The 72,089-nt window shown below is 37.9% G+C and overlaps 1 protein-coding gene across 1 annotated transcript; it reads left to right on the top strand.

Annotated features, from left to right (window-relative positions):
• The first annotated feature begins 40,813 nt into the window (after positions 1-40,813).
• Positions 40,814-49,316, top strand: LOC117339970. Its single transcript, XM_033901697.1, has 6 exons — positions 40,814-40,913; positions 42,058-42,172; positions 43,409-43,748; positions 44,578-44,772; positions 45,667-46,517; positions 48,111-49,316. The coding sequence occupies exons 2-6, from the start codon at positions 42,078-42,080 to the stop codon at positions 48,712-48,714; spliced, it is 2,085 nt and encodes a 694-aa protein (XP_033757588.1). The 5' UTR covers positions 40,814-40,913; positions 42,058-42,077; the 3' UTR covers positions 48,715-49,316.
• Positions 49,317-72,089: the final 22,773 nt, after the last annotated feature.

The raw sequence follows: 72,089 nt of genomic DNA, 5'->3' as shown, positions 1-72,089 counted from the left end.
GCTGTTGAATGTTTCCTTGACACCCGTCCTCATAAGACCCTGGCTGATGGAAGAACGTTTAACTCATAACAAACAAAACAAACCTCATGATTTTCCTGAGTTACAACATATCTTTCTAACAAAGAAATGTTGTTCTACACGAATAATAGGATGTATATACGTACATTTACGTACCTGCCGATGCCGTCAGCTCGTGTTAACATAATACTTTGACTGATAACAAGTAATGATTGCTTCAGTACAGTTTTATTGTGGTAGAAATACTTGATATATATAACCTACCCGGCATACTCGGGATGCGCTTCGACTGATTTACACTCTTAAAGATACTTAGTTATTTGACAGTCTAGATACACAATTACATAAAAAAAACATTAAAGTTCTATATTAATTAACCGTTAGGTCTATTGCATTTTGTAAGTGAAAGCGAAACAAAAACAAAAACACTACAATCCAAAATGTCCGGATATCGCACACCTTCCTATGGTATGATATTTAAGGAGAATGCACTCTTCTGTCATAGGTCGTGTCACGAGGACGAGAGTAAACCCAAACAATTGAAAAGTGAAGAAATCGACATTTTTAGTGCATACATGGTCATAAACGATATCATATTGGTCTTCCGGCTCAGGCGACACCCCCCTCCCCCACAGTCCATAACACATAGTTGATATAACTCGTAGAACATGTTACTGCCCCCCCCCCCCCCCCCCCCCCCCCACACGACATCCCCCTCCCCCACAGTCCATAACACATAGTTGATATAACTCGTAGAACATGTTACTGTCCCTCCCCCCCACGACATCCCCCTCCCCCACAGTCCATAACACATAGTTGATATAACTCGTAGAACATGTTACTGTCCCTCCCCCCACGCCATCCTACGTTTTCTCACTCTGTATGTCACACTGTTTAACTCCTTGTATGTATCCCTCTCACTGGCCCCACCGTCATAACGAGATGGTCCCGCCTTATCTGACAGACAGAAAGGGGCCATACCCCGGGGTCATCGGCCACTTTAGGACACAGTGACACGGACCCCACGAGTTCGTGCAGCTCCATTCTCCCTATTAAACAATTGGTATGTAGGTATTTCTTTTGTGCGAGTTAAGTGGCGTGTTGTTTATGGCCTAATCCGCCAGGAATGTGGCCTATCTTCTGTGCCCCTCATACTGACACTAAGCGTTACCCCTGGTATCAAGAGTTCCGAGATGTGCAACAATTAATGCGCTCATTTCTGATAACCTTGCACTGATGGGATTGCATACGTGTAACCGAAAAGGCTAGACAAAGTAGTCACAAAAAACTTGTTTATTGGCACACGGAAACATTTTCTTTCCTACAATGCATTTCTGAAATATTCCATTCATCTATACAAATAAAATGTACAGTCATTCTTTTGGTTTCATGTATAGTTGCATCCGAAATGAATATCCATCGAACCAATGTTGGAATAGAATGTAAATCAATTTCAAATGTTGTAAGGTTTTTTCCTGTGGTCAACATTTTACAATAAATTGCGAACGTTTAAAAACGTTAAAACTTTTAAGTTTTGGTGCTTAGAAAATACAAAATGTGATTTAAGAACTGGTACTCAATATGCTACAACATCATTTCCATTAAGATAATCACCTTACAAGCGAGTTGATCACTTGATTACCGTGTTTTTTATAGAAATTTAAAAAATCATGTTTATCCGAAGAGTAGTTAATAAAAAAATGTGTATCCTCCTTTCTGTCAATCCGAGTCTCATACCATCACTTTGGGCCAAGTGTTTATACGAAGAAGAATATGAAAATGAGGATAAACACACAATTTATTTATATTTAATATACCTCAAATTAAACTTTAATATATATAAAATTAAACTTTAATATATCCTAAAATTAAACTTTAATATAATCAAACTTTAATACACCTTAAAATAAAATGTAATATATTCTAAAATTAAACGTAAATAAACCTAGAATTAAACTTTTATGTATCCTAAAATTAAACTTTCATATATCTAAAATTAAACTTTAATTTAATCAATGAGCAGAAAAAGCCAAATTAAAGAAGAATATAAAGTGTGATTATTGGAGTGAGATTTTAAACTATCGAACCCGGAAGTAAACGTATACATATACATGTACATGTATCTGAAACGCAGACCGATATATGACATAAACACAACGACATTATACAATTATTGCCCTTGTTCCGGGTTGACATGAATATTTGACCACCCGAGAGGTGTCATGTCACCCGAGGGCGTAATTGTTTGGGTTGACTTATGTTATGGTTGACATAACGGATGTTTTCAATCACGTGACATGGTTTTCACTAATCAGAAGCTGTGATACAAGTCTGAGGTATAATAAAAACACATACTTGCAGGTCATATGACGTCACAAAGACAACAATATGACATACAAATGGAGAGTCAAGATAATGTCAAGAATGGCCCGGATAACATTTTCATATGGGGAAAAGTAATCGTATTGACAAAAACGTTTCAATTTCACACGAGATTATGTTAGCCGACCAGAGGCTCGCTCAGTCCAAATCTTCTATATATGTATCAGTTTCTAACAAACGATTGAGATTCATGTGATAGGCAACATGTGCCAACCGATTTTTATTTCCTATTTCTGTTAACTCGTGGATTACCTTGTCTGGACAATCGTGATTCATGTTGCTAGCTAATGATAAGTAAGCGGTATTTTCTGAGGTGAAATTCATGACGAATAATTTGTAAATATTTCAAGAATCTGAGCGGTGGTATTCTAGACCTGAACATTCAACGTGAGTTGTATATATCTGGCACCAGTAAGTAGCTTTACAACAAACAACACGTACAGTTCGCGTCTCTTTGTAAACAAGCATATACTGAGAAAACCTCACCTAATTTTGGTAATTGTGGACTCCGATATCATTCGTGTCTGGGAAGAAACTTAATATTTTGTGTCCGAGTTATTGGTTATTTGGGGCTGCATGTACATTTATATTTTAACAACTTGTGTGGTATTAATGTAAACGGATTGTGTATTGTCTGTAATTCGACATTTTTTGTCTGGTCTGATTTCTCATTTTGTCTGTTGATTTGAAATTAACATTTTGTATCAAATTTGCGATTCAAAAAAATTGTGTGTTTTAGTGAAATCGGACTTTCCAGTGTATGCCATTTGTCTAATTTATCGTTTTGTAACATGTCCACATCCGCTTTGTACGTTGATGCCTTTTTGTTTCAAAATTGGTTTTGACGCATTCATTGCTAAATCACATGTTTACAAGCGTTTAGATGATTTCAACGTTGAGAACGAATATACTGATTCTATGAAAGTGTCAAAAAAAGCTTGGTTTGTTGAAGATGGATCTTTAATGAAATGAAAGATTACATTTCTCCATTTCAAGATAATTTACTGATATTGTTAATTGTATCTTATATACTATACTTGTTGCTGAAATCTGTCAAGATACATAACATGTATGAAAATGCATAAAATAACAAGAGAAAATCTCTTGAAACAATAAAATTTTACATTTATAGCATCCTTGTTAGAATATGGTGATATTGTATGAGACAAGATAACTTAAGCTCAAAGTCAGGTGTAAGATATACAGATTGATGCACCCGTTAGGGTTCCCATGCTACATTTGCCTACCGTACATCTTGCTGCCATATCGACTATAACAACATTAAAACCACTGCTCAATACTTATATTTACATTGACTTACCATTTTCGTCAACTTTGGAAAAAAACTGAACATACAAAAAACATCCCGCATTTGTTAATGTCACATGACCCACTGGGTGTTATAGTCCGAGGCACTGGGTGTTATAGGCGTATGGTGGCAACTGCCTCTTAACATTGTGTCAATGGGATAATGCGGAGCAGATGTAAATATTCTCTTGTACATACCTGTATACTTACATCACATGGTCCCGTGTTCACCAATGTTCCTTCACTTAAGGAAATTCTTTAACTTGAAATTTCCCATGGGAAATCTTAACTGATGGATTTCCGTCAATTCTGTCATACTTTCCTATTGGAAAAATAAAGTCAAGGAGTTCCCTTAAGTTAAAGAACATTGATGAACATTGGCCAGAAAAACTAACAATTTTTGTCAAATAAACTGTAGAAATAATCTAGAGTCCTTCCTATCCTTCTCTATTGACTTATGAAAAACACATCCCGATGACAGAAAATATAATCCGGCATTTAGAAACCTTCACAAACTTCCTGAATGCCAATATTCCATTTGTTACTTCACACTATTACTACAGCAAAAGCAGATCCATAATGCACGACAAGGATGAACTGTAGCTCATGAAATAGTCACTTGTACATACGACATCGTATTGACAGTCCTCTGCGGTCTTGTAATCAGTCTGCTGAACCTAACAATCGTCTCCTCCTGTAGTGTCCTAACTGACAACAACTAAGAACTCAATGTTTTAAGAGCTTTTCCCATAATTATAATGTCAACAGCTTGCTGAATGGTAGTCCAAATATGCCAGTTCATTACACTGAAGCTATTTTTGATTGTGATAAAAACATTATCAGTCACTCTTAACTTTTCTTAAGAGCAATAAGTAAGATAATATATTTATCTGAAACTCTCTCGTCCTCATCCGTACCCGACGTACAGATTAGGCAAGACAGTTTTAGTGTATAACTCACCTTCATATTTAGCTTGCTTCTGTTACCTTTGAATTGTATTTACTCAGAAATACAGATAAATTATCAAACTCCTCATCATCGTCTTAGTCTATCTATGTCTTTTTTAAACCTAGCAGTTGTAATTTATGGAATATGGAAAAAGAAACTTAAAAACAGTTTAAAAGATCAATCAAACCTTCTAAATCACCCTCATATGAAAAAGTTTTTAAAGAGTACGTTAAAAGGAGAGTGAACATTTTACATTGTCGTATTTGTAATACTGTATGTAATCTGAATTCCTTTATTACTTGAACCTTATTGGCAGTCCGTCCTTTCGATCTGGACATAGTATAGAGGTCGGAAACATTTCATTTTTCATTGCTCATTAATGTACAAAGTAATACAATGCTCAGACATATATCATGGTATAGAGATATTACATACGAAAGCCTTATGTGTAGTAATAATTCTTTAGATATAAAATCAAACGAGGCTATTTGTAAACATGTTCAAATCTTAAGTATTGATAGCGAAATATTTATATAAGTACGTTCAATTAACATGTTTAACATTAATAACGTCATGTACATGTCCGTTAACATTTACAATGTATTCTTATTTCACCTACAAGTATCTTTTTCTCTCTCTCTTCCCCTATCCTTCCCTTCTCCTTTTCTGCTCTGTTTAAGAAACATGTACTATTATATAATTATTAAATGATGTTTATCATTAGGCCATTGCTAAGTTTTGCATATGTATAATTTTATTACGGAAAGGACATTGATAAGTTGTGATAACTTGCGTCTAATCATTTTGTGTATTGTTTACAGTAACATTGATTTAAATTCAATTGATGTATTGTTTTGTTTGTATAATGTACTTGCCACATTATGTGATTATAACTGTCTTAACCCCCATCCCACCCTAAACCTTTGTATTCTTTCTCTTTTTTCTTCCCCTAGATATGTAACAGTTAAACGTAGTATTGTCGGTACTGTTACAGGCTATTCTATGATTATAAGTACTAAGTACTTGTTTCTGAATCCTTTCGTTTCAATATTTAATGTATGAACCACTGCAATTGATGATAATAATAATAAGTTTAATCTTAACTCATATATCCCAAAGATGAATTAATTCAAAACACTTTGCAACATCCAAAATTCAGTTCAAAGACGGTTGTAATGTAATTGGGTTACTTTGGTGATCAGAACATCGCAGAAAAGAATCTAAGAAATGTGATCTTGCCTTCAATATCTAGTTAGCCTTCCATAAGAGCCTGATAACTGATAACTATTTTTGAATACGTACAGTATATTACTCGGGTTTTGCGTGACCCTCTGTGATATAAAGCATGTTAGAGTACACCGCCATGTATGTAAATAGCATACCGCTGTGTCTTCGAGTGTCTTCCAATGCCAAATGTACTCAATTCGCTCTTGGCTTATCGTAATGCTATCACATCAAATATGCTATTTGGCCAATACCTGAAATAGTTGGAGGAGGAACACTTTCGTTATCAGCTATGTTATGTTGCTACAATGGAGAAATGTAAAAGCGAGGCGATAAGACTCTATAAATATAAAACAATTAATAAAACTACAGTTTAACGCCGTAATGTATTGCGAAATACCAGGGATCGAACATAAAAAACAAACAAAAAAACAAAAACGAATTCCAGGCCACGTGTTTGAAGAATAAAATGTGTAAAATAATTTACGAGTAACTGTATTTATCTACGGCAAAACATGCTAAATGATTACGAAATTGGCGAAGAAAAAAGCGCTTAATATATTTCGATACTGTACGTTTACCTTGCGTTATAACAACCTACTGTGAGCAAAGTTAGGACGGGGAGAGGTATCGTGAATCTCGGTAAGTAAAGATAATTATAACTATTGTTTATCTTGACGATTCCATGTCGACTTAATTGCTGCATGTCAAATAATTTTAATTGAGCGAACTCCATAACTTATTTATGAAAAGAAATATGTAAGCTTGTGTCCGTATTGACTTCCTAAAACTGTACCTAACATAGCGGCACATCGATATATGATGGGACATCTGTTTCTATGAAGATGAATGCGATATTGCCGTTGCGGGGCAGCGATGTGCGCACAAATGATTTCCACGACGTCCATACGAGGCATGCATGTATATGTACGAGGAGTGGACGATGAAAATATGAACGAAATTCGCTATCGAAGAACGAACATCATGATTACCCTAAAACATCTGTCACACCCGGAAGCACGGGGAGTTTAATGGTGATTCCTTTGCGTTCTTGGCCGTCGATGAGAGTCGTAAAGGCAGAAAAAATTACCAGCCAATTGATAAGGTGGGAGCAAGGAAGACCCAAGGTGCCGTGATGCACGTAAAAGTAACGTAAGAAATTGGAAGCAAAACTCCTGAGATTATGCACGTGCATGCTTCGTTTAAGTATTAAGGGGGGCGTGTGGTAGTCTCTTAGGATGCGTTATCATTACGTCCTTCTAATTTCCAACATTCGTGTGGACAAAATAGCCGTACTGTCACCCTACGAGTGTTGTACAGGTTTGGTTGTGGATGCACATACATACATACATGTATAAAGGTCGAATGACCAACATCCCCACCACCCCTGTGCAGTACCTTTACGGAGGTGCGTCAACTTCACCATGTATTACGGACGGACAAAGGTTATTATCTTATTTGTGTTTTAGGAAGATGATGTGGAATTGAAATAAAACAAAGCTTCAATTTGTGAATACATTTGTCAGTACTATATATTCAAAGGCGCCGTACTTGCTCCGTGCGGTCGATTTAGCTCTTATGTGTCGTACTCCACACGTACGGGAAACTTGCGAGAGACTTGAGATCAACCTGCGTCTTGGAAAACCGTTTTTTCCCACGGCCATAAAAGGAACACGTGCCTCCTGATCTACATGTTCCTTTCGTCGGGGGCACGACATCTTTGCTCCCTTTGCGTTTCTTGGGAAATCGTAGAGTTTGTTGGGCATGCTCAAATTCCAGCGGTGTGCGTGTCCGAAGTTCCGCCAGAAGACCGTGTGAGGCTCATGAGTTTCTTGGCATTTTTTCTACGCACTGTATATGACCAAGGCTTTTTCTGACTTACATCCAAACATCAGGTTTGTCTTGGCCTAACAATTGTCGGACATCGTAATTTATCTTACAAACACAAACGTAATATAACCGCGGCTGGTCTACGCCATACCAGGTATCGTGTTATCCTCGCGTACATACAGCATCAGGTGAGCTTTAAATGTCACATTTGATTAAAATTTACATGCGGATTAAAACAATACAAGACCTTTCCATTGTAACAATACACTAAAACAAGTTTATAATGTGAGATAAGTACAAGTAATCACACTGAAATGCTAGCTTGACTGTTATATTGACTATTTTTCAGAGACCATTGCCAACTTACCGTTATACACCATTGTGTTAAAGGAGTGCATGCTTGTTATCAAAATATATACATGTATGTTTTTATATAATTAGATATCAGCATTAAAGATTCGACTGTTCTCTAACGCACCGAGAGAGACAAACGAGGAATTAGGGAAATATCCCAACCAGTTAGATAGATTGGGAGGAACGAGTTATCAATTATCATTATACACTGTATGTATACATGTATATATCATTGATGATGATAAATGATTTGATTGATAATTATCACATAATTGTGCGGGGTGGGGGAGGGGGTAAGGGGAGGGGGTTAGGCTGGCTGTCTTCTTCTTGACACGTGTCGATTCAGAAATTCTCCTGGTAATCTAAACGTTGATAACTTGCCTACAAACTTCTGCGTCATAGATTTAGATCTTGCCCACTTCAGCGGTGGTCACTGGTCTTCCGTTATAGAAATGTAGGGCTGTAAACCCATATTAGTAATATACGATTGTAGTGTCTGTACGCTTAGCCTAAGTGATCAATGTCGCCCAATCGTCACTCTATTCGAGGAGGCAAACTGTCTTGTCATACTGGATGTCAGAAAACCACTTTAATTGGGTGGTGCGGGTAACTTATCACTATGATTCCAAACTTAGATTGTTTGGATTTTAAAATGACATTCCATAAGTTATTTCTATTTTTGATTCCAAATATAAAACTCCTTCGATATACTAAGAGTACGACATTAAAAGAACTATATGAACGTCCGCAAATACCGTCATAGGGTTTAGCACGAACTCCCTACTGACTTTCAATACGTATTATAATATATATGAACGTAGTATAATGCATTTGCTACTGTTTGTGGAGATAGTGCTAGCGTTTCTAATGATGTAGTGACTGACTGGAAAGATAAGTTATTATCATTATCATTATCATTATATATTATCATTTTCTTATTATTAAGAAAGATATTATTAATTAAATTGTAAGAAACAAACAATTGTCTTTGTTTTTATTTAAAGTTAAGACTATGGCATGTATTTAGCCAAACCTATACAACTTGCACCTGAGTTCAGTCAATTAGAGTTACGGTTCCTGATGGTCTAGCTCAATTTAGTCCACCTCGGTATTGAGACCACCTCGCTATTAAGACCACTTTGACCCGGACCCCCAGGTGGTCTTAATAGTGGGGTTTTACTGTATATATGATTGGGAGTTTGTATCAAGTCCATGTGTGGTACGGTTCTCAAACAGACATAAACAGTGTAAACAATTTGTATCAAGTCCCTGTGTGGACTGTACCGTTTACAAACAGACATAAATTGTGTATACAATTTGTATCAAGTCCCTGTGTGGTACCGTTCATGTCATATGATGAAAAACAAAACAGTGAAAATACACGTAAATAGTGAAAATGTCCAGATCTGAACAGTAATGTAGTTTCATTCGTGAAAATCTCGGTTAATTCTTACACAGAATTCGTGAAAGTAATACAACCACGAATACATCAATATACAGTACAGTATATAGTATTAGAGTTGAAATTGAATAGTACTGCAGTATTTATATGTGATTCTACATGTATCACGAAGTTATTGGCGGAAACGCCGAATACACGACCCAGAATATCACTGTACATGACGTAATAGTAACTAAGTACTTGTGACAGTGTGTGAATGGTTTGTATGACTCGGACTAAAGTGGTTCAAGACGTGGAAATATGTCGCTTATGAAAGTTGTGTGAATCAAGATTTAAATGGAATGACATAACTATATGGCTACAATTAATGGAGTAAAAGAATCTTACATGAGCCTGCTTCCTTGACTTTAAACCATGAAGCTTGTCTGGATGTAGGGATCTATAGATCGATCGCAATAACTCCCTCGTAGCATTTTTTTTTTCCTTTCAAATCTTTTTTTATTGTTTACCAGCATAGAATTTATAAACATATTTAGGGAGTTATTGCGATCGATCTATAGCTCCCTACCTCCAGACAAGCTTCTGGGTTTAAAGTTGCACAAGAGGTCCCAGCATAGTACACAGTCAATACGTTTAAAGTTGGACAAGAGGTCCCAGCATAGTACACAGTCAATACGTTTAAAGTTGGACAAGAGGTCCCAGCATAGTACACAGTCAATACGTTTAAAGTTGGACAAGAGGTCCCAGCATAGTACACAGTCAATACGTTTAAAGTTGGACAAGAGGTCCCAGCATAGTACACAGTCAATACATTTAAAGTTGGACAAGAGGTCCCAGCATAGTACACGTACAGTCAATACGTTTAAAGTTGGACAAGAGGTCCCAGCATAGTACACAGTCAATACGTTTAAAGTTGGACAAGAGGTCCCAGCATAGTACACAGTCAATACATTTAAAGCGGAATTGCTACAACTGTAACAGTCAAATTTCGGTTTAATTAATAAAGTTTAATTACGAATGTGAGAGTGTAATGTTAAACATTACGTGTTGATAGACCTGGTAAGTAAGCTATACTTTTCATCACAAAAGGTATTCGGAACAGTACAGAGAAATGAACGAACGGACAGACGGGTCAGGTCATAAATACACGAAGCTAAATGTTGTGGAGGGAGATATAATACCGGGTATGGTGTTGTTTCAAGTGTAAAAAGGCTGCAGTAAATTCAACGTCCACTACTACCTCACATATTCTCACAAAGTTCAGTCTGACGATAATCTAGTGGACAAGAGTGTGTTAATAAACCCCGAGCCGTTTTAGAGGACACAAAACTCAAATATCGATATACATATAATACATGTACATATCTCTACAGCAGTGTTGCTGATTTGGTTCAAGAGGCGTGAGAAAGTCAAGGTTAAGATGGAAAGTCAAGGTCAAGATACATGTACTTAAAGTGACAGAGACCGCCTATATATATTAGTGTAAATTAGGCATGCATGCGGTCCTGAGTCAGAGCCAATACAGGCCCTTTGTGACACTTGTCATCCTTGACCACATTTTAACCCGCTAAGGACCAATGGTATACCGCACTAGCAAAAGATTGGTTAACCAAACCCCAGGATGAGGTACCAGGCACACACGGGTAGGAACCCAAAATTCCCTTTGTCTAGCTAGACAGTGCCGCCGACTATTATATATATGGATATTAGTGGGTTTTTTTTTTTTAATATTGTCAGTGAAAAGATGGACCATTTGAATAAAGGGGGAGGGGGATTAGTATTTGGTTGGTGGTGTAGGGTAGTGAAATTTCCTCTAAGTAAAATAAACATAAATCAAGAGAGCAGTTATTTTTAATTTTAAATATCTTTTTGAATGAGATTGATGAAGTGATAAGAAGTTAGGAACAGAACTAGAAATTGCCTGTGATCTAGGTTGGTGAGGAGGAACGATCGTTTTGATAGTTGTGTCATGGTTGGTTCATTGGTCAGTTCCCCGGTTGTCACTGCGAGGCACCACTTCAACTTGATTTTAACGAAGATACTATAAATCGATAAAAATGTCCATACATCTATTGCCTATCGATACAGTATGGGACTAAAATGTGTATTATTAAGAAATGATGGTCTAAGTTTCGTTAGTTGAACGGTTTTAAGTTGATCTTTTGAAAGTTTGACAGTATTATGATGGTATCGACATTGATACGATAGATGATATAGAATAAGATCTACTTTGAGTGAATAGATTTTAATGACAACCATGGGATCTGAAAGATATAGCTCCCTTGTCAGACACACGTAAGGTCCCGTATAGTCTACATTTGGACATATTTAGAGTGTGTTAACAAATATTGTCCTATCTTCAATTGACTCCTCGTTAACCGTTTAAAGGCCTGGTTGACTCATGAACAAGGGTCAAGAACTAGTTTGCTATTTACTGTATACAACAGTGTCTGTTGTCCGTAATACGATACAGTTGGGTTCACATCGTACATACCATTTACAAATACCACTTAAGACATTAATGATTTGCTTGAGTAAAAATTGTATACGTTTTAACGATTCTACAACGCCAAGCCTTGTTCCAAAAATAAGCAATTGATATTGCATGTACAAGAATTCTGTAAGTTGGACTTATCGAATACGGTGAAATCACTTGACCATATCTGACTTCATAGAGATACGACTTAATGGCATCAGGAACAACTGAGTCCTGTCTTCCCATCCCTTCCTACGCCTCCCAGAATTATAACTGACTTCTCGCGTGACGGCTGGGTTCGATACGGGGGCGCTCCCAACAATGAAGTCACGATTCAACAGTCATTGCTATGGAAACTAATTGTCGTATTGTTGTTTAAAAGTGGTTAAGTTATCATCACACATACTAAAATAGAACACTAGTAAAAGGTCTTCCAAAACGATCCCTCGAAAAATTCCGACAAGTGATGTAACACCCTGGTATAAATAAGTCAACAAGGACACAAATAAGTACCGGAAGTGGCGATGTTTCCGTATATCAGATTCGCGTGTGATAGTAACACGTACATGTAGATGATATACACGATACTTTATATATGTGTGTTTTGTTATCTTCGAGAAACAGTGAATGCCATATGAAGATGATTTCTCTGATAAATCTCCCAGAAAGACGGACAGACACATACAAGAGGCCAAGGTTCAAAGTGTTCCATTTTGGACAGCAAAGTAATCATGGTTTTTCTCCGTGCATATTGGCCCGCGCGTGGTTCGTGGGATACTGCATGTCTACTTTTATCCAGAACCTTCACAAATATGTGAAACAATCATGATAATAAGCGAAATAACGACATTTATAAATATATCATAATCTAATACGTCTTATAGATTGCTGACTTCCTAGTATTATTTCTAGCCAATCTGGTTTGGTTATAATCTCTAAAGACTGTTTGTTTTACTGTATTATTTTAGACTGGCAATTTAGACAGTCTGTTTTTCATTTCTACTTAAGATAAAGTAATTTATTTAGCAACAATATTGTCAAGAGTACTGTATTTTTAGACTCGACATTCTATCTATCACTACTTTTGTTCATGTCATATGGGTTATTTGTGAAGTTAAAGTCAACTTAACCGCTCGAATATTTACATGTTTATATCACACTACCATCAATTGTTGTCCTCGTTCGGAGCTAACATTAATATTTTACCACCCGAGAGGTGCCCTGTCATTGCCAATTGATTCAGTATACCTCACAATTAAATGAATCATCAATCAATAAGTATTTTTATGTTTGACCTTTACAAACCCATGCCTTTTCAAATAATCGGAACGGCTTTGAACAAATTGTTGCCGATGACAGTCGTTAATAGGCGGTCCGTCGTCGTTCTGGACCCGGATATAAAATTCTCCAAGTTCAATGTCTCAACATAGAAGCTTCTGAACTCCGATACCGACCTGTTGCTGCTAATGTCATTATTCGGTTTGGTGTTTTTGGGGGTCCTTCTTCACAAATTTTGCCATTTCATCTTCTGTTGGCAGAAGTGTTGGGTTCCGAATTATATTATGTTTACCCTCCAGTTCTTGAAGCGATAATATCCATGGAGCGAAATAAATCATCAATTCAGAGACTGACGTATCAGAACCTAGCAAAATCCTCTGTTGATAATTCATAACGTGTTAAAATTTAAAATTTACAATGTACAATTGTATATGATAATTCATACATTTACTATGTATACATACGTACAATGGCAATTATTGATAAACAAATGTATTGTATGTACATGTATATTTACACTATTGTAAAACTGCGTACTATAGTTTAGCAGACTTCTAAAATACCATAATACATGTTTTTGGAGTATAATGCATGCATCACAGCTAAGGTATTATTTCTTGATTTCTATTTTTTTTAATTCTTCATTTAGTTTACGTGTACGTGCTTCGTCATCAATAATGTCCTACTCATTGACATATTGCGGTATTGCTGTGTATGTCGGCGGAAACGCCGATAACAAAAGAATCTTCAAAATTAGAATGTTTGTTATAAATCAAATGTACACACAACAAGCCTAATTAACTTAACGAATAAACATTTCATTTGATTATGATAATTATTCAAACAAATATGAAGATACTTCTTACGAAAAGTGATACATTTACTGTATATAAATGTATCATATGTGTAAATGTGAATACATATTATTTAATCACGTTTGTATTACGAACAGGAGAAGATGACAGCAGAGAACATGTGAAATGAAAGCATACTCCAGACGACCGCCGGGTACCCACAACTATGTCCGGGAGTTAACGCCAGTATATCTCTCTACCTGGCGTGTCATTGGAGTTTAACATGTACGTGTAACAAGTTACACTAAAGGGTCTTAATAACCCGGCACTAATTTAAACAGGCAATGATGCTTACTCATCGTACTCTAAATGGGAGGAGTTTTACTCAGACAATGGATAACCGAGACGGTAGTGGTTTCTTTAACCTAAAATAACCTTTCTGGAATAACGGTCTTGCAAAAAGTTAATTATGTAAACAAAGTTAGGGAGACCAACACTAATTCGTCTATCGAGTTCCATAATTTAACCCCGCAAAACGATAGTTTCATAAAATGTAAACAGGTATGTTTCATATAGCCATGTGGTAGGATGTCAAAGTCTGTAGTTTGAGCTCTAGGTAGTGCAGGATATTTGGCATTGCTCATGACCATTCAAATTACCGATTTGGTACCGTTGACCACTACAAATGTAAGCTACATTGTACAGAAGGTTAGGACGTTTTTTCGGAGATAAAGAATCTGCATTGTGGTTGGCTTAAGGGGCAAAGACTTTGTGGAGAAAGTAGTAGAAAATGGAGAGTGTAAGTCTCCTTATTACCTCGGGCTGATAAGGATTGGCCTAGTGGTAGGATGTACCATTCATATTCTTAGAGAGCGAGTATTCGCCAGATCGAGTCCTGATAAGGATTGGCCTAGTGGAAGGATGTACCATTCATATGTTTAGAGAGCGAGTATTCGCCAGTTCGAGTCCTGATAAGGATTGGCCTAGTGGAAGGATGTACCGTCCATATGTTTAGAGAGCGAGTATTCGCCAGTTCGAGTCCTGATAAGGATTAGCCTAGTGGAAGGATGTACCGTCCATATGTTTAGAGAGCGAGTATTCGCCAGTTCGAGTCCCAGAGCTTGCAACAGCGGTGGCTTGTATTACTCTTTCCTATTACGTCATCATACTAATTACCTACACCTTGGTATATATACCAGTGTCTTATCTATTACAGTACAGTAATTCATATATTTTTGCATATGTAATGATACTTTATAACCCATCTATATTGTATAGTGATGTACAAGAATATGCAGCAGTGCTCAGGTTTACTTGAGTGATATAATTTCAATTGTTTCAATTGAGAGGTCTAAAAATGACGTCACAAACAAAAATTGTGTGGAGACAAAATATCGATATTTTACTTTTTATATTTTTAGCTGTGATATAAGTATCTGTACTAATTAGAATTGGTAGATCAGTGTGGAGCCTGGTCAATCATGCTGATGACTCTGTAGACGTGGTAAGAGTTGATATGACCAACACAGAAGCAGAGCCCTCTGCATGATTGATCAGGCTACAAGGAAACTGGAACATAGGTGCAATATGGCAATCTCAAATAATATAACTGTGATAATTGTCTATCATTATATTACTACTTAACTATTTACAGCTACATGTATTACATATTTATGTATATATATATTATTATTATATATTTATGTTGTAAATAATGTACATTTTACTTGATCATATGTAAGACGAGAAGTTGACTCAATATGTAATCAAGACTAACTAGAGCCTATTATTATTATTATTATTATATTGGAGAAGGACAAACTGAGTAGACATGTATAGAATAAGCGGAGAAGGATAGACTAAGTGTAGAAGGATTGACATAATGGACAAGACCAGGCTAAGTGGAGAATGATAGACTAAGTGTAGAAGGATTGACATAATGGACAAGAACAGGCTAAGTGGAGAATGATAGACTAAGTGGAGAATGATAGTCTAAGTGAAAAAGGACAGCCTAAACGGAGAAGACAAACTAAATGGAGAATGATAGAGTGAACAGAAAATGATAGACTAAACGGAAAATGATAGACTGAGTGGAAAAGGACATATTAAACGGAGAAGGATGGACTAAACGGAGAAGGATAGAGTGAGCGGAGAAGGATAGAGTGAGCGGAGAAGGATAAACTAAACGGAGAAGGATAGACTAAACGGAGAAGTACAGCCTAAACGGAGAAGGATAGACTAAACGGAGAAGGATATACTAAACGAAGAATGATAGACTAAACGGAGAAGGATAGACTAAACGGAGAAGGATATACTAAACGGAGAAGGATAGACTAAACGGAGAAGGATAGACTAAACGGAGAAGGATAGACTAAACGGAGAAGGATAGACTAAACGGAGAAGGACAGCCTAAACGGAGAAGGATAGACTAAACGGAGAAGGATATACTAAACGAAGAATGATAGACTAAACGGAGAAGGACAGCCTAAACGGAGAAGGTAGACTAAACGGAGAAGGACAGACTAAACGGAGAGGGACAGACTAAACGGAGAAAGACATACTAAACGAAGAATGATAGACTAAACGGAGAAGGTAGACTAAACGGAGAAGGACAGACTAAACGGAGAGGGACAGACCAAACGGAGAAGGATAGACCAAACGGAGAATGACAGACTAAACGGAGAAGGATAGAGTGAGCGGAGAAGGATAGAGTGAGCGGAGAAGGATAGAGTGAGCGGAGAATGATAGACTAAACGGAGAAGGATATACTAAACGAAGAATGATAGACTAAACGGAGAAGGTAGACTAAACGGAGAGGGACAGACTAAACGGAGAAAGACAGACCAAACGGAGAAGGTTAGACCAAACGGAGAATGACAGACTAAACGGAGAAGGATAGAGTGAGCGGAGAAGGATAGAGTGAGCGGAGAAGGATAGAGTGAGCGGAGAATGATAGACTGAGTGCAAAAGTATAGACTTAGTGGAGAAGGATAGATTAAAAAGGGGAAGGACAGATCAAGCGGAGGTTAGACTAAGCGGAGAGGGATAGACGAAAAATAGCATGATAATAGTGTGTGACTATGAATGCTGTATGAGGTCTATTACAGATACGATTGTACAAAATGTTTTACAAAAGCCTTCTCTCTGATAATGAACAAAGGGATAACACACAATATTTGATAACGCGTGTATTTCGCGCCCCGAGTTGCCACAGCTGCTGTTCGCTTCCGCCTGAAAACTCTAACTTTGCACGTCCGGGCCCCGTGCCTCGTTAGCCTCAGATAACCGTTAGACTTGAGATACACGGCTCACATTATACCGATCGTGTAACAGACCCCGTCATAGTTAGATACCGAAACTTACAATCTCTTTGTATTTCTATATCTACAGAGGCCTGTGATTTCACGGATAAGAATCTTGTTCGGTCTCTTCTTCTTTTTCAATGTAGAATTGCATTTGTTGATAAATGATCTACTGTATTTCTAGACAAGAGAGTGATTAGGTTTAGCAAAATTACACTAAAGAAATTTATATTTACGCTAAATGTATTAGGATTACATTAGATTTTATAAATACTGTACTAGAGATTATAGTTACATTTTATTCTAGGATTATAACTAGACATTATAACTAGACATTATAGTTAGACATTATAGTTAGATATTAGAGTTATACTAAATATTAAAGTTACACTACATAAATAGTAACACTAGTTATAACAGTTACACTTCATATCAGAGTAACATTGGATATCAAAGTGACACTACATATCAGAGTTACACTACATATTAGAGTTACACTACATATCAGAGTTACACTACATATCAGATTTACACTACATATTAGAGTTACACTACATATAAGAGTTACACTACATATCAGATTTACACTACATATTAGAGTTACACTACATATTAGAGTTACACTACATATCAGAGTTACACTACATATTAGAGTTACACTACATATTAGAGTTACATTGGATATCAAAGTGACACTACATATCAGAGTTACACTACATATTAGAGTTACACTACATATTAGAGTTACACTACATATTAGAGTTACACTACATATTATAGTTACACTACATATCAGAGTTACACTACATATTAGAGTTACACTACATATCAGAGTTACACTACATATTAGAGTTACACTACATATTATAGTTACACTACATATCAGAGTTACACTACATATTATAGTTACACTACATATTATAGTTACACTACATATCAGAGTTACACTACATATTATAGTTACACTACATATTAGAGTTACACTACATATTAGAGTTACACTACATATTAGAGTTACACTACATATTAGAGTTACACTACATATCAGAGTTACACTACATATTAGAGTTACACTACATATTAGAGTTACATTGGATATCAAAGTGACACTACATATCAGAGTTACACTACATATTAGAGTTACACTACATATTAGAGTTACACTACATATTAGAGTTACACTACATATTAGAGTTACACTACATATTATAGTTACACTACATATTAGAGTTACACTACATATTAGAGTTACACTACATATCAGAGTTACACTACATATTATAGTTACACTACATATCAGAGTTACACTACATATTAGAGTTACACTACATATTAGAGTTACACTACATATTAGAGTTACACTACATATTATAGTTACACTACATATCAGAGTTACACTACATATTAGAGTTACACTACATATCAGAGTTACACTACATATTAGAGTTACACTACATATTATAGTTACACTACATATTAGAGTTACACTACATATTATAGTTACACTACATATTAGAGTTACACTACATATCAGATTTACACTACATATTAGAGTTACACTATATATCATAGAGTAGTTACACTACATATTAGAGTTATACTACTTATTAGAAATACACTAGACACAGACTTACACTAGATATTAGAGTTACACTAGACACAGACTTACACTAGATATTATAGTTACACTAGACACAGACTTACACTAGATATAAGAGTTACACTAGACACAGACTTACACTAGATATAAAAGTTACACTAGACACAGACTTACACTAGATATTAGAGTTACACTAGACACAGACTTACACTAGATATAAGAGTTACACTAGACACAGACTTACACTAGATATTAGAGTTACACTAAACACAGACTTACACTAGATATTAGAATTACACTAGACACAGACTTACACTGGATATGAGAGTTACACTAGACACAGACTTACACTAGATATCAAAGTTACACTAGACACAGACTTACACTAGATATCAAAGTTACACTAGACACAGACTTACACTAGATATTAGAGTTACACTAGACACAGACTTACACTAGATATTAGAGTTACACTAGAAACAGACTTACACTAGATATAAGAGTTACACTAGACACAGACTTACACTAGATATTAGAGTTACACTAGACACAGACTTACACTAGATATTAGAGTTACACTAGACACAGACTTATACTAGATATTAGAGTTACACTAGACACAGACTTACACTAGATATCAGATTTACACTAGACACAGACTTATACTAGATATTAGAGTTACACTAGACACAGACTTACACTAGATATTAGAATTACACTAGACACAGACTTACACTAGATATTAGAGTTACACTAGACACAGATTTACACTAAATATAAGAGTTACACTAGACACAGACTTACGCTAGATATTAGAGTTACACTAGACACAGACTTACACTAGATATTAGAGTTACACTAGACACAGACTTACACTAGATATTAGAGTTACACTAGACACAGACTTACACTAGATATAAGAGTTACACTAGACACAGACTTACACTAGATATGAGTTACACTAGACACAGACTTACACTAGATATTAGAGTTACACTAGACACAGACTTAAGCTAGATATAAGAGTTACACTAGACACAGACTTACACTAGATATTAGAGTAACACTAGACACAGACTTACACTAGATATTAGAGTTACACTAGACACAGACTTACACTAGATATTAGAGTTACACTAGACACAAACTTACGCTAGATATTAGAGTTACACTAGACACAGACTTACACTAGATATTAGAGTTACACTAGACACAGACTTACACTAGATATTAGAGTTACACTAGATATTAGAGTTACACTAGACACAGACTTATGCTAGATATTAGAGTTACACTAGACACAGACTTATGCTAGATATTAGAGTTACACTAGACACAGACTTACACTAGATATAAGAGTTACACTAGACACAGACTTACACTAGATATTAGAGTTACACTAGACACAGACTTACACTAGATATTAGAGTTACACTAGACACAGACTTACACTAGATATTAGAGTTACACTAGACACAGACTTACACTAGATATTAGAGTTACACTAGACACAGACTTACACTAGATATTAGAGTTACACTAGACACAGACTTACACTAGATATTAGAGTTACACTAGACACAGACTTACACTAGATATTAGAGTTACACTAGACAAAGACTTACACTAGATATTAGAGTTACACTAGACACAGACTTACACTAGATATTAGAGTTACACTAGACACAGACTTACACTAGATATTAGAGTTACACTAGACACAGACTTACACTAGATATAAGAGTTACACTAGACACAGACTTACACTAGATATTAGAGTTACACTAGACACAGACTTACACTAGATATAAGAGTTACACTAGACACAGACTTACACTAGATATTAGAGTTACACTAGACACAGACTTATACTAAATATTAAAGTTACACTAGATATCAGATTTACACTAGATATTAGATTTACAATAGACACAGACTTACGCTAGATATTAGAGTTACACTAGACACAGACTTATACTAAATATTAAAGTTACACTAGACACAGATTTACACTAGATATAAGAGTTACACTAGACACAGACTTACACTAGATATTAGAGTTACACTAGACACAGACTTACACTAGATATTAGAGTTACACTAGACACAGACTTACACTAGATATTAGAGTTACACTAGACACAGACTTACACTAGATATTAGAGTTACACTAGACACAGACTTACACTAGATATTAGAGTTACACTAGACACAGACTTACACTAGATATTAGAGTTACACTAGACACAGACTTACACTAGATATTAGAGTTACACTAGACACAGACTTACACTAGATATTAGAGTTACACTAGACACAGACTTACACTAGATATTAGAGTTACACTAGACACAGACTTACACTAGATATTAGAGTTACACTAGACACAGACTTACACTAGATATTAGAGTTACACTAGACACAGACTTACACTAGATATAAGAGTTACACTAGACACAGACTTACACTAGATATTAGAGTTACACTAGACACAGACTTACACTAGATATAAGAGTTACACTAGACACAGACTTACACTAGATATTAGAGTTACACTAGACACAGACTTATACTAAATATTAAAGTTACACTAGATATCAGATTTACACTAGATATTAGATTTACAATAGACACAGACTTACGCTAGATATTAGAGTTACACTAGACACAGACTTATACTAAATATTAAAGTTACACTAGACACAGATTTACACTAGATATTAGATTTACACTAGATATCAGATTTACACTACATATCAAAGTGACACTACATATCAGATTTACACTACATATTAGAGTTACACTACATATCAGAGTTACACTAGATATTAGAGTTACACTACATATCAGAGTTACACTAGATATTAGAGTTACACTAGATATTAGATTTACACTTCATATCAAAGTGACACTACATATCAGAGTTACACTAGATATTAGAGTTACACTAGACACAGACTTACACTAGATATTAGATTTACACTAGATATCAGATTTACACTTCATATCAAAGTGACACTACATATCAGAGTTACACTAGATATTAGAGTTACACTACATATCAAAGTGACACTAGATATCAGATTTACACTAGATATTAGAGTTACACTAGACACAGACTTACGCTAGATATTAGAGTTACACTAGACACAGACTTACACTAGATATTTGAGTTACACTAGATATTAGAGTTACACTAGACACAGAGTTACACTAGATATTAGAGTTACACTAGAGACAGATTTACACTAGATATTAGAGTTACACTAGACACAGACTTACACTAGATATTAGAGTTACACTAGATATTAGAGTTACACTAGACACAGACTTATGCTAGATATTAGAGTTACACTAGACACAGACTTATGCTAGATATTAGAGTTACACTAGACACAGACTTATGCTAGATATTAGAGTTACACTAGACACAGACTTATGCTAGATATTAGAGTTACACTAGACACAAACTTACACTAGATATTAGAGTTACACTAGACACAGACTTACACTAGATATAAGAGTTACACTAGACACAGACTTACACTAGATATTACAGTTACACTAGACACAGACTTACGCTAGATATTAGAGTTACACTAGACACAAACTTACACTAGATATTAGAGTTACACTAGACACAGACTTACGCTAGATATTAGAGTTACACTAGATATTAGAGTTATACTACTCATCAGAGTTACACTAGACACAGACTTACACTAGATATAAGAGTTACACTAGACACAGACTTACACTAGATATTAGAGTTACACTAGACACAGACTTACGCTAGATATTAGAGTTACACTAGACACAGACTTACACTAGATATTAGAGTTACACTAGATATTAGAGTTACACTAGACACAGACTTATGCTAGATATTAGAGTTACACTAGACACAGACTTATGCTAGATATTAGAGTTACACTAGACACAGACTTATGCTAGATATTAGAGTTACACTAGACACAGACTTATGCTAGATATTAGAGTTACACTAGACACAAACTTACACTAGATATTAGAGTTACACTAGACACAGACGTACACTAGATATAAGAGTTACACTAGACACAGACTTACACTAGATATTAGAGTTACACTAGACACAGACTTACGCTAGATATTAGAGTTACACTAGACACAGACTTACACTAGATATTAGAGTTACACTAGACACAGACTTAAGCTAGATATAAGAGTTACACTAGACACAGACTTACAGTAGATATCAGAGTTACACTAGACACAGACTTACACTAGATTTAAGAGTTACACTAGACACAGACTTACACTAGATATAAGAGTTAAATTAGACACAGACTTACACTAGATATTATAGTTACACTAGACACCGACTTACACTAGATATAAGAGTTACACTAGACACAGACTTACACTAGATATAAGAGTTACACTAGACACAGACTTACACTAGATATTCACAGACTTACACTAGATATTATAGTTACACTAGACACAGACTTACAGTAGATATTAGAGTTACACTAGACACAGACTTACACTAGATATTAGAGTTACACTAGACACAGACTTACACTAGATATTAGAGTTACACTAGACACAGAGTTACACTAGATATTAGAGTTACACTAGATATTAGAGTTACACTAGATATTAGAGTTACACTAGACACAGACTTACACTAGATATTAGAGTTACACTAGACACAGAGTTACACTAGATATTAGAGTTACACTAGATATTAGACTTACACTAGATATTAGAGTTACACTAGACACAGACTTACACTAGATATTAGAGTTACACTAGACACAGACTTACACTAGATATAAGAGTTACACTAGACACAGACTTACACTAGATATAAGAGTTACACTAGACACAGACTTACGCTAGATATTAGAGTTACACTAGATATTAGAGTTACACTAGACACAGACTTACACTAGATATTAGAGTTACACTAGACACAGACTTACACTAGATATAAGAGTTACACTAGACACAGACTTACGCTAGATATTAGAGTTACACTAGATATTAGAGTTACACTAGACACAGACTTACACTAGATATTAGAGTTACACTAGACACAGACTTACACTAGATATTAGAGTTACACTAGACACAGACTTACACTAGATATCAGAGTTACACTAGACACAGACTTACGCTAGATATTAGAGTTACACTAGACACAGACTTACAGTAGATATCAGAGTTACACTAGACACAGACTTACACTAGATATTAGAGTTACACTAGACACAGACTTACACTAGATATGAATTACACTAGACACATACTTACAGTAGATATCAGAGTTACACTAGACACAGACTTACGCTAGATATTAGAGTTACACTAGACACAGACTTACACTAGATATTAGTTACACTAGACACAGACTTACACTAGATATTAGAGTTACACTAGACACAGACTTACGCTAGATATAAGAGTTACACTAGACACAGACTTACAGTAGATATCAGAGTTACACTAGACACAGACTTACACTAGATATTAGAGTTACACTAGACACAGACTTACGCTAGATATAAGAAAACATGAAATATTATGATTGCATTGGATATTAGGATTTCAACTAAAATAAATTTTAGACCACAGTGCAGGTGCAGCTGCCTGTTGACGTCCGGGCAAATTATCGTACTCGGTAAAAACCGTGTTATATATATTATGAAGGCCATTTATGTTAATATCATTCTAAAACGGCACTTAAATAGCGCGTCGTCCTGGTAATAGCCTGAACGAAAATACATCCTTCATCGGTCTTTTATCACTATGACAAAACGAAAACTGTTTTAATTTCTTTAGTTGTGCCTTATCGCCACAATATACAGCTTTTAAAAGACGGAAAGTCGGAGTTTTGTCGCGGTTTAAGAAGACTAAGAAAACGTTTGTGAATTAGATAAAATAAAACTCGTTTCGCGATGAAGGAGCGAAAAGCGAGAAAAAAACGGAAAGAGTTCGGAGGGTCCATGAAAATTTATTTCAAATAAATAATATTTACAAAGCTTTTTCGCAATTGTGGAGGCGCAAAACACGGTTTAAAGATATAAGATAGTTATTTCACACTTTGCGAAAAGGTGGGAAAAGGTAAAACAGGCCTGTATACATTATACAACAATTTATGTTATAGATTGTGATACGAGGTAAAATATTTGTGCTGTCTGTTGTATACCAGGTAAGAAACCCTCCTTACTTCTCTATATAGCATCACCATACAGTTATGTCACACAGGTGTATATAGGTAAAAACTAATTAGCTATCTATAAAGTTACAAATACCTTGACTTAACATAACTTCAATTTGTCCTTTTTTTTTACCTGTCACAACGTACCGCCCAGGTAGTTTTATTTGTAGTCCATCGCACGTGCCCCATACTGGCCCTAACAAAGAGAGTAATTTTCAGCTCACAGGGACCATAACTCCAGCTGATATTAAGGATTTTATATAATTAAACCCCACCCACGAGACGGGGGAGTCGTGTTGCTTTGAAGTTATTTCGTGACTAAATACAAGTAAAATATGTCAACGCTTATTCTGTGAAAGCTGGGCATCAAGTTCGTCAGCCCAGGAGCTGGTGTAAGCCAGAATCACACACATGTGTAGGCAGATGGCGAAAATTAATGGATAATGCCACTTTTTACACACTTTCTTTTTAAATTATGACATAATCGTCATTTTTTTCAACTGAAGCATTTTGGATATTCTAGGTTAAGGTTTCTACATAAAACTTTAATTAGAAATATTTTCAGAGTTATAAAACTTAATGCATTCTTTATGTACGTCATTAAGAAATGCGATACATTTTGCATTTTGGTAAACATTTCAAATATCTATGTTATACATATTTATGGTATATTAGATAAGGGTTTTTATTACATTCAACACAAAAATCTGCTGTGTATCTGGAAACCTTTTAACAGCTGGATTTAGCAGGAAATATAATATTATAATTGTGGACCTGATGGGCCGCGATAGCTCAGACGGTAGAAGACTAGTAAAACCTCACCAAATGAGTCCGAAGTGTATGGTTCGAGTCCGACGCGGGCAAGTTTGTGTTTCTCATGAAAACGAGAACACGGACCACCCTGTGCTCTCGTTGTTTCATCGGACAAGGCACTAAAATTATACCTGACTGATAGTATGCGAATTTTCCGTATGTTGTTCAGTGAGGTAGCCACCAGCTACTACATATATATAAGGTGACCCCGCCTCCAAATGACCCCGATTGTCCATGCGGCCTTTTTGGTGGTGCTGTTCTATTTTTGAAGTTTTACTGGTCCGGTTGTAGTGTTAACAATGAACTGGTGACGTTGGCGGTGACATTGGGAAGAAGACGTCGAATCGGTGACGTCCGTGGTGGTGTCGTTTTGACATTTTACAAGGGGGAACGGGGAATCGTATAAATTTGGGTGGTGAAGATAGATTGTTATTATTTTGTTTTGTCATTAGAATAAAGTTTTTGTATAAATTCTTATTTTTCTTAGGACTGTTTACTTTTTTAAAACAATATACAATTCATTTCCGAAACGTTATATATCTCTTTAACTTTTGTGATAAAAGAATGGAAATGACTCGACAATTTTGTTATCTTAGTCTAAAAACCAGATAGCAGGGAACTTTTTTTCCATCATAATCTTTCGTGATGTAAAAAATATAGTCTGAATGACACAGCTTATATAAAATATACAATGTGTGTACTTAAATATGAGCAAACGTGGGTGAAATACTTTGATACAAGAGCCTGTGCAGGCCAGTCCAGGTCCCGGGCCATGTCCCGAGATGACCTCAGCCTGGCTGTGACACATTGGGTAGGAGGGAGAGACAAGGTTAGGTCTTCACTGGAGTTAATAAAGCGAAAATTCTTTCTCAGTAGGGAGTCATACCTGCCACGTGTTGTGCGCAACAATTCTAGTCTTATGGAATTTTGTATTTAGTTTTATTCCCGATTTTGATTCATTCTTTAGTTATCTAAGTATTCAAAAATCACCCTAGCACGATATCTCGGTTTTATTTCCCCGTATCCTCATTATAGTCGGTTTCACACCTGACATGTTTTAATCCAAGTTTAGGATGCCGTCGCAATCCTGCCCTAGCACGAATACCACACCTGAACTCAAGTCTCAAAAATGAAAAAGAAAGAAAAATACAACTAAATTAGAACGTGGGGATTGGAAATCACCGGTGTCTATTTCAAAAACATACACAGCTTATGTACCTACTTCTCAAGCTGTCAAACCTAGTTTGCTTGCTATGTAAAAGTTAATTAAAGTAACATGTTAGGAGCTCTGACAGGACAATGCTGGAGTCGGTCCCAGGTGTGTTCAGGTAAGGTAAAAGGCATGTAATATTTAACTAGTTAAGCAATTGGGCGGTTTTCGGAATGAGATTCCTTCGGGGAAAATTGAAAAGAATATATAAAAGTTGAAAAACGTTATATACGTATCTGGCTGTGACTTACAATCGCTAGATATGGCGGAGTGCTGACAGTCACTTGCCTATGGCTAAACCCCTCCCCACATCAGCGGGGCGCACAGCAAAGAGTTGTGAGCCGAGGATATGACGCAGGGAAGATTGGGGAGGGAGGGACAGGCGGTAGGCGTGGGAAGGGCGAAGGTCTACATACAGTAGTGAGTTGGGGATATGATTCAAAGACGGTATGGGCGGGAGGGGCAGAAGGTTGGGTGTATGGGGCTACATAGATAGGTGATATGAAAATATGACGCAAGGGAGATTGCAGGCAGCATGAACAAACGGTATTCTAGAAAAGGGCAGGGGACCGCAAAGGGTAGTGAGTTAAAGGGGAAATGAGGGAGGGGGAGGGGGCAGACGGTGCCCGTGGGAGGGTCGATGGGGTACAAAGTGTGAGGGCGGGAGGGGCACCTGGAATCCATGGGAGGGCCGACGGAGAACAAAGAGTGGGGGCGGGTGGGGCACACGGAATCCATGGGAGGGTCGACGGGATACAAACAGTGGTACGAGGGGATCTAACGAAATCATGATGTCTTTTACTATAATCAATGAGATGGAGAGTTCGGATATTTTGTTTATTTAGTTTATCTCTGTGATATATAGCGGATCCGTGAGGTATGTGGAGTTACGTCCTCCCTCTTGTACAAAGATAGATAACTCCAACATAGTGTGTGACAAGTAATGGAGTAGAGACATTTTTATAGGAATTCATCCCCGTTATTTTATGATTTTTCAGTTATTCCAGGAGCTTAAAGCGGAAAAAACCAGAAAGAAACAATACAGGCCTGTTATTACAACAACATAGAATTAACCATCATACACTGACAATAACAAATCAAAGTCTTTAATTAAACCCTGACTTGAATGTAGCTTTGTAGCGTTAGCTAGGAGTGGATCGACGAGAAAATAAAGGATATGATCCGTAATTAACCCGAGTGACATTTCAGGAAGGACTTTAAATAAGTGGCTGCCACACATTTCCTGTATTATATTCCCCTCTCGTGATATTGTCGTTACGGAAGTCATCGTATAACTCCGACCAGAATATATTTCACGTAAACAACGATATTGACGAAAACCTACAAAACAGATACAGGCAAATACCGTTAATGGCGCGACATGCCACAAATTAAAATTACCTGTCGAAATTACAACTACATGTCACCTGGTCATCTACCGTAATTACCACTTTATATCACCTGGTCATCTACCGTAATTACCTCTACACGTTACATTGACATCTGCCGTAATTACCACTTTATATCACCTGGTCATCTACCGTAATTACCTCTACATGTTACATTGACATCTGCCGTAATTACCACTTCACGTCACCTTGTCATCTACCGTAATTACCTCTACACGTTACATTGACATCTGCCGTAATTACCACTTTATATCACCTGGTCATCTACCGTAATTACCTCTACACGTTACATTGACATCTACCGTAATTACCACTTTACGTCACCTTATCATCTACCGTAATTACCGCTACACGTTACATTAACATCTGCCGTAATTACCACTTTATATCACCTGGTCATCTACCGTAATTACCTCTACACGTTACATTGACATCTGCCGTAATTACCACTTTATATCACCTGGTCATCTACCGTAATTACCTCTACGCGTTACATTGACATCTACCGTAATTACCACTTTACGTCACCTTGTCATCTACCGTAATTACCTCTACACGTTACATTGGCATCTACCGTAATTACCTCTACACGTTACATTGACATCTAACGTAATTACCACTTTATATCACCTTGTCATCTGCCGTAATTACCACTTTACATCACCTTGTCATCTACCGTAATTACATTGTACCTCTACACGTTACATTGACATCTAACGTAATTACCACTTTAGGTCACCTGGTCATCTACCGTAATTACCTCTACACGTTACATTGACATCTGCCGTAAACACCACTTTATATCACCTGGTCATCTACCGTAATTACCTCTACACGTTACATTGACATCTACCGTAATTACCACTTTACGTCACCTTGTCATCTAGCGTAATTACCTCTAGACGTTACATTGACATCTGCTGTAATCACCACTTTACATCACCTGGTCATCTACCGTAATTACCTCTACACGTTAAATTGACATCTACCGTAATTATCACTTTACATCACCTTGTCATCTACCGTAATTTCCTCTACACGTTACATTGACATCTGCCGTAATTACCTCTACATGTCACCTTGTCATCTACCGTAATTACCTCTACACGTTACATCGACATGTACCGTAATTACCACTTTACGTCACCTTATCGTCTACCGTAATTACCTCTACACGTTACATTGACATATGCCGTAATTACCACTTTACGTCACCTTGTCATCTACCGTAATTACCTTTACACGTTACATTGACATCTGCCGTAATTACCACTTTATATCACCTGGTCATCTACCGTAATTACCTCTACACGTTACATTGACATCTGCCGTAATTACCACTTTACATCACCTGGTCATCTACCGTAATTACATCTACACGTTACAGTGACATCTGCCGTAATTACCACTTTACATCACCTGGTCATCTACCGTAATTACCTCTACACGTTACATTGACATCCAACGTAATTACCACTTTACATCACCTGGTCATCTACCGTAATTACCTCTACACGTTACATTGACACCTACCGTAATTATCACTTGACATCACCTGGTCATCTACCGTAATTACCTCTACACGTTACATTGACATCTACCGTGATTCCCACTTTACGTCACCTGGTCATCTACCGTCATTTCCGCTTCATATCACAAAGTTATCTGCCATAAGTACAACACGTCACCTGGCCATCTGCCGTAAATACCTCTTCATGTCACAGGGTTACCAACCATAATGACCACTCTACGTCACCTTGTCATCTAACGTAATTACCTCTACACGTTACATTGACATCTACCGTAATTACCACTTTACGCCACCTTGTCATCTACCGTAATTACCTCTACACGTTACATTGACATCCAGCGTAATTACCACTTTACGTCACCTCGTCATCTACCGTCATTACCTCTACACGTTACATTGACATCTGCCGTAATTACCACTTTACATCACCTGGTCATCTACCGTAATTACCACTTTACGTCACCTGGTCATCTGCCGTAATTACCTCTAAACGTTACATTGACATCTGCCGTAATTACCACTTTACGCCACCTTGTCATCTACCGTAATTACCACTACATGTTACATTGACATCTGCCGTAATCACCACTGTATATCACCTTGTCATCTACCGTAATTACCTCTACACGTTACATTGACATCTACCGTAATTACCACTTTACGTCATCTTGTCATCTACCGTAATTACCTCTACACGTTACATTGACATCCAGCGTAATTACCACTTTACGTCATCTTGTCATCTACCGTAATTACCGCTACACGTTACATTGACATCCAACGTAATTACCACTTTACGTCATCTTGTCATCTACCGTAATTACCTCTAAACGTTACATTGACATCTACCGTAATTACCACTTTACGTCACCTTGTCATCTACCGTAATTACCTCTACACGTTACATTGACATCTACCGTAATTACCACTTTACGTCATCTTGTCATCTACCGTAATTACCTCTACACGTTACATTGACATCCAGCGTAATTACCACTTTACGTCACCTTGTCATCTACCGTAATTACCACTTTAGGTCACCTGGTCATGTACCGTCATTACCGCGTCATATCACAAAGTTATCTGCCATATCAACCATAATGACCACTCTACGTCACATGGTCATCTGCCGTACAGTAGTTACCTCTACACGTTAATTGACGTCTACCGTAAATTACAACAACACGTCACCTTGTCATGTGCCGTAAATACTTCTTAATACCACATGATCATCTGCTGTAATAAACGTTAGTCGCATGGAAAGCAACCGTAAATACCACTACGCGTCAGATAGGTATATATTGTAAGTACACTGTAACTCTACACATCACCTGGTCATCTACCGTAATTAGTGTTATGGGTCACATGGCCTATCGTAATTACCACTACAAGTCACATGGGTATCTACTGTAATTGCCCTCACCTGGCCATCCACAGTACATACCACTACAGGTCACTTAGATACAGTACATACATTATGTATATCTATCATACCTATGAACACATCACGTGATCATCTACCGTGCCTACCACTACACGTCACTTAGGTACATGAACACATCACGTGATCATCTACCGCACTTACCACTACACTTCACTTAGGTACATGAACACATCACGTGATCATCTACCGCACTTACCACTACACGTCACTTAGGTACATGAACACATCACGTGATCATCTACCGCACTTACCACTACACGTCACTTAGGTACATGAACACATCACGTGATCATCTACCGTAATAACCACTAAACGTCACTTGGGTACAATATCACTATTACATTTCACCTAGATTTTACCTCTTCTTTCTTTCTTTCTTTCTTTCTTTCTTTCTTTTCTTTCTTTCTTTCTTTCTTTCTTTCTTTCTTTCTTTCTTTCTTTCCTGTAGCAGCACGCGGTATCAGCTGTTCGATCTGCATGTACTATAGATAATAGAACAGTACTGAATATGTATTTTAATTCCGGTTTGTCCATTAGTTTTATTATGGTAGTATGTAAATGAATACTGACATGTCAACAGTAATATGATAGTGTGTTGGCGGACAAGAGGGTCGCTTTATTAGTCTACAAGAGGAAAACCGGAAAGATAAAAATACGTTCCAGGCATAATCAACTGATTATTTGTATCAATTGCATTCTATAATAGAACAAGAAGGCGACATGAAGGTTTCAGGTTCGGAGGTCTATTTAATGACACGAGTGGGTTGACTTGTTAGGTACTTCCTATGAGTATCGCTGTAATTGATAACCCTTGTATGAAGACGTTGATGTCCGGATAGGTCGTGTCCGATATAATTATAATAATGGTAATTCTTTTTTAATTGGGAATATATCAGCAACAACAGGAAGTGTTTCTTTCACTCCAGTTTTATAAACTGTACGTGTGATAACAACTGTACTCGCTGTATCTGTGATTACGGCTGTACTCGCTGTACGTGTGATAACAACTGTACTCGCTGTAACTGTGATTACGGCTGTACTCGCTGTACGTGTGATTACGGCTGTACTCGCTGTACGTGTGATTACAGCTGTACTCGCTGTACGTATGATTACGGCTGTACTCGCTGTACGTGTGATAACGGCTGCACTCGCTGTGCGTGTGGTTACGGCTGTACTCGCTGTATCTGTGATTGCAGCTGTACTCGCTGTAGGTGTGTTTACGGCTGTACTCGCTGTACGTGTGATTACAGCTGTACTCGCTGTAGGTGTGATTACGGCTGTACACGCTGTACGTGTGATTACGGCTGTACTCGCTGTACGTGTGATTACGGCTGTATTCGCTGTACGTGTGATTACAGCTGTACTCGCTGTACGTGTTGTTACAGCTGTACTCGCTGTACGTGTGATTACAGCTGTACTCGCTGTACGTATGATTACGGCTGAACTCGCTGTACGTGTGATTACGGCTGTACTCGCTGTACGTGTGATTACGGCTGTATTCGCTGTAGGTGTGATTACGGCTGTACACGCTGTACGTGTGATTACGGCTGTACTCGCTGTACGTGTGATTACGGCTGTATTCGCTGTACGTGTGATTACGGCTGTATTCGCTGTACGTGTGATTACAGCTGTACTCGCTGTACGTGTGGTTACAGCTGTACTCGCTGTACGTATGATTACGGCTGTACTCGCTGTACGTGTGATTACGGCTGTACTCGCTGTACGTGTGATTACGACTGTACTCGCTGTGCGTGTGGTTACGGCTGTACTCGCTGTACGTGTGGTTACAGCTGTATTCGCTGTGCGTGCGATAACAGCTGTACTCGCTGTATGTGTGATTACGACTGTACTCGCTGTACGTGTGAGTACGGTTGTACTCGCTGTACGTGTGATTACGGCTGTACTCGCTGTGTGTGTGATTACAGTTGTACTCGCTGTGCGTGTGGTTACGGCTGTACTCGCTGTATGTGTGATTACAGCTGTACTCGCTGTACGTGTGGTTACAGCTGTACTCGCTGTACGTGTGATTACAGCTGTACTCGCTGTACAAGTGATTACGGCGGTATTCGCTGTAGGTGTGATTACGGCTGTACACGCTGTACGTGTGATTACGGCTGTATTCGCTGTAGGTGTGATTACGGCTGTACTCGCTGTACGTGTGATTAAGGCTGTACTCGCTGTACGTGTGATTACGGCTGTACTCGCTGTACGTGTAATTACGACTGTACTCGCTGTACGTGTGATTACGGCTGTACTCGTTGTACGTGTGATTACGGCTGTACTCGCTGTACGTGTAATTACGACTGTACTCGCTGTACGTGTGATTACGGCTGTACTCGTTGTACGTGTGATTACGACTGTACTCGCTGTACGTGTGATTACGGCTGTACTCGCTGTACGTGTGATTAAGGCTGTACTCGCTGTACGTGTGATTACAGATGTACTCGCTGTACGTGTAATTACGACTGTACTCGCTGTACGTGTGATTACGGCTGTACTCGTTGTACGTGTGATTACGGCTGTACTCGCTGTACGTGTGATTACGGCTGTACTCGCTGTGCGTGTGGTTACGGCTGTATTCGCTGTACGTGTGATTACGACTGTACTCGCTGTATGTGTGATTACGGCCGTAGTCGCTGTACGTGTAATTACGGCTGTACTCGCTGTACGTGTGATTACGGCTGTATTCGCTGTACGTGTGATTACAGCTGTGCTCGTTGTACGTGTGGTTACAGCTGAACTCGCTGTACGTGTGATTACGGATGTACTCGCTGTATCTGTGATTACGGCTGTACTCACTGTACGTGTGATTACGGCTGTACTAGCTGTACGCGTGATTACGGCTGTACTCGCTGTACGTGTGATTACGGCTGTACTCACTGTACGTGTGATTACGGCTGTACTCGCTGTATGTGTGATTACGGCTGTACTCGCTGTACGTGTGATTACGGCTGTACTCGCTGTACGTGTGATTACGGCTGTACTCGCTGTACGTGTGATTACGGCTGTACTCGCCGTATGTGTGATTACAGCTGTACTCGCTGTATGTATGATTACGGCTGTACTCGCTGTACGTGTGACTACGGCTGTACTCGCTGTATCTGTGATTACGACTATACTCGCTGTATGTGTGATTACGGCTGTACTCGCTGTACGTGTGATTACAGCTGTACTCGCTGTATCTGTGATTACGACTATACTCGCTGTATGTATGATTACGGCTGTACTCGCTATACGTGTGTTTACGGCTGTACTCGCTGTACGTGTGATTACGGCTGTACTCGCTGTAAGTGTGATTACGGCTGTACTCGCTGTACGTGTGATTACGGCTGTACTCGCTGTACATGTGATTACGGCTGTACTCACTGTACGTGTGATTACAGCTGTACTCGCTGTACGTGTGATTACGGCTGTACTCGCTGTACGTGTGACTACGGCTGTACTCGCTGTACGTGTGATTACGGCTGTACTCGCTGTATGTGTGATTACGGCTGTACTCGCTGTATGTGTGATTACGGCTGTACTCGCTGTACGTGTGATTACGGCTGTACTCGCTGTACGTGTGATTACGGCTGTACTCGCTGTACGTGTGATTACGGCTGTACTCGCTGTACGTGTGATTACGGCTGTACTCGCTGTACGTGTGATTACGACTGTACTCGCTGTACGTGTGATTACGGCTGTACTCGCTGTACGTGTGATTACGGCTGTACTCGCTGTACGTGTGATTACGGCTGTACTCGCTGTACGTGTGATTACGGCTGTACTCGCTGTACGTGTGATAACAACTGTACTCGCTGTACGTGTGCTTACGGCTGTACTCGCTGTACGTGTGATAACAACTGTACTCGCTGTACGCGTGATTACGGCTGTACTCGCTGTACGTGTGATTACGGCTGTACTCGCTGTACGTGTGATTACGGCTGTACTCGCTGTACGTGTAATTACGACTGTACTCGCTGTACGTGTGATTACGGCTGTACTCGCTGTACGTGTGATTACAGCTGTACTCGCTGTACGTGTGATTGCGGCTGTACTCGCTGTACGTGTGATAACAACTGTACTCGCTGTACGTGTGATTACGGCTGTACTCGCTGTACGTGTGATTACAGCTGTACACGCTGTACGTGTGATAACAACTGTACTCGCTGTACGTATGACTACGGCTGTACTCGCTGTACGTGTGATTACGGCTGTACTCGCTGTACGTGTGATTACGGCTGTACTCGCTGTGCGTGTAATTACGGCTGTACTCGCTGTACGTGTGATTACGGCTGTCCTCGCTGTGTGTGTGATTACGGCTGTACTCGCTGTACGTGTGATTACAGCTGTACTCGCTGTGTGTGTAATTACGGCTGTACTCGCTGTACGTGTGATTACAGCTGTACTCGCTGTATGTGTGATTACGGCTGTACTCGCTGTACGTGTAATTACGGCTGTACTCGCTGTACGTGTAATTACGGCTGTACTCGCTGTACGTGTCATTACGGCTGTACTCGCTGTACGTGTGATTACAGCTGTACTCGCTGTACGTATGACTACGGCTGTACTCGCTGTACGTGTGATTACGGCTGTACTCGCTGTACGTGTGATTACGGCTGTACTCGCTGTGCGTGTAATTACGGCTGTACTCGCTGTACGTGTGATTACGGCTGTCCTCGCTGTGTGTGTGATTACGGCTGTACTCGCTATGTGTGTAATAACGTCCATAATCGTCCGTAATATTAATTGTCCATCTGCCATCACAACCCATCCTGCCCTACTCAGCCAATCTCCCACCACAACTTTCCCCCACCCCACTCATCCAATCTTTCGTCAAAACCGTCCCCCACCCAATTCAGTCAATCTCTAACCGCACCCGTTCCCATCCCGCTCAACAATCTTCGCACAAACCCCATTCCCACCGAATACACCCAATTCTCCCACCAAATCCAGTCCCACTCTACTCACCCTGATTACATCTTAATCTCATCCCCATCCGCTCACTCCATCTCCCACCACACCCCATCTCCCATCACACCCCATCCTCACTCTACTCACCCAGTCTCTCATCTCACCCCATCTCCCATCACACCCCATCCTCACTCTACTCACCCAGTCTCTCATCTCACCCCACCTCCCACCTCCCACCACACCCCATCCTCACTCTACTCACCCAGTCTCTCATATCACCCCATCTCCTATCACACCCGTCCAACCCTACTCACCCAGTTTCTCATCTCACCCCATCTCCCATCACACTCGTCCAACCCTACTCACCTTGATTCCTTCTTACATCCCCTCCCAATCTGCTCACCCCATCGCCCATCACATCCCATCCTCACTTCACTCACCCAGTCTCTCATCTCACCCCATCTCCCATCACACCCCATCCTCACTTCACTCACCCAGTCTCTCATCTCACCCCATCTCCCATCACATCCCATCCTCACTTCACTCGCCCAGTCTCTCATCTCACCCCATCTCCCATCACACCCCATCCTCACTCTACTCACCCAGTCTCTCATCTCACCCCATCTCCCATCACACCCCATCCTCACTCTACTCACCCAGTCTCTCATCTCACCCCACCTCCCACCCCCTACCCCCCCCCCCCCCCCCCATCCTCACTCTACTCATCCAGTCTCTCATCTCACCCCATCTCCCACCACACCCCATCCTCACTTCACTCACCCAGTCTCTCATCTCACCCCATCTCCCATCACACCCCATCCTCACTCTACTCACCCAGTTTCTCATCTCACCCCATCTCCCATCACACTCGTCCAACCCTACTCACCTTGATTCCTTCTTACATCCCCTCCCAATCTGCTCACCCCATCGCCCATCACATCCCATCCTCACTTCACTCACCCAGTCTCTCATCTCACCCCATCTCCCATCACACCCCATCCTCACTTCACTCACCCAGTCTCTCATCTCACCCCATCTCCCATCACATCCCATCCTCACTTCACTCGCCCAGTCTCTCATCTCACCCCATCTCCCATCACACCCCATCCTCACTCTACTCACCCAGTCTCTCATCTCACCCCATCTCCCATCACACCCCATCCTCACTCTACTCACCCAGTCTCTCATCTCACCCCACCTCCCACCCCCCCCCCCCCCATCCTCACTCTACTCATCCAGTCTCTCATCTCACCCCATCTCCCACCACACCCCATCCTCACTTCACTCACCCAGTCTCTCATCTCACCCCATCTCCCATCACACCCCATCCTCACTCTACTCACCCAGTCTCTCATCTCACCCCATCTCCAATCACACCCCATCCTCACTCTACTCACCCAGTCTCTCATCTCACCCCATCTCCCATCACACCCCATCCTCACTCTACTCACCCAGTCTCTCATCTCACCCCATCGCCCATCACACCCCATCCTCACTTCACTCACCCAGTCTCTCATCTCACCCCATCTCCCATCACATCCCATCCTCACTTCACTCGCCCAGTCTCTCATCTCACCCCATCTCCCATCACACCCCATCCTCACTCTACTCACCCAGTCTCTCATCTCACCCCATCTCCCATCACACCCCATCCTCACTCTACTCACCCAGTCTCTCATCTCACCCCACCTCCCACCCCCTACCCCCCCCCCCCCCCCCCATCCTCACTCTACTCATCCAGTCTCTCATCTCACCCCATCTCCCACCACACCCCATCCTCACTTCACTCACCCAGTCTCTCATCTCACCCCATCTCCCATCACACCCCATCCTCACTCTACTCACCCAGTTTCTCATCTCACCCCATCTCCCATCACACTCGTCCAACCCTACTCACCTTGATTCCTTCTTACATCCCCTCCCAATCTGCTCACCCCATCGCCCATCACATCCCATCCTCACTTCACTCACCCAGTCTCTCATCTCACCCCATCTCCCATCACACCCCATCCTCACTTCACTCACCCAGTCTCTCATCTCACCCCATCTCCCATCACATCCCATCCTCACTTCACTCGCCCAGTCTCTCATCTCACCCCATCTCCCATCACACCCCATCCTCACTCTACTCACCCAGTCTCTCATCTCACCCCATCTCCCATCACACCCCATCCTCACTCTACTCACCCAGTCTCTCATCTCACCCCACCTCCCACCCCCCACCCCCCCCCCCCCCCCCATCCTCACTCTACTCATCCAGTCTCTCATCTCACCCCATCTCCCACCACACCCCATCCTCACTTCACTCACCCAGTCTCTCATCTCACCCCATCTCCCATCACACCCCATCCTCACTCTACTCACCCAGTCTCTCATCTCACCCCATCTCCAATCACACCCCATCCTCACTCTACTCACCCAGTCTCTCATCTCACCCCATCTCCCATCACACCCCATCCTCACTCTACTCACCCAGTCTCTCATCTCACCCCATCTCCCATCACACCCCATCCTCACTCTACTCACCCAGTCTCTCATCTCACCCCATCTCCCATCACACCCCATCCTCACTCTACTCATCCAGTCTCTCATTTCACCCCACCTCCCACCACACCCGTCCCACCACACTCACCCCACTCCCATCACACCCCATCCTCACTTTACTCACCCAGTCTCTCATCTCACCTCATCTCCCACCACACTCACCCATCACCCACCACACCCGTCCCGCCCTACTCAACCCAATTCCTTCTTAATCTCACCCCCATCCCGCTCACCCCATCTCCCACCCCACCTATCCCTCCTCACCCACCCCAACTTCCAACGCACCCGTCCCGTCCCAATTTAGTGTGGCCGCAACATATGCTGAGCACCGTTCAACACAATCGAAAATGGAGTATTTTGATAGTAACATGTAGTTTAAAATCTACATTTCCATCAAAGATTAATTATGGTGGAGTCGATACTTTTACACGGATACCATTCTCCTAAAGTTACATACTTCACACTATCACCACCCTCCAAAAGTTACATACTTTACACTATCACCACCCTCCAAAAGTTACATACTTTACACTATCACCACCCTCCAAAAGTTACATACTTTACACTATCACCACCCTCCAAAAGTTACATACTTTACACTATCACCACCCTCCAAAAGCTACATACTTTACACTATCACCACCCTCCACAAAGTTACATACTTTACACTATCACCACCCTCCACAAAGTTACATACTTTACACTATCACCACCCTCCAAAAGTTACATACTTTACACTATCACTACCCTCCAAAAGTTACATACACTATCACCACCCTCCTAAAGTTACATACTTCACACTATCACCACCCTCCTAAAGTTACATACTTTACACTATCACCACCCTCCAAAAGCTACATACTTTACACTATCACTACCCTACCAAAGATACTTTACACTCCCAGAGCTGAGCTTGTGTTTCCGCCGTTCTCGTCCCCTATATTTGGTATGTTATTACCTTTCGATGTTATAAGAGGCCATGTTTAGGGCGCTGTTTTACTTTTTCTTCTAGTTGTGTTGTTGATAAACACATTTCTACATCACGGGTGTCAAATATATGTTGGGTTTTTTGTCATAAGACGTGTATAGGCGCTGTCGGTGGCATATCACCTTCATTTCTAGATTAATGAAATAAACAGAATATCTAACTGTATATTCAGTAATACCAAATATACTTCATGAGTGGGGTTAATATTTTGATATTTTCCACGAGTGCGCGTCTGTTTATTACATTTTTATAGCAAAATATAATAGGACAGCTTTTAATTCCCTCCATTGTCGTTTAAACGAAGTGGTTTTTTGTCAAATCAGAAAAAAGGATATCATTCACTAGTGATAAATATCACATTAATAGAATGAATTATTTCCGATATTCCACTAGTAAGCATGTAATTAAAAAAATCTAATATTTGACCAATGCAAATAAACGTATTTTGTATATAAATAATACACACATATATATATATTGATAGGGAAACGGTAAAGTACTTACCTTATTAAGTGACGTGTGAACATCAGGAAAATATTACTTAAAGATTATAAAAAAAATAAACATCAAATATAAATCAGAAAGGTTCCTAAAATCAACATTAAAATAGATTAAAACTGACGATATACCATTCGCTGCTCCATGAAAATTGAATATTTCTAGGTAAAAAAGGGAAACAAAAATTAGTATTTTACTGAATATTTACATACCTTAGGAATATCATTATTTATATTGTATTTAGATATGTATTAATTAATGAAATACAATGTTTCACATGATCGACTGGTGGGTGTACGTTAACAGTTAAAGGGAGGTAATTGGAATATTTTTGTGTTACAGAATTATAGCCCCTGGCAGAACTCTTTAGGGTAGAAAATGTCAACAATATAAAGTGAAAGCATGGCGATTTGCAGACAGTTTTAACCATGACTCACTTCATTTCGTCCATTCGTAAAGGTAATGCTAGTTTAATCTACCATAAAGGAATATAACGGAACTATATAAAGACAAGTATATCCATGAAAGGTTAAACAGACAAGGTCACCGTGTGACACACTCACGTGATGGGCGATAAAATTATTCGTCTTTGGACTGTCAACTTGGAGTCGCTTTAGTTTCAGTACCCTTCATATGTACAGCTGTAAATGTTCACTCGCAACAAAACCTTAAATCAAATTAGCGACCAAACAGTCTCCAACTGAGCTTCAGGGCCAATCAGTAATACTTGTACTGTTTACCATATCCTGAGCATCTTCAAATCTTTACCATGGTCTTGTTTATATTGGCACAGGCGTCTGAAGTTCTGACAGTAAAGTGAGATATAATACCATATAAAAAATACACAGGGACTTGACGCACACATACACAATGAATACGTATGTATACCTGGACAGGTATACAACGTACAATACGTATACTATGTTATATATACATGAATATGTATATAACACCTGGGTTACAAGAGTATCTACTATAAAAAAAAGAATTATATCTCAGTTTACTGTCAGAACTTCAGACGCCTGTGATATTGGGTGAACTTTTTTTAATGGACCCAGATATTTATTTAACAATTAGTACTGTATATGTATCTCTGATGGACCCCATTGGAAATAAGCCTGTTAGGCTTAGTATGGTATCCAAGGAATGGTCACCTGAATATGATATATTTTCCCGAAATCATTTTTAAAGAAATTTGTTTATCATTTTTTTTAAATCCCCTTTGATATCAGGTTCAAATTTGTTTGTGTATTGCAAAGTGTTGATTGCTATATATTTTTTAATTTGCATTGCTGTGGTTCAGTATTATATATGTGGCATATTTTATTAATTTGCCTTTTACCTGTTTAAAGAGTATAATAATATTATTATAATGACAACAATATGAAGGTTGGATTGTGAGGGTCTCTGGGGGTGCATGGGCTCAGAATCTTTACATTGTACCGTATTTATCTAACTATTTAATCTTCTAAACAACCAATCTATTTCCTATGTATTTGTAATATATTGTATATTTTGTACACATGTCATATAAACAAACCTACATATGTATATACTATATGTAAATAATAAATACTTGCTTCCTGTGTGTTGGAACCATCAGGCTGTGTGTGTTGAGTGATTATGGCTGGTGTTGATTACTGTACCATCCTTCCCTCTTGGGAGTTTGACAAGAACCCAGCATGTGTTGTCTCCTACCAGTTTGACAGTATTGATGGGTAAGTTAGAATATGCTGTAAGGAATGACAACCCTGGATATAATTTGTACACACATTTGTATTATATTAGACAATTATTTTCCCCACTGCCTGTTTTCCTTATGAATAAAAAACAACCCAAAACACGAAAATTCCCCAAACCAGATAATTTCCCACGAGTAGGAGAATAGAAATATTATTCAACAAATTAAATGCAAAATTATTTCATATCTTGCTTTTGGGATAGCATTTTATCATTTGAAGTGAGATAGTATTTTTTTCGTTTTTTTTTTAATGACCATATATATGTCAGGATATCGTGTCGACATAACTGCGCCATTGAAAAATTCTTTTTTAAGAACGCCGATGTGGCGCAGTGGTATAAGTTGCGGGTATTTCTGACTAGGCGATTGGGTGCCGTAGATTGTGAGTTCAAGGCCCAGTCAGGGTGCAATTCATAAAGTTGTCTTTCTTCGTCGATTGTGTTACTATGTTATATATATATATACTTTGATACTGTTGTAATCCTGGTAAATACTAGCCGCAATATACTGCTTGGCTAGAGATATCTTCTCTTTAGCTTGATCGGTTAAGCATAAGACTAGAAAGCCAAAGGTCCCCTGTTGGATCCCTAGTGGAGGCAGTGTTTTAAATTCAGTAATAAATCATGTGCTCTGTTACATTGGCGCCCATGTAAGGACTCGGGAATTATACTTAACATTGCTTGCAAAATCATCACTGTAACCCCTGGAAACTCGAGGACCAGTTCTTTCCTGGAGGAGGAGTATGTTACCATGGTAGATACAGCCGCAATATACCGCTCGGCTAGAGAGGTATTCTCTTTAGCTCGATCGGATGAGCGTAAGACTAGTAAGCCAACTAGAGGTTCCAGGTTTGATCCCTAGCAGAGGCAGTGATTTAAATTTAATCAATCATGAACTCTGTTACACTGTCATGTTGACTCCAGGCATGGCAGTACTCATTTGGAGGCCTGTGACCACTGTGCAAAGTCATCCATTTCATTTCCCCAATTTAATCAAAATGGCTGCAGATATTCTCCAGATCCTAGTTTAGTCCTGGACTTTGTTAACCATACAGTATACTGGTATATATTTATTAAAAAATTTACATGTACCGGTTATGCTTCTCTGAAAACTATAGAATGTATGTCTGAAGCTAAAAATATGTTCATATACAGTTTAGTCTAATGTGTATAGGTACATGTATGTAGAATAGTGCAAAAATTCTATCTTTCAGATCATTGGAGGCCAATGGGACAGATTATATTCCCCCTAACGACTTTATGGACAACTGTCTGACCTTAGAATGTTCCAGTAATGACCAACTGAGTAGTGACTCGCGTGAACCCTGCACGCTGTCCATCACGAGTAAGCCACAGTACCGGGTCAGCATCCTCGGTATAGATATCATTAGTCAGTCAAGATCCTTGGAGGTTTATGATGCCTGTGAAGGTTACATGACAACATCCCGGGGCAAGCGTGTTCCTTGTCTAGACGCGGAGGGAGGAGAAAACCAAAGTGATGTGTTTGCTTGTCGTGTCAGACTCCGGGAAACCTTATTTGGATTTACAGTCAAGGTAAAATATTGTTATATTTCCGTAAACATAAAAGAGTACAATGGGTTCCCCATTAAGTTTGGAAAAGGTATGAGCTGGAGGAACGATGATTTCCTCCGATTCTAAGATCCAAATGCACACCCATACACACACAAACGGTACATGCTTGCTTTTAGGCCTAATCAATTAATATAAGTTGACATAAATTTTTTTCTAAGTCATTTGAAAAAAAAAATTTATATTCTTCTCCTTTGCTATTTCTTAAAACAATAACAACAACAAAATTTAGAACAATAACAACAACAAAATTATTAACAATTCAAGCATGACATTACAACTAAAACAAAACTAGCTTTCGAGTTGAAAAGTTACTACCAGGAAAGAAAAATCTGTTGTATGAAGAACGATTGTTTCACCTTAGACTCCCGTTATTACAATATCGACGTAATAGGGATGACATGATTGAAGTATACAAAATTGTGAAGGGAGGCTATGAGTCAACATTATTACACATAATTTTGCCAATAGTGAAAGAGGGAAAGACCCAGGGACATTCATTCAGCCTAGATCAATCAAGAATTAGACTGGACATGAGGAAATTTTCGTTCACTCAAAGAATTGTGGACAGCTGGAACTCTTTACCAGAAAATGTACTGCAAGCCCCAAATTCAATAATTTTCGAAAAACATCCGGACAAATTTTGGAGTAACGTCACAACATAAATATAATATGACTTTGTTTGAATATTATAAAGATATATGAACTATAATCTGAATGTAGAGACAATTATGCCTGCGTTCAGAATATACTCAGTTATACTAAGTTAAAACGCCAGTTACTTCCCTTGCAGTTCCCCAGCACCAGTAACATGATGAGATTCAATATCTACAACATTGTACTGATCCTCAATCCAGAGGCAGAAGACATGGATAATGTAGAGGCCACATCAACCTTCAACATGGATAAAGTTAAGAGTTTTGTGGACACAGACACAATGTCTCCAGGTGCACAACAACTCATGCGGTCAGTGGAACAATTTCAGCAGGTAAAGAATAGCCAATCCAAGTAAAGTTTGCATTTCATCTGAAAACAGAATTGTCATCTACAATCAAAACTTGATGTACAAGTTTAAAAGTGGAAAGTATAGGTCAACTTACCAGAGTCGCCTTACTAGCTCAGGCTAGTGGGAATTTCCCTTTAGCCTAGTGGTAACGTGTCCACTTACAGAGCGGAGGGTCACAAATATGAGGCCAAGCACCAGCAGGGTATTTCTTTACTCCTTCCTATTACACAAGTATTTACCGTGTTGTACACTTGCACATTTAAATACAACATATATATATTATTATTGGTACATTCATGCTTTATAATATAGAACCCCATCCTCAATGAATATCAGATAGTTTTGTGAACCACAACATGTATACCTGAATCTACTTTTCCATTGTTATGCTTAAATCATATGGTGAGAATATACCAGGTATATCTGTTTTAGAGCTTCATGTTTAACAATTTGTGATTTTATATAGTGTCAACATCAATAGAAAAATACTTTTCGTGAGATTAATTCAGTAGATTTTGTAAGAGTTACCTCCCTTTATAGTCTCACTTTACACATTGTAAATTTATACTCTTGGCTCACACACATGGTGATGTTATTCAGGTGATGTTAAGTACTCAGTAACCACATTTCTTGCTACAAATACGTATTATAGTCATTTCAATGTTTTAGGTAATTAAAGGTAGCATTGCTTTACAAAGCTTAGTAAACACTTTAAGAATAAAGATGTTGTAGTTTGGAGTCCTTACACAATTATACATTACAATTTCCTACCCAGCTATGAGCATTTTTGAACCAGTCAATAGTGTTTATGCAGTATCTATCAACTACACAGATTTTTGGGTTTAAGTGTACGTAATTTTTGCTCTTTCTTTTTAGAACAAAAAGAGTGCTGTGTCAGGACTTCAGGGAATGTTTAGTCAATCTACGTCTGGGTCTTCTGGCTCATCACGACCCGGAATGATGGAGCTTATGGGGCTGATGTCAATGTTCTCCAACATGTCAACCCCTAGTCAATCTGGGTCACGTGGTACCTCAGCAGATACCACTCAACTTAGCCAGTTAGGATCGCGTGGTACAGATACCACGCAACGTAGCCAGTTTGGGTCAAGGGGTACCCCTAAAGATGCCACACAACTTAGACAGTTGGGATCGCGTGGTACAGATACCACTCAACGTAGCCAGTTGGGATCGCGTGGTACAGATACCACTCAACCTAGCCAGTTGGGATCGCGTGGTACAGATACCACACAACGTAGCCAGTTTGGGTCAAGGGGTACCCCTAAAGATGCCACACAACTTAGACAGTTTGGGCCACAGGGTACTGCAACAGACACCACACGACCTACTCAGCCAGACTCTAGCAGTATTCCTTTTGCAACTAACCAATCAGATTCAAGGCACAATACACAAGGTTTAAATAACCCAGATTCAAACCAGCAACAAATGAGAAACGCAGTGACCAATCAAATGAGAGAAACAGATACAACAGTCCTGCAGGCCAACCCACCTGAGACAAGTACATCATCATTAAACTTATCAGGGTTAAGGAATTTGGTATCTGGTTCAGGCCATCCGAACTCTGGCGGTGGTTCAGAGGATGGGGAAATGTACCAGATGCTACAAAACATATGTGGCGGAGTGTCTCAGATGAGAAATGTGCATAAAGATGGGAACGATAGAGCAACAGGAACAGGACATGAGCAAGGACAATTGGATAACCAGCAAAGGTAAGTTTGAAACATTAGCAAAATGTGGTCCAGGAGATTGTCTTCTGTAGTAAATGTTCACCCATTAGGGGATACATGTATATGTGTAATCCTTTTCTTATTTGAGCGGACACATGCAAAAAAATTTTTAAAAAGGATATTTTTTGCTTGTTTCTGAGATTTTTTCAGAAATCTTGTTTACTTCATGTGATGTCAGTAACATTCGTTGACCTCTCAAGTCACTGCTGTCATAATTAACATTTTGTTGTCTATATGATGTCAGTAACATCCGTTGACCTCTTAAGTCACCGCTATTGTAATTAACATTTTGTTGTCTGTGATGTCAGTAACATCCGTTGACCTCTTAAGTCATCACTATCATAATTAACATTTTGTTGTCTGTGATGTCAGTAACATCCGTTGACCTCTTAAGTCATCACTATCATAATTAACATTTTGTTGTCAGTGATAGCAGTAACAACCGTTGACCTCTGATCAAGTCACCACTATCATAATTAACATTTTGTTGTCTGTGATGTCAGTAACATCCGTTGACCTCTCAAGTCACCACTGTCATAATTAACATTTTGTTGTCTGTGATGTCAGTAACATCCGTTGACCTCTGATCAAGTCACCGCTATCATAATTAACATTTTGTTGTCTGTGATGTCAGTAACATCCATTGACCTCTTAAGTCATCACTATCATAATTAACATTTTGTTGTCTGTGATGTCAGTAACATCCGTTGAACTCTCAAGTCACCACTGTCATAATTAACATTTTGTTGTCTGTGATAGCAGTAACATCCGTTGAACTCTCAAGTCACCGCTATTGTAATTATCATTTTGGTGTCAGTGATAGCAGTAACATCTGTTGAACTCTCAAGTCACCGCTATTGTAATTAACATTTTGTTGTCTGTGATGTCAGTAACATCCGTTGACCTCTGATCAAGTCACAGCTATCGTAATTATCATTTTGGTGTCAGTCATGGTCATTGATGACATGAATAATCTACATAAGGATTTAATGCAGATAAGACAAATATAGAAAGTATATTGTTAAGAATCACATGAAAGCTCATGATCACTCATCACCATTTCTTAAACGATTGATGATTCAATATGTAATTATTGATCAATCTTAAACAGAAATGGAAATATCTCCAAAATCATTAACCAAAGTAGGAGAAATGTTATGAATATGTTTTAAGATGTTTCAATTTACCAGTGATATTGTTTTTTTATTAATTTTTGAAGTCTGCTGTAAATCATGAAAATTTCCATGTTATAGTCAAACCATAATCGAGCATGTATATTTCCATGTTATATTCCAACCATAATCGATCACAAAAATCATTGGTAAAATTACTAATCATCAATTAAATTGATTAATTTGGTCAATACTTAGAAAGGACATCATGGTTTTACCAATTACTTTCATTGACCAATCAAATGCCATGTTACATTACCAATGAATTAGGATAAGAATTGTATCTTTGTAAGAGTACAGTTCCCATTCTGTAGACTCAGAGAACTTTGTGACATATCTTTGCTAAGTTATCTTCCTGACAACTGTTTTGATGTCAATTCTAATTTCCGTTATGTTACACTAGGTTTGAAGGAGACACTGGTGAGGAAGAAGGTCAAAGGTCACAGAGCGAAGCTTCAGGAGGCCAGAAATATTCCCATGATACATTGAGGACAGTTGTGAAAAGTTGTATGGAAGAGTTTGAACTCCGACTTCAGAACCATATTGATACTAGATTATCTCAAATAGAGCGGAAACTGGATGTTAAACTAGACAGGATAATGGATGTGTTACAGTCATTGACAAGAAGTAGTTTGCCTTCACAAATACCTACAGACACTCACACCTCAACACTGACACATGTAAACTCCAAGGAAGTTACACATATACCTACGGAGGGTGCCACATACCTAGACACAGACGATCACACCTCAACACTGACACATGTAAACTCCAAGGAAGTTACACATATACCTACGGAGGGTGCCACATACCTAGACACAGACGATCACACCAAATTGTTGACACATGGCCCAACAGGTGATGAACTCACAGTAAACAACAACACACCTTCTGTTAACGGGAGAGAACAATATGTAGAGATAAACACAGACATTCCTGAGGAAGAAAACAGATACCAACCTATCAATTCACCAATAATGGACGATGAAAGTGGAGAAAACTCCTGATAGTGTGTAAAATGAAATAACTAACAAGAGAAAATTTCAGATACTGTAACAGAACAGCAGTCAAGAGAAAACTCCGGATAGTGTGTAAAATAAAACAAGAGATCAAAGAAAATTTCAGATACTGTAACAGAACAGCAGTCAAGAGAAAACTCCGGATAGTGTGTAAAATAAAGCAACAGACCAAAGAAAATTTCAGATATTGTAACAGAACAGCAGTCAAGAGAAAACTCTGGATAGTGTGTAAAATAAAGCAACAGACCAAAGAAAATTTCAGATACTGTAACAGAACAGCAGTCAAGAGAAAACTCCGGATAGTGTGTAAAATAAAACAAGAGACCAAGGAAAATTTCTGATATTGTAACAGATCTACAAACAAGGCAATATTCCTAATATTGTTACAAGTTACCGAGAATATTCCTGATAATTTAACAGTCATGAGGAAATTCATGATAATGTAACAAAATAGCAGGAAAATTCCTGATATGGTAAAATAAGAGACAAGAGAAAAGTTCTGATATTGTAAAATGAAGATAATGGACCAGAAAAAAATCCTGATGCAACAAAACTACAGATCAAAAGTAAATTCCTGATGTGTGATGACATTTTGTTTATTAGCCCACCATCATCAGATGGTGGGCTATTCAAATCGCCCTGCGTCCGTGGTCCGTCGTCCGTCCGTCCCTCCGTCCGTCCGTCCGTCCGTCCCTCCGTCCGTCCGTAAACAATTCTTGTTATCGCTAATCCTCAGAAAGTACTGAAGGGATCTTTCTCAAATTTCATATGTAGGTTCCCCTTGGTGCCTAGTTATGCATATTGCATTTTGAGACCAATCGGAAAACAACATGGCCGACAGGCAGCCATCTTGGATTTTGACAATTGAAGTTTGTTATCGCTATTTCTCAGAAAATAATGAAGGGATCTTTCTCAAATTTCATATGTAGGTGCCTCTTGGTGCCTAGTTATGCATATTGCATTTTGAGACTAATCAAAAAACAACATGGCCGACAGGCAGCCATCTTGGATTTTGACAATTGAAGTTTGTTATCGCTATTTCTCAGAAAGTACTGAAGGGATCTTTCTCAAATTAAATATGTAGGTTCCCCTTGGTGCCTAGTTATGCATATTGCATTTTGAGACAAATCGGAAAACAACATGGCCGACAGGCAGCCATCTTGGATTTTGACAATTGAAGTTTGTTATCGCTATTTCTCAGAAAATAATGAAGGGATCTTTCTCAAATTTCATATGTAGGTTCCTCTTGGTGCCTAGTTATGCATATTGCATTTTGAGACCAATCAAAAAACAACATGGCCGACAGGCAGCCATCTTGGATTTTGACAATTGAAGTTTGTTATCGCTATTTCTCAAAAAGTACTGAAGGGATCTCTCTCAAATTTCATATTTAGGTTCCACTTGGTGCCTAGTTATGCATATTGCATTTTGAAACCAATCGGAAAACAACATGGCCGACAGGCAGCCATCTTGGATTTTGACAATTGAAGATTGTTATCGCTATTTCTCAGAAAGTACTGAAGGGATCTTTCTCAAATTTCATATGTAGGTTCCCCTTGGTGCCTAGTTATGCATATTGCATTTTGAGACCAATCTGAAAACAACATGGCCGACAGGCAGCCATCTTGGATTTTGACAATTGAAGTTTGTTATCGCTATTTCTCAGAAAATACTGAAGGGATCTTTCTCAAATTTCATATGTAGGTTCCCCTTGGTGCCTAGTTATGCATATTGCATTTTGAGACAAATCGGAAAACAACATGGCCGACAGGCAGCCATCTTGGATTTTGACAATTGAAGTTTGTTATCGCTATTTCTCGGAAAATAATGAAGGGATCTTTCTCAAATTTCATATGTAGGTTCCTCTTGGTGCCTAGTTATGCATATTGCATTTTGAGACCAATTGGAAAACAACCTGGCCAACAGGCAGCCATCTTGGATTTTGACAATTGAAGTTTGTTATCGCTATTTCTCAGAAAGTAACGAAGGGATCTTTCTCAAATTTCATACATACGTTCCCCTCAGTGCCTTGATATGCATACTGCATTTTGAGACCAATCAGAAAACAACATGGCTGACAGGTAGCCATCTTGGATATTGACAATTGAAGTTTGTTATCGCTATTTCTCAGAAAGTACTGAAGGGATCTTTCTCAAATTTCATATGTAGGTTCCCCTTGGTGCCTAGTTATGCATATTGCATTTTGAGACCAATCGGAAAACAACCTGGCTGACAGGCAGCCATCTTGGATTTTGACAATTGAAGTTTGTTATCGCTATTTCTCAGAAAGTAACGAAGGGATCTTTCTCAAATTTCATACATACGTTCCCCTCAGTGCCTTGATATGCAAACTGCATTTTGAGACCAATCAGAAAACAACATGGCTGACAGGTAGCCATCTTGGATATTGACAATTGAAGTTTGTTATCGCTATTTCTCAGAAAGTACTGAAGGGATCTTTCTCAAATTTCATATGTAGGTTCCCCTTGGTGCCTAGTTATGCATATTGCATTTTGAGACCAATCTAAAAACAACATGGCCGACAGGCAGCCATCTTGGATTTTGACAATTGAAGTTTGTTATCGCTATTTCTCAGAAAATACTGAAGGGATCTTTCTCAAATTTCATATGTAGGTTCCCCTTGGTGCCGAGTTATGCATATTGCATTTTGAGACAAATCGGAAAACAACATGGCCGACAGGCAGCCATCTTGGATTTTGACAATTGAAGTTTGTTATCGCTATTTCTCGGAAAATAATGAAGGGATCTTTCTCAAATTTCATATGTAGGTTCCTCTTGGTGCCTAGTTATGCATATTGCATTTTGAGACCAATTGGAAAACAACCTGGCCAACAGGCAGCCATCTTGGATTTTGACAATTGAAGTTTGTTATCGCTATTTCTCAGAAAGTAACGAAGGGATCTTTCTCAAATTTCATACATACGTTCTCCTCAGTGCCTTGATATGCATACTGCATTTTGAGACCAATCAGAAAACAACATGGCTGACAGGTAGCCATCTTGGATATTGACAATTGAAGTTTGTTATCGCTATTTCTCAGAAAGTACTGAAGGGATCTTTCTCAAATTTCATATGTAGGTTCCCCTTGGTGCCTAGTTATGCATATTGCATTTTGAGACCAATCGGAAAACAACCTGGCTGACAGGCAGCCATCTTGGATTTTGACAATTGAAGTTTGTTATCGCTATTTCTCAGAAAGTAACGAAGGGATCTTTCTCAAATTTCATACATACGTTCCCCTCAGTGCCTTGATATGCAAACTGCATTTTGAGACCAATCAGAAAACAACATGGCTGACAGGTAGCCATCTTGGATATTGACAATTGAAGTTTGTTATCGCTATTTCTCAGAAAGTACTGAAGGGATCTTTCTCAAATTTCATATGTAGGTTCCCCTTGGTGCCTAGCATTTTGGGACCGATCGGAAAACAACATGGCCGACAGGCAGCCATCTTGGATTTTGACCATTGAAGTTTGTTATCGCTATTTCTGAGAAAGTACTGACGGGATCTTTCTCAAATTTCATATGTAGGTTCCCCTTGGTGCCTAGTTATGCATATTGCGTTTTGAGACCAATCAGAAAACAACATGGCTGACAGGCCGCCATCTTGGATTTTGACAATTTAAGTTTGTTATCACTATTTCTGAGAAAGTACTGAAGGGATCTTTCTCAAATTTCATAAGTAGGTTTCCCTTGGTCCCTTGTATTGCATTTTTGGACCAGTCTGTCCTGAAAACAACCTGGCAAACAAACAGCCATTATCCTTAAATCTCAAATTTCTTATATAGCTTGGATTCCCTTGTTTGAAAAGTATTGGAGGGATGTCTCAATTTGCACAGATTAGTAAAATGAAGGGAAAAGTAGAGAAAAGATCAATCCGACATGGAACCTATGAAGATCATTCAATGGTGGGCGCCAAGATCCCTCTGGGATCTCTTGTATTTTAAGTTTATATTGTAAATAATTTGTGGAGATCAATAAGGCGTTACTGTCTCTCTTTAGGATAACAATAATCTGGAAAATTCCTCCTCTACGTGCGAAGGTAATATCTGTCTTTTGAGTGTGAAAGTGAAATAAAAAAAATGAAGACCTTCAAGCGATTATAATGAAATACAATGGTCTCGCACAAGGTATGATATGTTGGTGGTCTGCATACAATGCATGTAGAAATGTTGGTGATTTTGAATTTTAGCAGGCACAGGGACTCGGCTCTAAATTAGAGCCGAGTCCCTGTGCCTGCTAAAATTCAAAATCTACATTTTGTAGCTCTACTTGCCCGGGGCAAGTGGCTTGAAAAATATTTTTACACCCCTGCTAATTCCCAAACCACAGTTAAAGTCCGTATGTATAATAGTGTTTATAATACACTTGTATATGGACCGTGGGTTGAGAATTCATGTCACGTTCCTGTGTAAGCACTGCTAGGCAGGTGCAGTTTCGAAGTACATAGTAATATGTCACCTGTAACTGTAAGGAGGACAAATGAGCTTCACTTGGACATTCATCGTCTAGCTAGCCAGCTTCAAAGCCTACTTTTTAATGGACTTCATAAAATATCAAGATGTCATACTTGATCAGTACGTATGTACATCATGTTGCAGCTTTGATTAAGAATTATCGATTGGGTGATCATTTCCCACTTAAAAGGCCTGAATCAAATGTTCCAATTGTCAAGAGGCATATAGTCGTGATATTTAGCCATTGGCGTGTAACAAGGAGTACATGTATCAGTCAAGTTCGTTATGTTTTTTTCCAACCCATGTCCAAGCCCCCCTCGAATCAGGGGTTTCCAGATCATGAACATTTTCCCACATACTGTTGTTTGATCAGTAAAATACGGGACTTGTTTAGAGGCATGTATTTGGTATCACAATTGAATAATCAATAAATAGCAAGTTAAAATCAGAATAGTTTGAATCAGATGTAAACATTTGTTTTAAATTTGATATCTTAATTTTGCCTTACCCACGTTGGAGATTTTAGAAGTTGCCATGGGAGCTGTTCAGACTATGATGTGATAGGTCACGCGTGATATCTGGGTCTGTGTCGAAACACACAGCCATATGTAAGGACTAAGCTTTATTTATTTTACAACCATTGAGAAACAAGTTATACTAACTTACATTAATCACGCTTGTTGGCCGGATGGAAGCGCGTGAGGAGTCTTAATATGGGGGAAGCCTGGGAAAACCCAAGTACCCCGTACCTTTTCACATCTGATCGGGGAATCAAACCCTGACCGCCTAGGTGAAAGGCAAGTTTGTTACCACTGTGCCACCCCTCCACCCTAGTAAAAGGCTACTAATGCAGGCCGAAACAACTCTAACATGTTTACATCACGGGGCACTAGCATCATGACCGGAGGGTTAGGATTACCTACGTAAAGTGATCAAACTTTTCATTCAAACGACTTTTTCTCAATAACCAGATCTGAAGTCCCAGGGTACTGATATTGGGCCTGTATCATACTTGGATAAAGACCTACCAAGTTTGTTCAAATGGATGACCTTGACCTACTTTCAAGGTAACGGGTCAAATAGACTAAAATCTTCAAGCAACTTCTTCTCAATAACCAAGGGGCACAGGGACTTGATATTAGGCCTGTAGCCTGCTAGGATGAAGGGCTACCAAGTTTGTCCAAATGAATGACCTTGACCTTTATTCAAGGTCACGGGTCAAATAGGCTAAAATCTTTAGATAGCTTCTCAATAACCAAGAGGCCCAGGGATTTGATATTGAACCTTTAGCATGCTGGGGTAAAGGACTACCGAGTTTGTTCAAATTAATTACTTTGACCTTTATTCAAGGTCACAGGGGTTGAATAGGTTGAAATGTTTAAACTGCTTCTCAATAACAAAGAGTGCCAGGGAGTTTATATTAGGCCTGTATCATGCTGGGGTGAAGGGCTATTAGGTTTTTTTAAATGGATGACATTGACCTTGGGGTCATTCAAGGTCGTCAAATGGGCTAAAATCTTTAAACAACTTCTTCCCAATAACCAAGAGGCCCAGAGACATATTGGGCCTGAAGCCTGCTGGGATGAAGGGCTACCAGGTTTGTTCAAATGGATGACCTTGACCTACTTTCAAGGTCACGGGGTTCACATTAGCTAAAATATTTAACATTTTTTTCTCAATAACCAAAGGGCCCAGGGACTTCATATTGTTCCTGTAGCATGCTGGAGCAAAAGGACACCAAGTTGGTTAAATGAATGACCTTCACCTACAATAAAGGTCACTCAGATAAAATAGGCTAACATATTTAAACAACTTCTCAATGACCAGGAGACCCAGGGATTTGATATTGGCCTTTTGGCATACTGGACATTTGTCAGATAGGCAAAAATCTTTAAACAAATTTTTCTCAATAACCAAGAGGCCCAGGGATTTTATATTGATTTTTTAGCATGCTGGGGTAAAGTCATACTGAGTTTGTTCAAATGAATGGCATTGGCCTATATTCAAGGTCACATTGGTCAAATAGGCTAAAATCTTTAGACAACTTTTTCTCAATAATCAAGAGGCCCAGGTATTTGATATTGGTCCTTTAGCATGCTCAGGTAAAGGGCTACCAAGTTCATTCGAGGTCACAGGGTTTGAAAAGGCTGAAATGTTTAAACGACTTCTTCTCAATAACCAACAGTGCCAGAGAGTTGATATTGGGTCTGTAGCATGCTTTGGTGAAGGGCTACTAAATGATGACCTTGACCTACTTTCAAGGTCACGGGGTCAAATAGGCTAAATCTTCAAAAGACTTCTCAATAATCAATAGGCCCTGGGGGTCAGGACACACACACACACCCCCACCACTTTTTTCGGATGAGGAAAAATTTTGTATAGCCTTAAAAAAAACGTCTTTGCCAACGAATGTCAAAAAAGCCATGTATTATCCCCCACTGGGAGACACGATTGACCTATTTTTTCATATTATCTACTAATTTAAAATTTACTAGTTTTACCAAATAAGCACATATATAGCACAGCACAGCCTATTTTCAGAAACATACCTAATTGTGAAATTCAATCACAAATTTTTGGCAATTAAGCCAAATTTTGTGAAACTTACCTAAACTGTTGTGATAGGCACTAATATTGTTTTCAGTGTCTAAAGTGTTGTAACAGGCACTTGTATTTCCCTTATTGTCTAAAAAAAAAAAAGATGAATAAGCACTAATTCTCTCTTTGCTGTCTAACATTCGGTGATGTGTCCTTTTATATCATGATTTGTACTCGTTTAGCCGGACGATACTAGAAATATGGGACAGTATCTAAAATTGGAGAAAAGCACTATTTTGGTGGGAAGATTTGCCTCGGGCTATTTTATAGCACGGCAACACACGGACTGCTAGCTGTATACTACCTTACCTGGACAGCAGTAATCCCTTACCACCAAACTCAGTGGCTAGCCCTGGCCTGGAGCGCTCATCCATGAAGCTGTCTTATCTAATTACCTTATTAATCGATATCAGGTCTTGAATTAATTAGTATATATATATAATAGGAATATATTTTATCATTGTGATAATTTATTCGTGAAATTAAAACATATACGTCTAAAGTTTAGTGATGTGAAAAAGATTACACAAAACGCTGATGAACATTTCACCAATTAAAGGTTTTATTCTAAAAAGTGGAGAACAAACACGTATATGGATATAATACAATGATGCAGCCCCCGACAGAAGTGGATATATTACACTTTTCAAGTTAACATTGTGACACTGTATTTCATTGCATCGTCAACAAAATATGACGGCAAATAGTTTATCTATCAACATACTTCAAAGTATAAATAGTAATATAATTGTAAAGAGTTATGTAGTTATTTTAGTTATTAAAAGTAACATTTTGCATTCCATGTTTAGGACTTGGCATTCAAGTTATTTTATTTCATTTCATTTCAAAATATTTTATTCCATCAAGCATTTGAATTAATTTACATACAATATTTCATAATAGAGATAGAATTTAGATATAAAAATGGATTGGACAACAGGCTAAGCCTATACAGGTCCGAATAATTCAGGTTATGATATGCAGTAGGAGAGATTATCAAAAAATCAGTTCAAAGTTGGATAGTACATAGTGATATACATTAAAGATATATATAGAAACAGGTTGTGATAGCAATTTTGATAGAATTAATTTACAGATAAGTAGGGTATTGGAAAACTTCGGTAGCAGACCAAATCACCTCTTTTAAGATCTCAAATTAACTTTTATCGTCACTTTCTATTAGTAAACCACCTAAAAATAAGACCCTGTTATAAAGTGACACTTCAATCACTAAACAAAAGAAGTGTAGCCCTTACTATCCTTGACTTTTGTTTTTGATTGGCAGGATATCACACCTTCACGCTTGAGTGAGCTTCCCAAAGTTCCTTGCTCCACAGGTAAATACCAATTTCAATTATTTTTATTCCGTATGCAAATAGCATATAGGATCACAATATACATACATATGACGGCTCATTCCCCGAACACCAACTCTGGTAAAGACAAAGGAAGGTGTTTATGTAGGAAGCTCTTTGAAGTTTAGTTATAGTCTGTTTCAATGTGGAATTCCAACTCAGGTAAAAAAAAAATAGGGTCAGCTCAGGTATATGAATCAGATATAGTTGTCTAAATTCAAAGCACTATCATATGGAATATTTTACTAGTAATATTGGAATAACAAAATTAAATCAATAAACATAGACTCTATATAAAATAAATAAATAATAAAAAAAAATTAAAAGCACTATGCCTAATTATATATTTTGCTATTGATAATGACAATATCAGATTAAATATACAAATAAATTGTTTTCTAAATTCAAAGCACTGATTTTATATCTGTTGATGATGAAGTTATTATAACGCTGACCTGTGCATTTGCCATTCCGCGTATGATAAACAAAAAATATTTTTATTTACTAAACCTGAAACAGATACACACAAGAATATTGTTCTGCAAGAATTTGCTGAAATGATATAAAAGAATGTAAATTAAACAATTGCATTAAAGTATTTTTTTTTTAAATATTTACACTAAATCTGAAAACAAACACAAATTAAATCAATACGACACAAAATTTAACAAAATGTTAACGTTTGATCAATTATCCAACGATACAATCGTTTTGCAATTCAAGATTCAGTAAGTACATATGTACATATGTATGCCGAGATGTTGATAATTCAAATATCAAAGCAAAATATGATGATTTCCAAAGTGTGCTTCAGTTTTATACACTGTTTCCGAAACAGTTTGACAATCATAAATGCAATACAATGAAATACAGTAATATTTTATTAGCAGCTAATGATTTTCTGACACCCAACAGGTTCTTACACTGCTGAGGATATTTCTGTAACAGACTATAACTCCCCTATCAACACACCTTAACCCCTATGTAAACACCCCACCCTAACCAGAGTTGGTGTTCGGGGAAGACCCCCATATGACAACATTTTACATTTGAGCAAGACAGCGGAGAACACAGCCAATGTAACACAAAGTATTATACATTTCAATAAAGCATGTGTTAATATTTTTTGCCATCACAAAAAGTGTATATCATACAATTACAATATTACAATTGCAATTTTAAACTACACGAATTTTTAAGACATAAAAAGACAATCACATACTTGAAATTATATTCCTAGACATATTTTCTCTAGAAGGTTCTGATAAAGAAAATACTGTTGTGCAATTACTAATTAATTAACTATTAATCAAATATATAAATACTTATTAACTAAGTAACAGTGATTTCTTAAAGTTTTTACATTGGTACTACAGAACAATTCAGTCATTTTGAAAACAGATGGACGGCGATAAAAATATGGTTTTAAATACTTCACCCTTAAATACCAACCATAAAAACAGGATTAGACAAATAAGCAATTTAATTGGGGTTTTGTTATGGGATTTGTTTCGTTTTTCTCTGAAACACTGACAAATTGGTCAATTGTTTCAGAGAGAAACAAAAAAAGATATTGTAAAGGATAATTAGTCAAATCTATTTGATATATAGGTGTAGTGATAGCGGGAAACAAGCTATGCTGTTGTAAGTTGAATAAATATATTAAATAATTACTTTCAGACCTATTTCTTTTCATTTTTGATAAAAACTTATCCTAATGAGAGTTGTACCCTTGAAAAATGAGGAGCAGTTTAAATTGTCTAACGTGAGCATTTTCACGTAGTTTGTTTTTCAGTTTCACACCCAGAAGGGATAGAGTTACTTTAGAGGGACTCTTTTACCAAATATCAGAGTCCAAAAATTTGAAAAATCAGGTTTTTCCCAAAAACCAGAATTTATAAAAAAAATCGTTTAGTTTAACTCCGGCAGTAGATAGTTTAACTCTAGAAGGGACTTTATTGCCAAACATCAGCATCCCAGTACAATTATAAAGTGATGTACACTTTCAACACTAGTATCAAAAACTTAATGCAGAAATATTGTAAGTCAAAAAAAATCTGGAGGGTCCAAAAATTTATTTTAGTTTGACTCCGGCAAGGAATAGTTTAACCCTCACGGGGACCATATTACCATAAATTACTATGTCTTTCAACACTTGCACCAACAACTTAACATTTGAAAAACCGACGCCGACGCCGGGGTGACAACATAAGCTCTCCCTCTTCTTCGAAGAGACGAGCTAATAATGAGGTTTGTTTGTTTTTGTTTAACAGCCAGGGTCATTTAAGGACGGTCAGTACCTGGCAACTGCCCCCACGTAGGTTTCGAACTCGCAACCCAGAGGTGGAGCCTAGACCTACGTGGGGCCGCGGTGGCCGAGTGGTTAAGGTGTCCCGACACTTTAACGCTAGCCCTCCACCTCTGGGTTGCGAGTTCGAAACCTACATGTACGTGGGGCATTTGCCAGGTACTGACCGAAGGCCGGTGGTTTTTCTCCGGGTACTCCGGCTTTCCTCCACCTCCGAACCTGGCACGTCCTTAAATGACCCTGGCTGTTAATAGGACGTTAAACAAAAACAAACAAACAAACAAACGTGGGGCAGTTGCCAGGTACTGACAGTAGGCCGGTGGTTTTTCTCCGGGTACTCGGCTTTCCTCCACCTCCAAAACCTGACACGTCCTTAAATGACCCTGGCTGTTAATAGGACGTTAAACAAAAACAAACAAACGTGGGGCAGTTGCCAGGTACTGACAGTAGGCCGGTGGTTTTCCTCCGAATACTCGGCTTTCCTCTACCTCCAAAACCTGACACGTCCTTAAATGACCCTGGCTGCTAATAATGCTACGGGTAGTCATTAAGTTAGGATGAGACACTAATGAAACTTCCTAGCTGATTTCTTAGTTGAAGTTATCAATAAGTCCGTATTTAGATATTCGAGTTGAACATAAACCCTACTGAGTGTTAAGAGTGTCTTTTAATGGATTCAATAAATGTGTATGAAAATAATGTTATATAGTTCCATGCGAACTCTGTCTTAAACATATCTAAAACTTGCATAGGCTATGATATTTACGAAAATATTTATCTTGATGTGTTATCGAATTAAGATTTATGAAATAAAACGTACAAGGTAGATATTGCTGAAAATATGATGAAATGTGTTATAATTTAAGTATATTCTTTTATTAAGTATTGCTGTCCAAATTTCTCCATAAAAAATATTCTTACTAGTATTTTCATATAGATTTACGTACTTTAAAATGATGCATGTCACAATATCAATGTAATCTAAAACAGTACGTATATATACAAAGCATGTGAATTATTTCGGAGGTTTTTTATATTGATATTTATTATTTTATGTGAACTCTCTGCTGATCAATCAGAAGTGGATCACGTTCTATAAAAAGTGATATTGACTTGAAACGTGGCAACAACACCATTTGCGTCTCATTCTAAAGCGCCTTATTGCGACTTTTCCCTTGAATTCTGCTTTTGTGCTGATATCAAGGATGGAATGCGGAGGGACGAAGATGGGTTTGGTGTGAGAAGGCTAGCAATATCTACCCGCAGCTTATACCACTGACCACATCCACGTTCTTGAAAAAAACATCAACATTTGAATGGTGCATTGGTACATGTACTGACTATGTTATGCATATATTTATTAACACAATGTGTCATATGCACTATGTGTTGGTGAAAGATTTGAATATGTGACGTCATAATTGTACGGGAGATAAATCTACAAATGTCTGCATTATTTTAAACAATACTGTTCAGATTTGGTTTGAACATTTGATAAAGTGCATTTCCTTTTCTCTTCTTTCAATAGGATTTACAGAATAAGTTTGAAATATGAAAAACTCTGAAAGCCTTCTTTCTGCAAATGTCCAAGTTCCATCTGCATTGCATGTGCTGTTTATGTACTCTTACCCGAGCTCTTATTGTGGTACCATTTGGGGGGGGGGGGGGGGGGGGGGGGTGAATAGCGAGAGTACACAAGTGATTTGTCAAATATTCGAGCGAGTCAACCCGTCCCTTTTCAAGACACAAAGACAAAGATCATGAAAATAAGCTACAAGATCTGTGTAGCCAGCATATTATAATTATACTCGAAACTCGGTATTCTGGTACTACAGAAATGACCCTATATCATCGTTTAAGTGTTCGTTTTGTTTTTGTTTTCTAGCTTAGTTACCCATAAAAGGCAATACATACAGCCGATTTGAAATTTCTTTTAAAATTTCAATATCACAACAACACTATCGTTTGGTCGTATCAACACTTAATATAATAACTGTATCAACACTTGATATAATAACTGTTTCGACACTTAATATGATAACTGTAAACAACGCTTACTATAATAACTAATCAACACTTAATATAATAACTGTATCAACACTTAATATAATAACTGTATCAACACTTAATATAATAACTGTATCAACACTTAATATAATAACTGTATCAACACTTAATATAATAACTGTATCGACACTTAATATAATAACTGTTTCGACACTTAATATAATAACTGTATCGACACTTAATATAATAACTGTATCAACACTTAATATAATAACTGTATCAACACTTAATATAATAACTGTATCAACACTTATATAATAATTAATCAACACTTAATATAATAACTGTATCAACACTTAATATAATAACTGTATCAACACTTATATAATAACTAATCAACACTTAATATAATAACTGTATCAACACTTATATAATAACTGTATCAACACTTATATAATAACTAATCAACACTTAATATAATAACTGTATCAACACTTATATAACAACTGTATCAACACTTAATATGATAACTGTTTCGACACTTAATATAATAACTGTATCAACACTTAATATAATAACTGTATCAACAGTCAACACTTATATAATAACTAATCAACACTTAATATAATTACTGTATCAACACTTAATATAATAACTGTATCAACACTTAATATAATAACTGTATCAACACTTAATATAATAACTGTCAACACTTAATATAATAACTGTATCAACACTTAATATAATAACTGTATCAACACTTAATATAATAACTGTATCAACACTTAATATAATAACTGTATCAACACTTATATAATAACTGTATCAACACTTAATATGATAACTGTTTCGACACTTAATATAATAACTGTACCAACACTTAATATAATTACTGTATCAACACTTATATAATAACTGTATCAACACTTAATATGATAACTGTTTCGACACTTAATATGATAACTGTACCAACACTTAATATAATAACTGTATCAACACTTATATAATAACTGTATCAACACTTAATATGATAACTGTTTCGACACTTAATATGATAACTGTACCAACACTTAATATAATAACTGTATCAACACTTATATAATAACTGTATCAACACTTAATATGATAACTGTTTCGACACTTAATATAATAACTGTACCAACACTTAATATAATAACTGTATCAACACTTATATAATAACTGTATCAACACTTAATATGATAACTGTTTCGACACTTAATATGATAACTGTAAACAACGCTTACTATAATAACTAATCAACACTTAATATAATAACTGTATCAACACTTATATAATAACTCTATCAACACTTAATATAATAACTATCAACACTTAATATAATAACTGTATCAACACTTATATAATAACTCTATCAACACTTAATATAATAACTATCAACACTTAATATAATAACTGTATCAACACTTAATATAATAACTGTATCAACACTTGATATAATAACTGTATCAACACTTGATATAATAACTGTCAACACTTAATATAATAACTGTATCAACACTTAATATAATAACTGTATCAACACTTAATATAATAACTGTATCAACACTTGATATAATAACTGTACCAACACTTAATATAATAACTAATCAACACTTAATATAATAACTGTATCAACACTTAATATAATAACTGTATCAACACTTAATATAATAACTGTACCAACACTTAATATAATAACTAATCAACACTTAATATAATAACTGTATCAACACTTAATATAATAACTAATCAACACTTAATATAATAACTGTATCAACACTTAATATAATAACTAATCAACACTTTATATAATAACTGTATCAACACTTAATATAATAACTGTATCAACACTTAATATAATAACTTTACCAACACTTATATAATAACTGTATCAACACTTAATATAATAACTGTATCAACACTTATATAATAACTGTATCAACACTTAATATAATAACTGTATCAACACTTAATATAATAACTGTATCAACACTTAATATAATAACTATCAACACTTAATATGATAACTGTATCAACACTTAATATAATAACTGTCAACACTTAATATAATAACTGTATCAACACTTAATATAATAACTATCAACACTTAATATAATAACTATCAACACTTAATATAATAACTATCAACACTTAATATAATAACTGTCAACACTTAATATAATAACTATCAACACTTAATATAATAACTGTCAACACTTAATATAATAACTGTATCAACACTTAATATAATAACTGTCAACACTTAATATAATAACTGTCAACACTTAATATAATAACTATCAACACTTAATATAATAACTGTAATAAGGCATAAGAAATCGGATATGTAAAATGAAAAATAAGAAAACAAAAGCTCTTCACCGACGATTTTTACATTGTGAATAGTCACAGAAAATTGACGTCATAATATCTTACCTAGAATGTGTTTACTAAATAAGTGTATGATCATAATATCAACTTTACCAGGAAAGAGATGTCGTCCAATTTGTGTGGTATTAATTGAGGGAAAATGCAATGAATGCACTTGATTTTAGTATCTTTAAATTTATCTCACATGAGGTATTGAGAATTTTATCTAAGTTCACTATAATAAAGTGTTATGCTGTTTATGTGATTACGATACAGTTTTGTCGATCGTATCTGTGGTTCAATGTAATACGTGTCCACCCATAATCATAACATAACGAGACATTTGATTTGCAATATGGGCCCTGTATTGCTGTTGGAATGACAAACACTGTATAGTCATATAGAGACGAAATGAGGTATGCATGGTCGCTGATTAGAATTCTCCATCATTTAAGTACATGTACTTGATACCTACAATAGCTGGAACACTCGACATGATAACGGAGATATCAAAGTTAAAGACTGGAAAGAATTTTCCATTTCTGCCTATTTGTTTCCTTGTAAAAAGAAAACATTCAAAAATTAAATTTCACTCAGAGCAAGAGAAACAACTTAACATTAGCCTGACATTTGTACAAAGATTGGTAGATCAGCTGAGCGGTTTTCAAGTTTTAGCCTGGACAATCTTACAAACAAGATTGTTGTATCTTGGACATTTTTTGTATCCATGGTAACGGAGAAATATCGAAAATAAAACCAGATCAGTTGAGAGACACAATAATAGGATATCAAGGTTTCTAACCAGACGTAACAAAGGGGGGTTTGGACTACGTGGCAACACGATGAATTGATATGCAAAATAAATTTATAACTCGTGATTCAGATATTGGGCTATCCAAAACGTCCGTTGTCTGTCGTTTGTCCATAAACCACAGACACTCGCCTCGCTGGGAGCCTCCCTGAGTTATTTGGTTTATGCACGGGCACTCGCCCCGTCTTTCAATACACCTAATATATATCGCCTCGTCTGTCAATACACCCAATATACAATCATGCTTGAACCGAATGGCTCAGCGAGACGTCCAAGCCAAATAGCAAGTAACTAGCAACGATCTTTATTATCTTCAATGTCTTAGAAATGCTGGGAGGGTATTCCAATACTTTACATGGATCCTCTTGGTCCCTAGTTCAGCCAGTTTCATTTTAAGTTGTTATCGCTATTTCTTAAGAATTACTGGAGGAACATTTCTCAAACTTCACATGTATCCCCTTGGTCCCTAGTTTAGCTGCCCTGCAGGTAGGGCGTAAGAATTGTACCTGCTGCCCCCATTGCATGATCGTAAGAGGCGACTAAATTTGGGATCTTATCTTTTCTCTTCTTTCTGAACAACTTTCTTCTTCCTAATGTCTCCCTTGACAATTCCTCACTTTTGGCCTTTAGTTGAGCGTTCGCCCCTGTGAGGAAGGCTTTGGGTTCTGTCCCCTGGCCGAGACATATCAGAGTCTTTAAAAATGGTAGTTGCTGCTCCTGCTTAGCGCTCAGCATATTAGGAGCGGGACGACTGGTTCGCCCGTTGTCAGTATAATGTGACCGGGTGGGGTGTGCTGCTGGGTGTCTTCGGCAGTATGCTTCAGTGAGGTAGCACTATAAATCGGCACAAGTTCCGGCCTATCACAAGGAGACTTAACACGAACATACCGCAGCCTCTCAAAACACACATACGCATGTCGCATGCACGGAAGGCCGTCCTTAAATGACCTTAGCTGTTAATAGGACGTTAAACAAAATAAACCAAACCAAACCCTAGTTTAGCCAGGTCATTTTTGAGATGCAAATTCTTGAGAAGTACTGGAAGGATATTGCTGAAACTTTATGTACAAATTCTCCTCTGTTCTTTGCTGTGGCCATCGATTCTGAGGTTGATAAGGGAAAGCAAATGGCTGACAGACGGCCATCTTTGATTTTGACAGCTGAAGTTTGTTTTCGCTATTTCTAGAGCATTACTGAAAAGGTGTACCTCATACTTGATGTGTAGGTTCTCCTTGGTCCTTAGTTGTACCCGTTCATTGTTTAATCAGATCGGGAAACCGAAATAGCTATCTTGAACTTTAGTTGAATGCTATTATCGCTATTTCTGCAGAAGCCCTGTACTTTTTTGGGGGACTAAGCAGGAAAACAAAATGGCAAAATGGTCGGAAGGTGGTCATCTTGGATTTTGAAAGTTGGACCTTGTTATCGCCATTTCTTGAGGAATTGATTGGTGGTAGTTATTATTTCTCAGGGAGCTTTCGATTGATATTTTTTTCAAATATGTATATTCGACTTGCTTTCAAAGAAGAAAAGAGCACAGATGATAAATGAGAGAAAATATCAGTTATACTGGTGGGCGCGAAGATTCCATTGGGATCTCTTGCGAAAATGTTGAAGAATGCAAATCTTTCTTGAAGTGAATGGATGGGTCATAGACGTCATTTAAAAAGAAAATGGTAAGAATGTTCATGTTATTGGCATGACCAAGTGTAGACTTTTATCAGATAGTTTGAAGTTTGTATAATGTGTCGCTAAAACTCGTACTGTCAAATTAAATTTAGTCTTTGTCTTTTTTTAATGCATTTTTCTGTCATACAAGTCATATGGACCTTTTGTCCTATGATGGCGTTTTATATCTCCGGACGTTACGGTAATGCTATGTTATATCATTTATATAACACATCTGTCTAGTGTATTGATACGTGCCGAGTAGTGACGAATTTCACTAACCGGCTTGTGACCTATACAATGGTTTGCCTGTTGGTAGAACTATGTGATATAGATATATATTAGGTTGCAAATGGGTCTATAGATATACAATGTACTTTGTTCACCAGAACCAGATACTTGTATAGGCTATCAAGGTCTCGGACCAGACGTACGTCAAATGTTTCTTTGTTACAGTACTACACTTGTAACATATATATGTTTGAACTAAATAACTTCAATAACTTGAACTTCAATAAGACCACTGAAACAGAGATGACGAACACGAGATGACAGAATGCAGGCTGTTGGCTCTAAATGACTCAAAATGTCACAGACACGTTTGTGTTTGATTATAGATCTGTTAGCACGTGCCGCTAACCGAAGTCAATCTACCTTTCATAAAAAACTAGGATACCTGGAAATTATTACATTTTTCAAGGCCGACTACGAATATGTTGTAACATACAAAAGAGAATAACAGCATTGTATTAATAAGGCTCATTGGTAGCCCAAAAGATGGCGGCCTATATCTTAATGTCTGTCTTCTCACCCATCGAGTTCCCACCGTTTTAAATTTTATCATCATCATTCTTAATCCTCTTTCCTGCAACAAGGAGGAGGATTTTAATACCTAGGTTTAACCTCTATACATATTAAAAAATGACTTTTAACCATTTAGCTGCACAGCAACGACTAGTCAGCAAGATGCATATGGCGGTCTGTCCTACGCTGTGACATGTATTGGAGACATGAACCCAACCTCCCGATCTAACTAACCGGGTCAAGGTGTTTTATTCTTATTGTATTCCCGTGTGTAATCTACATTATCCAAATCTGTTTCCTTGGTTTCAGCTACGAAAATGAATGGACTGGAAAGCAACAAATACTTTCAATATCCATTCCCTTTTTTGATATGCCGGCTGACAAGTCAAGCGCCCTCATGACCCTTAATCTCTCGGATAGTCAAAGCGTCTCAAACGCATTGATTGATCAACGCAAAGTTGTACAACTTAAATATTAAAGAAAAGTCACTATAGGACCTGTGAAAAGCCTGTGATCGCCCATTTGTGAATGTCATCCAGAAGGATAACAACACACATATAACATTAGCTACATGCTCTACTGCATTCTTTGAAAATTTTAAAAGAAAACTCCTGAAGAAATTAGAATTTGACCCAAACCTGGCTCCTGATAACATCGAGTGACAACAACGGTACTATCCCAGAGACACCAATCAAGGTATTCAACAGGTTACAAAGTGGTAAGGCTGGACAAAGACCTCATTATACCATTAACCTGTATGACACCCAAACGTCCATTCTTATAAATGGTAAAAAGGTAGCAGAATTTCGTGACCAATTACACGCAAAAACGATTGACGCTGTTATTGATAAATTACCTGGGATGGACAAATCAGACAAACAAATTAATGGTGTGATTGATGGGGCCATAGTTTAGCCTCCGACAACAACGGCAACGTAAATACTATCTCCCATCGACATACACTGATGTCGGAACATCTGATACATCATGATAACAACATGTTTACCAGCGATCATGATTTGGATGTCAACACAGATCAGCACAATTCAGTGCGCACTGTTATCTGAATGTAAGAACTTGAGTAAAATGTGACTTCTGTAACATATGGGTTTGCTATGAATGCGAACGTTTTTACAAACCCGTTATAGATTTTTACACCAATGACACTGACAACCAATACAGCTGTCTGATGTGTCAACAGTTAACTGTGTTGACCCCATTTTCCGTAGATGCTAATTATCTACTAGAAGAGGAACCCATGGTCAGAGAAGAGGTTCCATGGTCAACAACCACCATCATTCTGAAGGTATTGACTCCTGCCCCTGCTCAAAATCGATTTCAACCTCATAATAATCAGGTCCATCAAGTGACAGGCACTACCACCGCTACATCTTCAAATGGGAACAACCAACACAACTTAACGTATTATTTACAACGACACATGTCAAATCAAAAACTGATCCCCTCATTACAGATCAACGTAAGGTCAAGGCTTGTAAACAATCATTAACCAAAAAATGTTGCATCCAACAGCGACTGAACTTATCCAAAGACATTACATTTACCGCCTGGCAAAAAAGTTACACATGCAGATGAACTAGAGAGATCGAACAAAATCTGTCAACTCCAGCTAACAAACTCAAACCTGGGAAAGCACGAGTTTAGATCACAGCAACCCCAACGGGACACATCCCAACAAGAGACCTGGCAGAGCGATTTAATCAAATCGAGTCTGACATGCTTTGAGCCAGATTGACCCACATAGAAAGCATACAGTCTATAAATAACCAACTTCAGTCCTTACTGTTGCAGTATCTTCTCGCAAACAGAGACCTAATATTACGCAACACCACTGACAAGGGAATATACAGACTTACCCCCCCCCCCCCCCACCCCCCCCCCCCCCCCCCCCCCCCACCCACCCTAGGGATCCTCCCACTGTAAGTCCTAATTCATGAAAAAAATACCTTGAACCTTTTCTACAGTATTGTCATATCTCCAGAGTTGATCGAATATGAAATCGAAACCAGATAGTTAGCAACTGAAAAAAAATCAGTCTTAAGTGGTTTTTTTTTCTAATACTAGAAATCTACTCTTGATGTAAGACCTACTTGTACCAACTAAAAAAAACTGGAAGAGAATGCTACAAAAAGCAAAAAACAACCTGGAAGGAGGACATCCATCAGAAATCCTCACTGAATTACCTCAATCCTGACTTAGCTAGTGTAGGTGACGTTCATCACCTGCATGTTACTGTACATGTGAAGTGAAGGCGAGGCTGTATCTGGAACATTTACGCTCCAGTCCAACCGGGCAATCTCCAACCATGCAATACAACGTTAACCGTATGTGCAAAATGTGTAAGCACGGATCGAAACCAGAGAACATTTTATTGCAACCTGTGAAGCCATGGAACCAGCTAGGAAACCATATATGACTAAAATAACAACATCTAGAAATTAATTACCGCGAAAAAGTCCATCAAACTTGTCAATTAATCTGAAACCTTGACCCAGATTGTGCTTGACAACGCATCAAAGTGTACAGCCCCCACTCCATGTTCAGGGGAAAACAGTTCCTGCCTCGAGCTGGTGTCAAGGGAGCTGATAAGCTCCATTCATTGTGAACGTGCTAGGCTTCTTGCTTTCTCATGATTATAATTAATCTTTGGGAGGAACATATGGATACTTGTATATACTATATAGTAAATAAATCTAAATCCCATTTGAGAACAAGACGGATAAGAACATATGAAAATTTCAAATTATGCAATATCAGGAATACGAATTTTATTAAAGAAAACTACTCCATAGAAATATTACCAGAACTCCTCTGGGTGCTCCGTTAAAGAAGCGGAGTATTCTAACAACAAGATAAGACAAGACATGGCAGATACATACAGGGATGGCCAGCGGTCATTGAGACTAATTGTCATTGTTGACTGATACACCTAATGTTGGTAGGGGTACATTATAAGGTAAGGAGAATATGAAATACCATACATTATCGTTATAAATCATAATAGAATATAAATGTTTTAAACAGAAAAAAGATAATTTCGATCAGTATATTTGAATATGATTGTAAAAAGACATCAGCTCGAGGCGTTCATCGCGATATAAAACATCAGGTTGTAAGTCAGGGAAAATCCTTTTTAGCAATACAAATCAGTTTGCACGACAAATGAACATATATACAATTTGTAATTCTATTATCGGTTCTTGATTTTTGCAGTAATTATAAGATTTCCTGTTTGTGTTGAATGTATGTGTTTGGTGAGGTGACCATCTAATTCCTTGTCTCGGAGGCACATCATATCCTTATTGTTTTGATCGGCGTTGATGTCACACTCTCCAGTGGTATCAGTTTGTTATTTGTTTGAAACCTACATAATGTGATTGTCTAAGCTCTGTTCATATGATAATTGAATATCGATTGTTTGTCTTTAAGTATTGGTACATGTATATATCCGTTTATTTTCTCCAATTTTCTACATACATGTGGTATCATATAAATATTACATTCTTTAGCATCTGACATTGGATATTGTCAACCCGAGGAAACCATTGTCACCCGAGGCGAAGCCGAGGGTAACAATGTGTTTTCGAGCTAAAAAGTGTAAAGAAAGTCATTATGATTACAATATCCTAATTAAAACTCTTCACACCAATCTTTAGTCTGAATATTCATTTAATTAGTAATAAAGCAGAATCTTACCGAAGCAAAAAAAAATTCTTAAATTGTCCTTCAAAACATCTTTGGAAAACTTCAAATGCGCTTTCCTCCCCAAGGAACGAACGTAAAACCTTCACTTTGTTTTTTTACTATTTTTGCGTGTTTTTCGAGTCCTCCATTTCTTGCTCCGAAACAGGACCGAATCTCATGTTGACATGTTGACAGTTTGTTTCTGCGTTTAACAAATCGATGTCGAATAAGCGCTCCGTTGATATCGTCATAGCAGTTAAGTGATCTAGTGACCGGATATGAGGCGGTGATGGTTAAAATGAGCTTTCTGCTTATGAGACATTTTTCACTGTCTCATGGCTTTGGTTTGGTTTGGTTTATTTTGTTTAACGTCCTATTAACAGCTAAGGTCATTTAAGGACGACGGCCTCCCATGAGTGCGACATGAATGCGTGTGGTTAGTGCGTATGTATGTTTTGGGAGGCTGCGGTATGTTCGTGTTAAGTCTCCTTGTGATAGGCCGGAACTTTTACCGATTTATAGTGCTACCTCACTGAAGCATACTGCCAAAGACAACAAGTAAGACACCCCACCCGGTCACATTATACTGACAACGGGCGAACCAGTCGTCCCGCTCCTAATATGCTGAGCGCTAAGCAGGAGTAGCAACTACCATTTTTAAAGACTCTGGTATGTCTCGGCCAGGGGACAGAACCCAAAACCTTCCTCACAGCGGCGAACGCTCAACTAAAGGCCAAAAGTAAGGCATTGTCAAGGGAGACATTAGGACCATTTTGCAATTTTGTTTTCCTGCTTAGTCCCCCAAAAAAGTACAGGGCTTCTGCAGAAATAGCGATAATAACATTCAACTAAAGTTCAAGATAGCTATTTCGGTTTCCCGATCTGACTTAACAATGAACGGGTACAACTAAGGACCAAGGAGAACCTACACATCAAGTATGAGGTACACCTTTTCAGTAATGCTCTAGAAATAGCGAAAACAAACTTCAGCTATCAAAATCAAAGATGGCCGTCTGTCAGCCATTTGCTTTCCCTAATCAACCTTAGAATTGATGGCCACAGCAAAGAACAGAGGAACAAAGTTTCATCAAAATCCTTCCAGTACTTCTCAAGAATTTGCATCTCAAAAATGACCTGGCCAGGAGACAGAACCCAAAGCCTTCCCCACAGGGGCGAACGCTCAACTAAATACCAAAAATGAGGTATTGTCAAGGGAGACATTAGGAAGAAGGAAGTTC

The sequence above is a fragment of the Pecten maximus genome, chromosome 12, assembly GCF_902652985.1.
Source record: "Pecten maximus chromosome 12, xPecMax1.1, whole genome shotgun sequence".
NCBI classification, from domain to species: Eukaryota; Metazoa; Mollusca; class Bivalvia; order Pectinida; family Pectinidae; genus Pecten; species Pecten maximus.
Note: the sequence above shows the minus strand (reverse complement) of the source record. Positions and strands in the feature narration are given on the sequence as shown.

Bases quoted from the DNA above. Each gene is read 5' to 3' on its own strand.
- LOC117339970 (XM_033901697.1), top strand. From the start codon at position 42,078: ATGGCTGGTGTTGATTACTGTACCATCCTTCCCTCTTGGGAGTTTGAC. The intron at 42,173-43,408 runs GTAAGTTAGAAT...TCTATCTTTCAG, and splicing joins CAGTTTGACAGTATTGATGG to ATCATTGGAGGCCAATGGGA. The intron at 43,749-44,577 runs GTAAAATATTGT...CTTCCCTTGCAG, and splicing joins TATTTGGATTTACAGTCAAG to TTCCCCAGCACCAGTAACAT.